Consider the following 72,089-nt stretch of genomic DNA (forward strand, 5'->3'; position numbering starts at 1 on the left):
ACGCATCTGAGTATACGGCTGCTTCTGAAGCTGCCCGATATGCAGAGGAGTGCCGCCAAACTGCCCGGTCTGTCACAACTGAAACCCAGTCCCACCAGAAAGCCAGCCACGAAAACCATCAGACGACACCGCAATTCTCTTCTGGCAGTCTTGCGTGGCTCTGGATTCCTTCAGGGACTCCCGGATTATCATCGAAATTTATTTCCAGGTATCACGGCCCCTGCCGTGTCCTGGAGCGCATCTCGTCTGTCAATTACATTTTGGAACCGCTGACGCCCTCACCTGATCTCCGTCATCGCGGCTGCGACGTTCCCGTCTAGCGTCTAGCAGAAACAATATTACGACCCTGTCATTTCGCCTGCGCCGTAAGTTGCCAGGATCGCTCCTCTTCTCGCCGGGGGCCCTTGTAAAGAGGAAGATGTACATTCGAAGACGAAGAATTAGCTTCTGTGCGCTGTCGCAAGTGACATTGCTATCGGTGTGTACTCTGGAGGCCTACTCGTACGTGCACTGTTCCTGACGGCACCTCCCAGTACCTTTATTAAAACCCCCATCCTACAATATATATATATATATATATATATATATATATATATATATATATATATATATATATATATTTAATGACGTTACGGAGACCGGCGTCATTAGAAGGTACCGAAGAATGATCGCACCCGTGTTGACAGACAGGCTTGAGGGCTTGAAGCTCCTCCCGAATGATGGCTCGAATCAGTGCCCGCAGATCTAGGTCAGCAGAGGCCGGGCCAGTAGCAATGCCGGGCTGCAATCGGGAGGACTGCAGCTGGTCGATATGTTGGCAGGTCGCAATAATGGCGTCAACAGTAGAAGGATTCTGGGCAATCAGGGTGTTATACGCCGTAGAATTAATTCCTTTCAAGATATGGTGTACGCGTTCAAGTTCCGGCATGGTGGGACTAATACGCCGGCAAAGTGCAAGTATGGCCTCTATATAAGACGCGTACGACTCATCGGGACCTTGGAGGCGAGAGGCGAGCTTATCCTTCGCGACCTCAGTCCAAACTGCTGGGTCCGCAAAATATTGGCGGAACTGCTGCTTGAACGTGGTCCAGTTAGTGGTGTGGGGTTCGCGGTTAATAAACCAGGTTCTGGCGACCTCAATCAGATAGAAAGAAACATTCAGAAATTTTAGAGCATCGTCCCACCGGTTGTAGTTACTGCAGCGTTCATAGGCGTCCAGCCAGTCATCGACGTCTTCATCGCGACGACCAGCGAACAACGGCGGGTCGCGTTGTCGTGTGGGCACAGTCGGAGGGGGTGGTGCAGCCGAGGTAGAGGAATCTGCCGATTCGTGGGTACTCTCGGTAGTCATAACGATGGTGGTAGGCGGTAAACAGCGACCGGAACGTAGCTCCAGCGAGAGGCAGGGCACAAAATAGCAATGGGATCAAGTCCTACCTCCAACACTTGTGGAAAAAGGCCAGGTCGAGACGGCAAGGTCGAGACAGCAAAGCAAGGGGTGCCGAGTCTGGCGTTTTACTCCGATGACAAGGCCTAGGCGCGCGCCGGAGCCAGCGCCGCGGGACGATGATGATGGTATGTACAAATGAAAGAGGAAGATCATGGAATGAACAAATTAAAGAACATCCACGGAAGGCTCACAATATACATATATATATATATATATATATATATATATATATATATATATATATATATATATATATATATATGTTATTTAGATGCCACCGAAGAGAACGACGATGAAAAACAGTGAGAGACGAGGAAGCCGAAGCCAGGGTTGGTGCTTGCCAGAACACTTGCGTCTGTCAGCAGCTGTTGTGATTTTCCTGAAGTAGCCTCCTGCCAAGTATCATCTTGGTGGAGGCGAATTAAGATACCCGTGCGCACAGATTAACCCATTTCCGCTGCCAAAAGCTGGATCTGCGCAGCGGCTTTCACCTAGCTGGCATCACAACGACGTCAAACACAGCCACGATGACCTCCGAGACAGCCCCTACCACCGCGGGAACATCGCCTCAGCCAGTAGAACTCACAAAACATCGCCACCCTCCCATCTTAAGTGGCGACGACCACCCAGACGTGGACGATTGGTTCGATGGGCATGAGCGCTGCAGCAAGAGCAACCACTGGGACGCAACCATCATGCTAACATCTTCTATTTGGCGGGAACAGCTCGAAAATGGTTCCAAAATCAAGAACAAAAGCTGGTTATTTGGGACATATGCAAGCAAAAGCTTCAGGGCCTGTTCGGGAAGCCCACTGGGCGGGCTCTTGCCGCAAAAACGGAACTTTCTTTTCGTTTCCAATCCCCCAAGGAGTTCTACCTTGCCTACATTCAGGACATGCTCACGGTGTGTCGCAAGGTCAACAGCTCCATGTCGGAAATTGACAAGATAGGGCATATCCTCAAGGGTATCGCGGATGATGCGTTCTACATCCTGTTCCGCACGGACTGCTATACTGTCGACTCGGTACCTGCAGAAAATTCAAGCAGCAAAACAAAGACGTCTCGTGCATCGGTTTGAGCGTCTTCCAAACACGACAGCTACTTGATCCTGCGATGACCTGGCCTCTTTGCACCAGCCCTTCCATCCCGCAACAGTCACTCGAATCGTCCGGAGAGAACTCGAGGCCCTAACTCCTGCACCACTACACTACAATACTACAACTACAATATATCGGCAAAACAGAGACTCGTTTCAAACTTGCTTACCTAAACACACAATCTCTAAATTATGATACAGCAGTGCGCCATCCTCTTTGTCGGCTGCCGCAGAGAACCTCAAAAGCTTTTCATTTTTATATTCAGTTTTTCTTTATTTATTTATTCATTTTTATTTTATTTTTGACATTTAGACTTATTTCCTGCATGTGTAACCTCTGTTTATACTCTTAAACATGAATTCTTCTTTCAATATGAGTTCACTCTCATAAGCATGTTAGACTATTCTTTTAACATGACGTGCTGTCGTCATACGTAGCATTGTGACATTCATGGGACCCGCCCCGACATCCACACCAGTGGTGCATATGAAGGGTGGGCGGAAAGTTGATAAAGAAGGAACAATTTCAATCATCCTCGCCTGAGTCTTCATGCTTTGTTGCGAGCGCTTTCCCGTTTCGGGGATGGTGGACGCCAAATCTGCGCTCCCGATCACACCTGATTCCGCGGGGTAATGCGACAATGCTTGTGTGACGCCGGTGACCTCATCGAAAATGAGTGTGTGATTGTGTGTTTTTGACTGGTGGTTCGCTCTAGACGACGCCTAGAGCGGATTCGTTCATTCCACCCGAATCAGCAACTTCGTAGCACAAGACATCACACCAAACCTTATATACATTAAGAACAACCACACGGGCAAAGTATCATAGCACAACCCCTGGCGTCGACCTGGGCGGCGACCACTACATCCTCGTAATTACAATACCTAACCAATTACGGGGCAACACTATTAAACACAAGTGGACGGAATGGGACGGGTCTCGTTAGGGACATCCCACTACAGCACAATATACCGCAGAGATCGAAATCTGGACGCCAGAGCTCCGGAATGCAGTGCAGTCGGCCACTAAGGCCATCGAAACGGACGAGGACGTATCACTCTGGACAGCCGCCTGGCCAATCTGATCGAGGCCAAGTGTTCGATACAGGCGCTCTGGAAGAAGGAATGTCTCACTCGCAAATTGAGAAAGAAGGTGGCCGACAAAAACATGGTCATTCAATACCACTGCAACGTCCTGTGGCGTCAGTAATCGAGCGAAATGTACAACCGGGCTGACAGGCAACTGCACTGCGGTTGCACCTGGAATCTATTTCGGTACCTCCTAAACGAAACCAAGCTCAAGTCACACCAGCGCGACCGCTGGCCTGCCTCATGCACGCCACCAGACAACAACGGAAAGATGCGCTTATCAAGGATTTGAAAGCTAACTATCTACTGGGCAAGCCAACGGAAAACCACCCGCCATGAAGGGCGCTGCCCAACGCGTGGCTGGATTGAGAGATTACCATGCCAGAGGAACGGGGAGCCTTGTACAAACTAAAAATCCCCTCAGCAGCCTGTCCCGACCTCGTTACCGACAAGATGCTACGAACCTCGACAATGCATCGCTCGAGGCCTTAACCCATTACTAAAAGGAATGCTGGCATTCGGGCACTCCCGATAATGGAAAACGGCAGAAACCATCATAATCACAAAACCACCAAAGCCACTGGATATCGGTAAGCTGCCCTCCATATCGGTCGCGTTCTGCGTGGGGAAGGCGCTGGAACACGGGGTAGCCAACCAGTGGCCGGAATACCTGGAGAAGGAAGGGCTCTATTCATTCCCGACGATCGACACTATCGCAGACTTCGTACACAAGACGCTAGGGTATAACTCATACAAGAAATAATCGACAAGACACAAGACAGCAAAATGATTTTGGCGCTCAATTTACAAAATGCATTCGATATAGTTAAACACTCAGCCATATTAGCGTAAGTATCAAGACTGAACATGTGGCTAACGAGATACAATTATATCCAGGGCTTCTTTACTAACGGCACGATGGAAATGCACGCCGAAGGCTTTAAGCTACACGAACGGAAGGGCGGCAGCCTGGGAGCACGGGTACCCCGAGATGTCGGTTATCTCGCCGTTGTTCTTCAAAGTCTTTATAATCGGGCTAGCCATGCCAGTAGCGGGAATCGGCGTCCGGCGTAAGATCTAAACCGACGACATTACCCCGTGGGCAGTCGGCGAAACCGAAGCCAGCTTCAAGCGACAGCTGCAAGCGGCGGTTGCCGCCAAGGAGCAGCACCTTGACGGTCACAGCCTAGAATGTTCGCCCGCCAAATCTAACCGGTTCGTCCTCCCACCGTTAACATCAGGACAAAAACGCGCTCCCCCTCGGGAGTGCGATAACATCAAGATCTTGACTGCCTCGGGCCAACGCATCGCCGATGTTCCCAAGATCAGGGTCCTGGGCCTGCTGCTAAATCAAGAGCGGCCGCAATGACGAGATCATCAACAAGCTTACCACAAAGGCAATGGACGCCATCTGGCTCACATACCGTCTTGAAACGAGGGCCAGACATTCGTGAAGACAGTCCCATGCGCCTTATCCAGTCGTTCGGTCACATCGCCTGCGTTGAGGCCTACCTCAACTGGCAGGTCACTAGCAAGACAACGCTTTGCGCTTTGTTAATGACAGCCTGATCTGCTTATGCGCTTTTAAACCCAACAGAACACGACTGGAAAAAGACACACGCTGATTGGACGGGTTTATAAGACAGCGCTGGCTTTAGTGAAGACCCCACGAAGGGCTCGCGTCCTGCAGTGCGACATCCATAACACCATCGAACAAATAGCCGAGGCGCACCTCACCGCGCAAATAAAGCCTATATACTACCAATAGGGGCCGCGTCATTCTGATATCCCTGGGTCAAAACCCCCTTGCTCCCAGCCGGCACCGTGCGAGATCAGGGGGGAGGCGCGGGCCCAAATCCACGTAGACCCCATCTCGAAGAACGTGCACCCCAAGTACAACCAAGAGCGGCGGCAGGTGCGGGCTAAGACCCTAGCCGAGCAACAGCCCAAGACACGCACACCAGTACGTGGGTGCAGCGGTACAGAAGCGATAAGGATTCTCGGCAGTGGTCGTTGCGGCGGCTACAGGCACCAAGTCAACGGCAGCAAGCGTGCCTTCCAAGGACGCCATATATGCCGAGGAGGCTGCCATTGCTCTGGTGATCTTCAAGGCCGAGTGTCGCACCGTGCTCAGCGACTCAAAAAACGCCGTGAGCAAATTTGCCGAGGGGCGAGTGTGCACGCCGGCGGTCGCCGTCATCGGCAAGCTCGAGCTCCAAGAATGCGGCAGCAGCATCCGCATCAAGCGGTTCTCGACGCACGCGGTCCAATGTGCATCCTCATCGAACCATAACAAGACGGCCTATTCGGCGGCGTGAGCACTTACCTTCAACGCCACCGAGTGTGACCGTTCCACGTTGTGCTTCGAAACCCAGGACCGAAGGACCAGTTACGGCAAGGTCACCAAGTTTTACCACCAAGCACGACGGAAAATGCCGCCTCCCCACACGGCACTCACTCGGGACAAAAGCATCATCCTAAAGGAGATAGAGAATTGGTCACTTCTGGTTTGGCAGTACTACACCTGCTTCACCCTGACATCTCTCCCATTGGTGTGTGCAGTGTTTTTGCAGTGGGTCCGGCCGACCAATGGCAAAACATGTAGGACTGTGCTAGATTTCAAACCGAAGCTACCTAAAGGACATATCCGCGTGAACTTCTAAATGCGGTGCAGATCACAGACAAGGAGACTCGTATATGGGTCATCCAGCAGACCTGGAGTGGACTCGAAAAGCACAAGCTTCACGACCCACCACAAATGGGCCAAAATGGAGCATCGGAAAATAGGGCATAACCCCGGGTTGACGCTTCGCCAGCGTCACGACACCTTATACTGTTCGTTGCCGGCATTTCAATACAGGCATACCTACCTACTTCGCAAATACATGCAAGGAAAACACTTAAACAATTTTTTTTGTATCCGTAAAGAATAATGGCTACTTACGTTTTATAACAATGCGCTGCAGTGAGCACATGACGCTTGGTTATGATAGTTCCACCACATCCGAAAACGTTATCCTTGCTTGCGTGAATCATCAGAAAAACCTGAAATTAGGCACTGTTAACGTCATTAAAGAAGGTTGTTTACTTGTCATCTTCTATTCACATAAGAATAATTTTTATCTTGCCGATTGATATGAACCTTTGGATGAGCAATCTAAATGTTATCAAGATGTTTTGCGGATGTGATGTTTAAAAAAAGAATCTTTCAAGTTTTGATGAATGTATATTAAAAAAAAGGCAATGTTTATACCACATCGCCAAATCGCCAAACAATCTTCATAAATATATTGACCGCTTTCTAGCCTGGAGTAATTTCGCAGGTTTACGTTTATGTATTGTGTTCCAACGACTTTGTTCCTAGTCCTATCCATTCTGCTTTGATGGCATTGTGGTCAACTGCTGAGCCATACAATGGGAGACGATACCGACAGCGGCTGGCTCTTTTAATGGGGGCTAATATGAAGACGCCGGTGTACTGAATCTTATTGAGGCAGGTTAAACACAAACAGTGGTCAGAATTCCCGTGTCGTTATTTATGACGTTTCCTATAGGATGAGGTGCTTTGATGAGTTAATCGCCATTCTGAAAAGCAACCACACTGTGGACACAGTGCAATAGCGCATGACCAAAAAAGGACAGTAGGCACGGGCGCTAAATGGGAACTGAAGGGACATTGCATATCTGCATCATTGTAGGGGCCAAAGATCTAAGAGTCTAAATCTTGCAAACCAGATTCCCACGGCATGACAACGGGCCAATTCAGCGAACACTTCAGTACGGACAAGATAAAGAATTGCAAGAAGCACAATTTGTGGCTATAAAGACTTCTAATGCTGGGAAATGTGTGAAGTAGGCTTCGGAGCAAAGCTGCCTAGCACGTGTTTTGGGAAATCAGAACTTCTCTTAATTTTTGTATGGCAGTAATTGACAAGAAGCTATGATGTATACGTTCAGAACGGTCTTCTTTAGCGAGGGGTAGGTTGATTTGCGGGAAATTACACTAGCAACTTGCAATCGTTTCGGTTCGTGCTTCTTGACACATCGTTTCGTACTTTAGTAATGTTATGACAAAATTGAGAACACAAGTTATTCAACGACCTCACGCCCTAATAACTCTTGGTTCCAGGTTAGTAAGGAAAATGAGCAAAACAGAAATAGATGAATTTGGTGGAATATGTTTTTACCACTAGGCTTCCACGCTTTTCCAAGCATCATAAAATAATTCTCGGGGCTGAAAGTTTAATATTTCTTCAATTATGGTACTTGGCTTTTACTTTTATTCAGATAATTCATTTCAATATTTCAATAACTGTACTCAATGATGATGTTCTGTTTAGATATTTATTTTACTTAGATTGTGTAGCCTTTGAGGCAGTGCTATAACAATTCCCGGGCTCTTTTATTTCTACGCAATAATTTTACTATACCGATCATAAAACTTTGTTTCAAGCTGTATCCTTCCTTGTATTTTTCAGGCAAGTCATCTTATTGAACGCTTTACTTAACCTTTATCATAGTTGGTCATGATGGCGGGCATCAGGAAGCGTCCAACATGTGCTCATTGAAGCTTTGGTGCGATACTTGAGAAGAATTATTCGGTTAATGGGGCTGCAGTCGACTCGTACGACATTCATATTGCGGAAAAAACGATGAGTTCATGTCAGTGTCTGAAAACCTCGTTTGCAGGTTTATTCAAGCCGACATTCAAATCAAATGAAATCAAATCAATCATGAAAATAAAATTAGGAAATATCAAAATCTAACAATAATACACCCACAAAAACCTCTCAATATTCCTAAATCACCACCTAACAGACCTCCTGACCGAGCTTCCTTCGTTTGGGCTAGACACACCTTACTTTCTGCGAATACCTATAATAACACGACCAATCTTGCAGATGATTATATGCTTGTCACACTTGACGTCACGGCACTCTACACTTATATTCCTATCGATGAAGGTATCGACGCCCTCTCTCAAGTATTAATCAACAACCCCAATCGCATGCCTATGAAGTTTATCTATTGCTCCTTAAACTAGTCCTAACTTTATATATATATAATTTTGAGTTCGATTCATCCTATTATTTGCAGATATTTGGAGCCAGCATGGGTACTCCATTGGCGCCGACTTACGCTAATATATTCATGGGAGTTCTAGAATCCAATATACTAAATTCATTTCTGACAAAGCTACTTATATACCTTCGCTATATTGACGATATTTTCATGATATGGCAGCATGAATCAGAATCATACCAGTTGTTCGTCTCGCATCCTAATAATCATCACACTAGCATTAAATTCACTTCTTAGTTGTCTCAATAAAACGTCGACTTTCTCGACACCACAGTGTCAGTGAAAAATGGAAAGCTTAAAAGTTGTACAGAAAGCCAACGTATAAGCAAAAATACATCGATTTCATGAGTCATCATCCGAGACATTGTAAGCAAGGAATATTTGTAGGACAGGCGACATGGTTTAGAACAATACGTAGCGAGGATAATGACTACCTAAACGAACTACTGTAACGATGAAACTGCAACGATGTGCGCACGAAACGCCGAAAGGCCAGCACTGAACGCCAGCTTTCTTTTGTAACTAAATACTCCAATGCCCTCCCAAACTTAAACAATATTCTGCAGAAATACCACTTCATGCTAACGTGTAATGAACGCCTGGAAAAAATGTTCCCGGAGGCATTAAGGGTAACATACAAGCGTAATACCAACCTCAGAGATATTCTAGTACATTCTAAACTGGACAACAAGCATTAAACACAACCACATCCTTGCTGTCGACCTACATGTAAGACTTGCAATCATATACAAAAAGACACCATTGTGTAAAAGTACTGCAAGCGATTTCACGTTTTACATAAAATTAGACTTTAATTGCACATCTTCAAACGTTCTCTACCTTCTAGAATGCTCCTGTTATAAACAGTAGATCAGAGAGAGAGGGCAAAAACCTCCCGACAGCAGTTTCCAAGCCTTTGAATCAGAAAAACCATAAGTTCGAAAAAATTATCTTATATATTCTCTAGATAGGCCCTAAATCTGCAATGGACAGAAAATATTGAGAAGCATATCTAATCCATCAATTTAGGACATTGGAGTCAGCAGGAATAAATATCTTGAAAGGAACATTAGAATTGCTTAAATATATTCCCTCTGCACCATAACTATTTGGAAAAACAATCCCATATAGCTTCATTTGTACAGTTTGTTCACACCACGTGTACACTCTATCCCCCCCCCCCCCCCCTCCGCAATAACATAAGCGGCACATGTTTCTCCAAACACGTTTCCTTCTTATAACTTGCTACTTGAGTTGGCCCTTCAATTTTCTTTTTTTTGCATGTCAGGTGTGGTTAATTGTGCTCTAATTATTTTGTTCCCCCCCCCCCCCCCCCTTTGCGGAGCGTTCTTGAGAATTGTTCCCCTTAAGATATATTCCTTATCAGGACCGTTTGGAATGCCTGTCCTGTTTTAGGAAAGGTGTATCTGCACCGAACATGCCTTAGGTGGTGACGAATCATTCACCCCGTAGTTTAATATTTCCTGGTACTGCTGCTTCTATTTATTTTTCTTGACACAGGATCCCTGGTTCCAGGCTGAGAAATATATACTGTTGAAATGTTGTTATATTTTTTCACTCTTTGACATAATTTCTTCTCACCCATCCTCCCTTTGTACACTTCTTGACTTACGTTCTTCTCACTCACTCTCCCCCTTTCCAGCTTTTCTTATTCGGAAGCAAAATTAAAACCCTGCCAGTGATGATCGCTTTGCCCAGACGAAGACAAGTATACTTGTTGGAAAGCAGCTGCGAACTGAGGCTTCCCCCTCTCTACCCTTGTTTAGTGCTCTTTCATGCCATGAAATAGCCCAAAGTAGGTTGAAAGTGACATGCTCGATGGCAGCGGGTCAATTTCTGTTTCTAATGAGGGACTGCAGATATCTATGAATATACCAGCGACGTTTTTTTATTTACGTGCCTTGCCTCAACTATGACTTTATTAGGCCGCGCAGAGGAGAGAACAAGGAAGTGTGAAAAAGAAGCTCGCCAGAAGGAAGAGGAAACTCGCAAATGTTCAGTGAAAGCACCAGCTAAATTGGAGGCATATTGTAAATAAACCTAACAATGTGGTGAAGGTGCTGAACGATCACCACGTACCCTTCACGACCTCTTTGGGGCAGACGACTCGCTGGTCTTCCACCAGTTGCCCTTGAACACGCTCCAAAGAAGCGATGCGCGGCACCACGGCGCAGCAGCACCCGCTTCGTAGCACTACCGCGAGCCACGGATTTTTTCTGGTAAGACTGCTGAAGACGTGGACGAGTGGCTCACCAATTACCAGCGTGTGGGCAAGTACAATCGCTTGGATGCCACATTAAAGCTGGCAAATGTTGTTTTCTTTCTTGGACGTCACAGCCGTGATATGGTTTGAGAACTATGAAGCGTCCCTAATGAGCTGGGATTTTGACCAGGAGATTCACAACTGTTTCGAGGATACCGCGTCAAAACTGAAATGCGCTGAGCAGGCTTTACTCCAACGAGCGCAAGTGCCTGAAGAAACATGCGCAACGTTCATTTAAGAGGTCCTAAAACTCTGCAAAGCGGTGAATCCGAGCATGTCTGAAGAAGACAGAGTTGGCTACCTTTTAAATGGCATCGCGGAGGACGTATATAACCTTATAATTACAAACGATAACTTGGATGCTGCCACGGGCATGATCAAGCATTGTCGCACGTATGAAGCTCTAAGTCTGCGTCGCGTAACCCCGAAATTCGGCCGTTTGCCAAATGTGTCCACTGTCGCAAGTGTGAATTTTCCGGAGTCTCCGAATTTATCAGACGTGATTCGCCAAATTGTCCGTGATGAACTCTCCCGCCATCAAGATATTTTGAACCGCAGTGAAATCCCCTGTGATAGCTGCTCCCTGCAGGCAGCTCCGATCCAACGCTTCTCTTGTTGGGGTTATACCGCTCCAACGTCTTCTGTCTGTGACCCCCGAAACAACTCCTACGGCCCTGCTCCACTAGCTCGTTTCCACTACAGCGCGCCACCTCGTCCGCAACGACACCCGCGGCTGGACTTCGCTGATCGCTTCGGTTCTATCACCCAGGAGCTATTATCCGAACCGGGCTCGAGAGCCACCAGTATGTTACCGCTGTGGTATGCTTGGCCACATATCCAGATTCTGCCGCCGCCGGAACCCAGCTCCGCGCTACCAGCGCCTATGGTCGAATCGTAGATCTAACGTGAGTTCAGAAGTCTGTGACCCGACCTATCCACCTCCTTCGGGCTGTTACCACTACGCAGCACCACGCAACGACTTTCCAGCTTCTGACCGGAGGCTGACTCCCCCTGCTCGCCGCTCCCGACGTTCGCCCTCTGCCCGCCGTTCTTCGCCGCCACCGGGAAACTAGCGTGTGCGATCGATGGAGGTGCGGTCGCCAGGTCATCGATATTGTCACTTCCTCTACCGGTCGTTATACTAAAGAACCGCTTGGAAGTATTAGTGGACGGTGTTTGTCTTATGGCCTTAGTTGATACTGGTGCTACAGTGTCAGTAATGAGTTTAGATTTTAAAAACCACTCCGGCCGCAAAATTATGGGACAGAGCTGCCATATTTAGAGGCGCAGGGGAAGAATCGTTGGTTCCGCTTGGTATTTGCTATGTAGATGTAGTGATTGCTGGAAACTTGTTTAGAACTGAATTTACGATGCTCCCTTGGTCTACGTATGACATTATTCTTGGGTTGACTTTTTAAAACAGTGTGGTGCAGTTCTCAACTTCAGCAATGGCGGGGTATCAATAAGCCCTAGTCTTCCATTGGCCTTCACAGAAGAATCGCCACGAGCTGCCCAAGTGTTTTCTGTCTTCGAAAATACCATCGTTCCGGTGATGCCGGTCATGTTCGTCCCAGTTGTCTCCTCGGGCGCGGTTCCCAATGCCTTCGACGCTCTGATGAAACCCGCCTCCCTTGCACGCGCGGAAAAGAATGCGTTGGTGCCGCGCAGCGTTGTTTGAGTGAACGAGTGCCGCCGTGCCATGCTTTGGACTGTAAACCATTTCAATGATCCTGCCGTATTGCCGCATGGTTTGAAACTCGCCGATTTTGAAGAAGAACGCCTTTCTATGCACATCGCCGCGTTCAGTGACGGCATTGCTCATTCAACTAGTTGTCCCAGCTGTCATGCCGATTCCCAGTTTCAGTCCATGACAAACGAATCGCTACCCACCAACGACAACCGAAAATCGATGGAGCTTCTTATGAAACATGCGGACGTGTTCGACGTTGCTCGACATCAGCCACCACCGATACCACATCCCGCACCCATCACATGATCGATACTTGGTCTGCATGCCCGATTCGACAGACGCCACACCGTGCCTCCCCTTCAGAACGTAAGATAATTGACGGAGAGGCCCGCGACATGATGCAACAAGGACGTTTTCAGGAATCATTTAGCCCGTGGGCCGCCATTGTAATTCTCGTGAAAAAGACAGATGGCACATGGCGATTTTGTGTCGACTATCGCCGCCTCAATACTGTCACAAAAAAAAAAATGTTTACCCGCTCCCGCGCGTTGATGATGCCATTGATTGCCTCCATTCAGCTTCCTGCTTTTCCTCTGTTGATTTACGGTCCGGGTAATGGCAGATACCGATGCATCCGAAAGACAAAGAGAAGACTGCATTCATGACTGCAGATAGGTCATATGAACTTAATGTGATGTTTTTCGGCCTATGCAACGCTCTGGTTATCTTTGAAAGATTTATGGACACTCAATTGCGTGGACTAAAGTGGCAAGCTTGCAAGTGATTTTCGGGAGGATCTTTGCCGAGCATAACAGTCGTTTAGCTGTTGTCCTTAAATGCGTAGGGAAAGCCGGTCTCGTGCTGAACTCCAAGAAGTGCTGGTTCGGGGAACGGGAGATCGTTGTGCTTGGGCATCTGGTTGACAAAGATGGTAATAGGTCCAACCCTAAGAAGATTTAAGCTGTCAATTGCGTCAAAGAGCCCATGTCTGTGAAAGAACTCAGGAGCTTCTTGGCACTTCGTTTTTACTTTCTGCGCTTCATTCACAGGGAAGTTCAAATAGTCCATTTGAAATTCCCTATGCTAATAGTCCATTTTTCCTTCCCTATGCCCGTTTGCCTCGACATTCTATCGACATCATTTTGCCGTACTCTCTCGGCACCGAGATTTCTGTTTCGAGCACTCTCCGCCGCAGTGAAGAGGCTCGTCGGGCCGCCCGATTACACATTCTGTCCTCGCACGGCCGCTCTAAGCAGCGCTACGGTCGTCGGCTGCAGGATTTCTCCTACCTTTCCGGAGGCTTAGTATGACTCTGGACACCTATCCGCAAGTGTGGGTTTTCCCAGAAGCTGTAGTCGCACTAAACAGGCCCATTTATTGTGCTCACGCGCATCAATGATTTCAATTACGTGCTGTCTCGCCAATGTTCCCAAGGCCGCCCTTCTCGGAAAACACAAGTAGTCTAAGTCACAAGAATGAAGCGCTGTCACTGTCGGGTCTGACTGACAGCCCAGGGGGCTTCGTCTGCGAAGGGAGAAATGTCAGCCAGCGCAGAGGAGAGAACAAGGAATTGTGAAAAAAGAGCTCGCCAGAAGGAAGGGTGAGGAAGAGGAAGCTCACCAACGTTCAGTGAACACACCAGCTAATTTAGAGTCATCTTGTAAATGCACCGAACAATATTCCTAATAGCCACTGTGCTATAATGTGGCTTAAATTGAGCCATGAAAATGTTTGCAATGTCTCCATTGTCGATATCTGACACCTACTGAAACAGTCTATTTTAAAGTTTGGACTGACTTCAGCATTTGAAACTGCAGACGATACCGGATGGGATCGAATTTAAAAGAGTTTTGGACCGCATGGAAACCTATGAGGAAAATGCATAGCTTGCCTAGAGAGGCGGTTCATATTTACATGGGCGAGGCGCATGGACGCTACATTCAGAACATGTTTCCTTTTTTATTTTCATCAAAGCCTCAGTCAAGCACTAATTCCGACTGTTTGGTCATAACCTCTATATAACAGGTTTGTACTTGTGTCTTCAGCGTTGTACTGATTTGGTAGTTTCTGCCTCTCTACAAAGCGTCTAAAACCATCTATTAGGTAGCATTTAAACCATTTCCCTCATGTGCCTACACACATCCTGCAGCGGTTTGGCGTATATGCCAACTGTGCCCGAAGATGTTTTAATACGAACTTAACGTTTAAACATTTTTACTGTTTGAAAACGTTTCTTCTTCGAAGGCATTACTACTTATGAATTTTGGAAAGCAGCATTTCTCATGGTATGCTAATCATGGAAGCAGTGTTTTGAAGACCATAAATTTTCGCTACAGAAATCGGTATCTAAGCATGTCCTGGATTGTGGTGTATTCAGTACTTTGCTATTTTCGAAATGCACAGTATCTGTTCTACATGGCCACCTTCACTAAATAGGGCGAGAACATGATAAACTTTGAAAGGTTGACCTCGCCTGCGCCAGGAAGTTAAAACACTGCTTTATCATGTTTAATACAAGCATCTTACACTAATTCACTTCTGACTCACAGCTCAACATGATTGCAAAAAAGCTCGCCTTAGTCATACCCAGAAGCTTCGCACAATGTAGACTTCGTAAACATAATTCGGTAAGCTGCTTTCTAAGCTGCGCATTTTAGAGTAAGTTAAGTAAAGCAAACGCACTGATTTTTTATGCATTATAAGGCAATTTTCTTGCGCAGTGTCAATCTTCCTATTTGTCACCAAAAATATTAGTGCTGGTTGCGATATGTTGATTTAATTATGTGGTCTATGTCTAAAATTGCACTCAGATAAGATATTTCTCCAAACTATAAAACTCCGACTACGTATTCTTGCAGACTTCTGCAGGGAATTTCAAATAGGTATCCTACTGAAAAACCAAAAGTTCTACCGGGCAATAACCTCATATAATCTCACCAAACCGCATAGACTCTCATATGGTGGACATCATTATCATAAAATATTTCGCATAATTTATGATAATATACAAGAAACTATGAGATCTTAGGAAATTATATGCGATTTGTATGATTTCGTATGCGAATTGAGTGAGATTTTGTGAGAAACTGAGATTATTGCCTCACAATGTTTTCAGTAGGGTACTGTTTCACAGTTCAACGGAATAGAACAAACACTGGTGGTGCAAAACGATGCTTTGGTTTACTGCGCATGAAATCATACCTGATGTAAAAGTTACATATTTGTTTTCGCTTGCATGCTTACCACCCATGGAAACTGCCCTGGTGCGGCTTACGTGCCGTTCACAATGAGGTGTGGGTATCCGGATATCCCGCAATCTATAAAAAGGCAGTGAACATGATGAGGTAATACCTAAACGTGTCTGCAATAATTACAATATGTGATGCGAGTATGCTTCATCTTAAGCAAAATCGGACGCAGTCGCAGTCTTCCAGCTATCTTGTTTGATCTGCTATTTCTTTTACTGGGGGGGGAGGGGGGGGGGTGTGCCTGCGTTTCGTTGGCATCTAATTGGTATAACTACTTCTCATCTGTACACGCTTACCGTCGTTACCCTCCTAACACTATGTTCCGAACTGAGGGACTATGAGGTGTTTCGGCTAAATAAATAATAATGCACTGCATATAATTCCTTCTCACGGTAAGAATAAATTATTTTTGATCGAGCCTCTGGTGCCATTCGCTTTAACAAAATTTATTCACTGTCAAATACTGCTTAATTATTTTGAACGGGCCTGTAAGAAAGCTGTAAACAGCCAAACAAACCGTGATTTCTGCAGGAATGCGGTGTTGAAATATGCGACACACTTGTAGAGTGGATCATGTTGAAAAAGTGGCCTTAATAAACATTGATGGAAAAAGTTTGCAACTCTTTTTCATGGGCAATAAGGACAGAGTACAGAGCATCCAACAGAAAAGCGGCTGGTACTCGCTTTGCCTAAATATGCCTTTATTCGTAAATTTTAAATTGGTGAATACAAATTTATGTATCACTACTTCGAAAGCCCCATTGAAGGGCTATTAAATGAGGGTTTTGAGTGAAGCGTTCTAGGATAGAATTTTTATATACTATATCAATTCGAATATGCCCTCATTTTACTCCATAAGGCTTGTACTTTTGGCCATTTACTTTCCAAGACGAAACCAATAGGTTTTGTAGACTTATCATTAAACGCTATGAGTGCAACGGCGTAAGGTTGCTGTGCTGCTCACGCTCCCACAAGTATTTTGTTCAAAAGCTAAGCTTTAAAATTTCCACTGTTGTAATGCAATTACAATGAAACGGAGCGTACTCGACTTTTGTCGTAATTTTTATTACACATTTCGAGTGTATAAAAACTTTCTTGGCACATTTTTTGACGCGCTTGAAAAGTGCACTGTTGTTATCAGTAAGATAACGAACTAACCCGAAAATATCCCACAGATACCTAAATATATAAGGTAGCCTTGAAACTACTGCCCTCAGCAATGCATTGCCGAAGACATATTTCACAAGAAAAGTGATTTCCTCCCGGTCATTGCTACACATTCAAAGAGGCACGTTAAGAGAGCGACATTTCCCCTCGGTGTTCATCTGGCACGTTAACTTTACCGGCTAGTAGACATCAGAAGCTGAAACAGCCGTGAAAAGCGGAAGAATGATATGCTTGCCGGGTGCATTTAGTTGAATTTCTTCTGCTGAAATCTGAAACACAGAAGTGCATAAATTCATTAGCTGAAGAGGCGAATGGACGGGAAGATATTTCGCAAATGAAACCGATAAGAGGAAATTCATGCTTTATGCCCGACGTAGTCGGTATATACGATGGAAAAACATGAAGAAATAACAAGCACCCATTGTTAATTTATTGACACTGAGCTTTGGGGTGCCACTTATAGATAAATTGAAGTAAATACTTGCCGGTGTTGAAAAAATTACAAAGACAGCCGCTGCAATGATCATAAAATTTACGTTGTTCATTTTGGCTCGTTTCCTGGAAGAGCAGAAGTGAAAATAGAGGTAATATATTTACGTTGGTAAAGAATTTCTCCCCTTCTTAGAACTTATGGCGCGCAAACTTAAAATTGCAGTCAGTACGGCGTGGAAATCACTCTTCTATTTACACGAAACTTACTCTAAACAACAGTGAAAACCTGTACACTGTTAAGGAGCTATACTTATGTCCGCGGAAAGTGTGCCCTGAGAACTGATATTTTTGGTGGTCCATGAGACACCTTGTGGCTTGTTTTGCAGACTCAGCTTTGTTCCAACATCCGTCAAAGCTGCACTGGTTTATGCATGCATGAAAAAATATATCCTGGCCGAAGCAACGGTGCGCCTGAAGACCTTGAGCTTTCGGATGCACGCGTGATTCGGGCCAGGCGCATCTGCTAAGTCAGCTGAGCAGTTAGTCCGGGCGGCAAAAATTTATACCGGCAGTGACAAATAAATAGCTTGATTGTGCTTCCCTGCAGACGTCAGCGATCATCTTCTCTTCCAAGCCTTTGTGCAGCAAGATTATATTTGTCCTCATGGTGCAGATAGGCCAATTTTATTTCTCTTTCTTTTAGCAAATGTAACGTAGCATGAATTTCAATAGTGGTAAAGGTGAGGTTCTTGCTGGACCTTACACTACATGGCTTTAATTGCCGACGGAAGGCAAATACCTCTATAGGGGAATACCAGTTTAAATATTTATGGCGATATAATGCGCCATAAATGCGTGGTATTTGTTCAGTAGTTTACTTTGATGGCCAGAATACAAAACACACGGAAAAACGCCGGTATGCATTTCAAAATATAGAATAGAGATTTTTTTCAAAAGCCGGGAGGACGTTTGGTTTTTTGTGGGTAGGTGGACTGTGTGTCAAAGCTAGAAATATTTTCCCGGTAACGCGCATTAAAATGATGCCTAAGGAAATAGAATCAATAGTCAACGTTTTCATATTTAAATTTAGACTAGTACAATGGATCTCCAAATTGCGCTTTTATTTCCCAGAACACGGTAATTCATAATCTGTGGGTATGTTCTCGGACTGTGCATGAACAATGGCGGCCCTGTAGCCCGCAATCTGCTTAGGCAATGGACTCCTCGTAGAAACGTATCTCTAGCAACCTCAGCAGTCTTCGTGACAGCCATTCATTTTCAGTGGTGAGGTCCGAAGTCTTCAATAAAGCAATATTGATTTCGCTTATTGAAATCAATTAAATTATACACTAACGTTTCAACAACTGCACGAGCCTACTAGGTGCATACCGTGCACTCTGACCATCTAGCTTGCGTAAGGGAGATCAGAATACTTGCCTTTGTCTATGAACCTAAGCCTGCGCCCCTTTGCAGCATAAAGGCGAAAAATCTGGGTTTGTGAGTGCTTTACCGTTCCGTACAGTATTTGTAGTTAGCATCAAAATGAAACTGAAAAGAACTGTGTGCAAGGCATATCAGCCATTGTATTTGTCGCTATTGTCTCAATATTGTACCCGCTGAGAAAACAGGGGTGTATACAGGTTGCTTTGAAATATAGTCTACGCGATAGAAAAGTTAGCCTAAAAAAGACGATTTATCTAAAAAGCTTCAGGGATACACATGACGAAAGACGTTCGTTTCTAGACCAGCGAGAAAAGCAAGACATCAGGTGTGGACTCTGCATTTCTCAAACAATAGTGTAGATTTTTCAACTCCTTTTAAGAACTGTGCCTCATCCAAGGCACTAAAATGTGAATCGTTTGCAAAAGAAGAACATCCCGAGAAGGTGATATTAGTGCGGACGGATAGGGGCGCAGTTTCTTGAGAGAAAGTGAGATGCCAAATTTGCAAATCCGATCTGCAGACTGCCAGCTATTCACACCTGGCTTTATGAATCATTTCAGCGCCAATTTTGCAGCTGGAATTGTAGTGCCGATGATCTGTTTCAGAGGCTCTGTTTTGTGTCGGTAATTGTATGGCTTTTGGAAATAGCGAACATCTTTAGAAAAGAAAAAGAGCTTCTGTCAATGAGAAAAGTCGAGAATACAGCCCTCCATACTTCAACTTAACTGCCTCTCGAAATGTTCTCAACGGATGCCAACATGAGCTAATAAAGGCTTTCGTATTCAAAATTCTAGAGGCAGGTTTGGACCACAAAAGTGCGTTGACGTGAAAGCCATTATGTTAACGGTGTAGGTATTCATGGTAAACGAGCGCGAAGAACAAACACGAAAGGAAAGACAGCACAACACAAGTGCTCACTCGCAACTGGATGGTTTATTGGGGAAAAGCAGCTTAAGAACACAAGAGAGGGAAAAAGACAAAATTCGAACTCGCATCACACATGTAATCAAAAAATGAAAACACGCGCATGATAAAATGTGAAGTAAAGCAGCGAACACCGGCACAGAATAAGCTCGCGGCAAACACATTTTTCACGAAGAAAAGCGATTTCAGGGGTTGTTAGGCTGACAGAGGGGGCGCTGACACGTGTCAATTGATTTTGCGATGAAGTAGGCTTCCTTTAGCTCACGCGTGAATTTATTAGGGTGTGTAAAGAAAACAGTAGTATTCTCGAAGTCTGAAATACACCGTGTACGCGTAGCGTACGCTGGCTGATCATTGCCGGGATTGTAAAAGATCTAAGCGTGCGATGTATTCCAAAATTCAGTCGATGTTGGCTTTTTTCCTGTATATCGTGTATCTAAGATTCAGGGCTTATCTCCCATTCTTCTTTGCTTTACGTGGCTTTGAATCTCGGGGCCTTGCAGCACAGGCATCGTCAGGTAGGTTTTACACACCTTCCTTCCTTCTCATTAGATCGTTTCAATTGGCTCTGCAGGAAAACAAAATTGCATCTCTACCGCTATCGAGTATAGGGTAGCGCAGGTGAGACATTTTGTAGGATAAATTTACCACATCAATACTTACCTATATATATATATATATATATATATATATACTTTAAACAACCTTCGCCGTAATTTATAAGGATCTGGACATGAAATAGGAATGTTTTGATTTTGGGTCCCCTACGGCGTGCGACTGTTTCGACATGTAGTTATTAACACGCTCAGAAATTGCCTCTAAGATATTACGCAGAAGATGTGCCTTCCTCCTCAAAGCTCGCCATCAGTGCATTCGACACGTCACTAATCTAAGGACAGCAACCAATTCTGAGGAGCGCAGCTGCTGGCACAGCCCGGTTTCTTCTTGAGACAATGAACTCTGAATTGCCCTCTTTGTGATTAAGTGGAGCGTCGCCTTTCAGCCGCTCATAGTTCGACATGAGCCGCGAAAGCGAAATCAAGTAAAAAAAGAATGCCTCTTCTTACATGTCATTAAAAAAAAACAAACAAAAAAAAAACATGTCATTCAGGTAGGAACAAAAGCAGGCAGGAAGGAAACTTCCCTCGAAAGAAAAAATGACAGCAGTCGACGACAAGACTTCGTTTTTCATTACTTTGTATTGCATGCGTGCACAAAATTTCGCCGAAAATTGTGATGCAGATAGAACTTTATTCGCAGTTCACTCTACAAAAGTTGTCTGCGGTAGAAATGGTAGGTAAAATAAGAGACAAATGTCAAATAAACATCAAAGCAAGATATGTTGTTTTCGCGAAAGCAACGTAAGGAGACATAAAATCAGGAACATGAGACCTCGGCATTCCAAGTCAAGAACTGTGACGTAAAATTGTCATTACAGAACGACCAAGGAAAATGAAACATCACATTTGTAAATACAGAAGTGTTCGGTGCTGCATCGGGAAGAAATGCACCTTGTCATTTGATTTTCTGAACTTCCTAGAAAGAAACTGGACTGTGCAAATAAAAACGGCCGAGTTCTTATTGACTTGCTTGGATGTCAGGGGTAGTCAAAAGTTCCCAGGCCGCAGGTTTTCCTTCTGGTCGGAATATTCTGGCACGTGAGATCCCAATAAAGCTATCAGATATTTAGGATATTAGAATAATGCTTCTACACTCAACAGGCATTTTTAGATTTGGGGTCGTCGCAGCTACCTGAATATACTGCCCAGAAGCAGACCCTGTGGCCTGGGAACTTTTGACTACCCCTGTACAACATGGTAGCTTCAGGTTGGATAAGTAATTTAGCGACAAGCTGGATGAATTGCTAACACTGTCTAGTGTAGCCACCTCCTGCAGCGTCTGGAATGATAAGTGCTGGCGTGGCTGTGCGGTGAAGGCGTCTTTTTTCGAGTCATTACCACAGGTGATCAAGAGTCGTGCACTCAAGGGCTAGCTCCTTTCAGCAGATCTTGCAATATGCTTGAAGGCGTTGAAACTGCAGATACCCTTTGGTTATCCCCTAAAAAAAAGAAAAAAAAAACAAGGCCACGCAACATTACTCACCCACACAGAGGATCTGGGCCCTCATGAATACCATCCGACGAGAATTGAAAACTGGCATGAAATAAAAAAAAATCTTGAAAATATGAAAAGAATGAAATGAAACTTCATTTTTTTCTGTAAACCATGCTACCGTTGCATTGTACAGGAAAAATAGCGTGCCCAACACGCGGTACAAAATAAAATAGAACAGCAAGACCATGCGAATTTAAGTCAGTTTTCGCCTTATTTCGTTGGTAGAGAAAACTGCAGCATCAGAGGCGGCGGCGGGAAATGGTGTTGTTGCAAGAGATTTAGTGAAACGTTTGGTTAGTTATATTCCTCTCGCTCTTTCTTATTCGTGCAGTTGTAAGTTTTTCACGGAAATACGTAATATCAACTTCAACTCTGGTGTCTGCTTTTGATTAGGAGGGCACACCGTTAGCGCTCACTATTCTTCCAGGTATGGCTTCAGACATTCTTGGACACGTCATAAAAGTTTGTTTATGTATAGGAGAGTCGCGCTACATCCCCTTTGTGCTAAGCACGCGATGTGTTGTTGTCCCGTTAACGGGAGAGAAAAGTTTTTTTTTTTTTTTTTTTTTAAAGGAACGAAAAGTGCAACTGCGGCATTTGTATGGCCTCTATATGCTCTTACCAGTTCCTTCGCAGCACGAAGGCAGAATTTAAGCGTGCGCAGCTGCAGCCGTCTTCTAAGTGCAAATATTGAGCGCGAACGACTGATATCTTATCTAACAACAGCCGTAGAAGCTCCGCTAGAATATTTGTGTTTGTGTTGGGTTTAACGGAGCATAAGCAACCGAGACCATCACGCGCCAAGCTCGAAGTGAAAGCTCCGCCAGAGCAGGTGTGACGATCCCCGAGTTTCTCTTAGACGATCAGGAGCATCGCAATCATATTTCGATGAACCAACACGAACAGACATAGAAGCGCGCACGAGAAAAAAAAAATAAAATCAGAAATAAAATTTTTCAATAAAAATTATATCTCGTTTTCTTTTATTCGAAAGTAATTCTTTTTGATGCGCGCAATTCTATTGCATTGCATGTATGAGAGGCATTCTTCACTACGTTTGCAGATAAGTATAGTCTACAGCAACGAACAGACGTGTCTGTGATTACACGACAGTTTCAATAAGTTGTTTGACCAAGGTAGCGCGCAGGACTATTCATATCTGGTAGGCAAATGTGGTAGGCGGCCGGGATTCAAACCTGCATCTCGGCCACAGCAGTGAAGCGCCTTAACCAGTACACGACCACGTCGTGTAGTTAGATGTAGAGGAGGCTCGTAGTACATGAGCAATTTTAAGCGAAGAAAAGGCGACGCTGAAAAATCCGGATTCATAAAAGGGCTTCGTTGGAAAGAGAGACGGTCCGAGGTTTAGGTAGCTATCTTGCATTACATGACCATGTACATACACTTATAAATGGGCACCGTAAAAGCTTTCCCGAGGAAAAAATATAACGCAAGCAAAAGCGTCCCCGGAAAATTACGCTGCAGAAACGGCTCAGACTAGCCTTATGGTTTACGCCATGTAGGCATTGATCTCACCAATCACTTGTGTGCTGCCCGCTCTGTTTACATCGCACTGGGACGTGCCATGACGTAATGCACCGCATTCAGGGCAGGATTAACAGTGATGAGCACTTCGCTTAAAACAGGATAAAAGCTTAAGCCGTGGTGTTTTCGCATCCTCCTGTTTTTTACATAAACATTACCTGTTTACACACTTAAAAAAATGTAAGTTTAAATATTTCACAGGAACTCAATTTTTAAATGAGAGCGTGTATTCGCAAACAATGTCTCAATTTTTCATTGCCTTTTCAAGCAAGTAAGTAAAGATATTTTCATTTCTATAGCGTTTTAGAGGCTTTTGATTGGAGAGTTTCTTGATGAGACGCCGCCTTAGAGTCTCGCGTCTCTACTGTCGGAATGCAACATTGCCCTCGCCTGCAAGACGTGGTGAACTCCCACTCTCCCTCTCTCTCTCTCTCTTTCACGGAGAGCCATTATATTTGCCCTCCTGGCCGCCTTCCCCCTGAGCTGTGGCGGAGAGGGTAGGGGGAGAGAACTGGCGTAGCACGCCGGGCTGCCATGAATAAGTGAGGCGGTGTCAACTTTGAACAGTCATAATCTCCAACTAATAATTTATTGTCTTCATCACAGCCTTCCCTGCTCACTCTAAGATTAATAAAACCCACAAATGACCTCAACGGCAGCAATGGCAGATGTCAGTTGGTTTACAGCTGGTACAAACTGACTTCCAACTGAAGGTCAGTTGCTCCCGTTCATTTCCCTCGACCACCACGTGGGACCAGCTTATTTCCACGTGCTAGGCATATGATACCAGTCAATACCAGCTGAGTACCAACTGGGACCACCTTAAATAAACTGGAACCAGTTAGAGCCAGCTAAGAATATTTTGCTTTTTTTTTCACTCAATTGAACGAGTACCAAGTTTTTGTAATTCGACCGGTGAAATATCAGGCTGGCTTTCGGATTAAGCGTACGATCCGCCAAACAGCTTTTGGAGCATTCTACATTGGAAACCCTAAGGTCGAATGTTAACGATGGGAAATAAGGAGGATGATGTGACTGTTTTTTGGACCAAATCTCGAAACCCTTCATTTTTTCAAGCTCTCATGGGGCCCCTGAGAACAGAGGGCCCACTTCATTTGATTCCTTTGAACCCTGGATGATCCCACCTTGCCGGCATTGAGCTCGTAGCTATGTGGACAGTGCCGTTGTTATCACCTCTCTGATACTTGCACATTCACCTATGTACGCGTTAAACCGCGACTGACATTCGACAGCCAAAGCGGTGGAGCAGCTCCACATCTGTCTATTACAAAAGGGCAGCGACGTTCGGCAACGTTCTGTGGAATCGATGTCTGTGCCACGACACTGGGGACTAACCCTATGGGATACGCAATGAAGTTTCGCAAAACACAGGCTGTTTTTGCGAAAACAAATCTAATAAATATGCATTGGTGCCGCTCCCGAGCACTCAGAACTCTCTCGCCATTGTATCTGAATGCATGTCAATGATCATTTCAAGGTTGTTAATCTTAATTGACATTGAAACTAACACCGGTCCCGGCACTATTGACGCCGTACTAATGGAGCTACAGAAATACAACACCTGATAAAGAAACTGCTATATACACAAGAGATTACTTGATCGGAGCAAACGAACATGCCATGAAAATTCAATACCCCGCGGATCGAAAATGGAAACGTGAACACTTCCACCTTCCACAATAGAAGCTAATCGCATCCTAATAACCCCTTAAACCATCTAGCTGACCTAGAAAAACCGTTCGCGACGAGACAACTCGATATTGTACGTTATACGAGGCACAATCCCATCTTAGTCACCTGTGTAATCAGAAGAGATTATTGATTACTGCGGGATCCTATTGAATATTGACATAGAAAGAAAATAAGCAAAACGAACTCAATGCATCGGTTGCTATTCCAAAGAAGCAAACCATCCCATAATTATATAACACACTTTACACAAAACGAAGACTCTGATCCTTTCTAAATAAACGAAGCAGAAGGTCACTGCTATTAGTTCCGGAGATATTTATCGACCGGTTAAAACCGCAAGGAATAACATTGTTGTCTCATTTGCCAGAGGGAAATCGGTACCAACTGCCCTCACATTCAAAACACTTATCACAATCTAACTTATTAGTAGGACACATCTTCTGAAACTGCGAAAAATTCTTATATTAAACATCTCGTCGACCAAAATAAACTGCTCTAGTGTCACATCTGAGAATGATCGCACCTTCTTAATATTCACTAACATTCGTAGTTTATTTTAGCAACGAGACAACGCAACGAACGTCGTGTTATCTTACAATAATAGCCAACTCATCCTAACAAACTTGGTTTACTAAGGACGTAAGGTACCACTAAATTCTGACTTACCTTCCCAGCTTTGACATTTATCGCAGGCATCGCAAAGATGCCCGTGGTGGGGAGGCTTGTAATTGCAGAGCCAACAGCTGTCATGTGGTCACTGTCATGCCTTCCTTTAATTCTTATCTCATACCTTGAAATTCTTTGGATTCTGGTTAGATCCTCGTCGAAGGCAGTAATGCTTGGCGTCTTTTACCGCCCTGCAAAAAGTAATTCATATTTCTTTCCAAAACTAAAAATATGAAACCTTGCCTCAGTCCACCTCAATGCTAATTTGTCCTCTTTTTCGGTGAAAAACTTTCGAAACATTGATTGGTTTAATTTAAAGGCTACCAACACAGCAGTAAGACATTTTCTCAAGGTATGTCTGAACTTAAAACTTGCGAAACTCGTTAAAGTAGCAACACGTGTTGGAAACGTCTCTGCTTATAATGCAGAATTTATGACTTGTATTGCCTACCGAAAATTATAAATCTTTACAATCATAATACATTCCCAACAACCCCACCAGAATATACTTACCAGCGAATTAGATGAATCATCGATGCTAATGTTGCTAATACAATCACTGGGAAATTTTCTTTGTTCACTAAGGCCACCAGGACACCTCAGTCTACCCTTCCTGTGAAGACAACATATGACCTGCAACCCATAGCCTTTCTTGCAGATGAAAATATTTGCATATCTGAAAATATTAGGCTCCCTACACAAGCCCGCATCGATGAACTTAATTGGAAAGTATTGAAGAATATCGCTTCTTTGTAGAAAATTGTTATGCCTTTTACTTTCACAGTCATTGTCTGCAGGTCATTTATCCCACAATTAGATGGTGGGAAAGGGTGTTCCTATCTTCAAATTAGGTAATAAAAGCTCCCCTTTGAACTATTTTCCTGTATCACTAACCGCGTACTGTGCAAAATAGTGGAACATGTTATATAGGGACAGATCATCAAATTGATAGATCCTATTTGTTTTCACAATTCACAGCATGGCTATCAAAGGATGTTCTTGTGAAAAGCGACTGGCACGTTTCCAATTGTAACCTTCTGACTAACGCTAGCTCTTTCAAATTACGCTAATAGATTTGATAAAGTATCGCCGAATTCACAAATAAATTTTCTAACAAAATTTACAGCCTATATATTATGTTATTCAGAATTCATTACTAATCATATAAAATATATGGTTATTAGCATTCGGATATCTGGCCCCTTAATCGTAACATCAGTTATCCTGTTATTTTCGTAATATATATTAATCACTCATTCTTGCGTGCTCGTCCTCGATCCGCTTGTTTGCTGACGAGTGCGTCATTGATTCTACAGTGACTAATCTCTCTGGCCAATATTCTCTTTCAAATGACTCAAACAACGTTCAAGAGTGGTGTGATCAGTGGTTAAGGAATCATTACTTCAAAAATGTAAGTTCATGCAATCCGGATTTCTCGAGCGTTCCCTTCTGCCTACACACTCGGTTATGTACCAATAAAAACCGCGCAGTCATCGTGAAAGCTAGGCATGATATTATCAAAAGATCCGACCTGGAACGCGCACGTTACCAACATCATTTCGTCGGCAAACAAGGAAACTAGACGCTATGATTCCTGATACGACACATTCGCATTGCGCCTAAATGCTCTAAATTACTAGCATATAAATCCCTCATCAGACAAAGTCGAATGTGCCTCACCCGTTTGGAATGCGCATCAAGCGTGTTTGAAGACAGACCTCGAAGCATTTTAAAATCGCACTTCACGGTTCATTCACTGCGTATTCGTGCGAAGTCAGTGTTCTTGAAAGCAGAAAGTAACCTATCACTGCTATCGCATCGCAAGAGCATTACTACCCTCTGCGTTTTTCACAAGGTTTCCAACAGATCATTGCAGCAAGCACGTTACATCATACGCCGCAAGTGCATATTCCTACAGCACCGGTCAACAGCTTCACGTTTTCCGTCCACGCTCCGACGGAGCTACCGTTTCAGGCTCCATCCGTTTCCGTATACCATCTGACAGGAACAGCCTTCCTCACCAAGTCGCAAGCGTCACCTGCTCATTAATCTTGTCTCAAAATGTAACAAACAATTTTACCATAAACCATGCATTGTAAATCTGCAACCCACCTCTTATGTAATTATCTAGAATAAAGGTGATTAAGGAAAATGAAACTAATCGACCTGATTTTATTTTCAAAGCATCGAAAACGTGGGTAAATGGTAGCCGTCAAACCATCCGTAAACACAGTATACAATGAAGCGTAATGCCAGATGAACACAAGCTGCATTCTTCCCTTCTGCGGTGATTTTGGAATCTGAAGTCAAATTTTAACCATTAAAATCCCACAATGTCTCTTTTAGTAATAAATTAGCTAAATCTTCTATGAAAGGCTATTTGTTGGTATCTTAAGATGTTTTCAAGAATAGATATTCTATGAAGGTATATGGAGAAGAAATTACAGCAATGAGAATATTCTTTCTTCTGGGCTCAGAAGGGTGTGCTACATCTATCAGAAGTTTGCGAAGCAGGAAGCAGCGCGGTGGTGAAGATAGTATATGAATCCGTTACTCTTGACCTTTCTCATCATTGGCAGTCGAAAAGTATCTGTAACGCTTATATAATGTTCAGTTATGAGGGAAATTGGTTTTTTCCGGCTTTTTATTCGAGGATTGTCGTCAAGAAAATGACGACTGAACGTCTGCTGCCAGTGCAGCCGCTTACAAGCTGCATTCATAGCTTCACCACAAAGCGGTGATCATCAGAACTAATATTTGAGACTGGTTGTAGCAAATAGTTTTATGTTCAGTTTTCAGCGAAATGGCACACGGCTAAAGGTAAGAGCAAGAAAAAAAAAAGGAAGGATAACACAGCGCCTACTGACAAATGTTCATTTAGCGATGCACATACAAATTTAATACATTCACACCAGCGCAGGCGCAGATCATGCAAGAAAAAAAGCAGAAATACGAGAAACGCGTTCTACCTCTATCCCAAAGATATCGAAAGTAGCGTCTTTCCTGCGTTATACATAAGAAAGGAAGCATCGATAAGACGTTCTGACACAGCTCTTGTAATATGCATCTATCTTTTCGCGAATGGCTTTTATTTTGCTTCAGATAAGAATCCTCACCGTCGGAAACATCTTGTACAATTCTTGCAAGTAATGCAGTGCTCAACAATTCTGTGTGCGTGTTGTTTTGGCGCCTTTAACTTATAATGAATAGACACCAAGTAGCCCAAAAAGAAGTTCTCTTAAGCTCAACAATGCTGCAGCGCATGACAAGACCTGCATCACGGCAAGGCCATTTCTTTCACAACGCCCGTGGCACCTTTCGCAAAGCGGTGCCCGTGCCTCTTTTTGCATCCTCGTTTCCTGATTTCATCTGGGATGCGTCGGGCCAAGTGAATCATCCGAGGGGCGGGAAGGACCAATGGCACAGTGTGGCGGTTTGCATCCTTTTTCAGTCAATTGGAGAATAGTGCGCGTAGGGCATCATTTCGGACCTTACTTTAGCTTGCGGAGGGAGTTTTCTTCCTGGCCAGTCCTGGGATTCACTTCCACAAGAGGGTTTCTTCAACAACCACAACTGACTCAGGGAAACCAGCCGCACCAAGCCAGGGCGATGGATTGCTTAAATTGTCTTCCATATCATGTACAAGAGATTTTCGGATTGCAGACAATAGAGTTTAGCGATCCCTGTGCTCCCAAGTTCTGCCTGAGATTAATTCATGACCATACATCATCATCATAATCATCATCAGCCTGACTATACCCTTTGCAGGGCGAAGGCCTCTCCCATATTTATCCACTTAACCCGGTTCATGAACATACTCATGAGCTTAAATCAAGAATACCAACTAGCCTAACAACTCTTATTAAGAAGAAAATAACTCTTTACAAGGGGTGAGTCGAGAAGGATGTAAATCACTTTTGAGGCTTTAGATTCACATGTACCGTAATAGTTTCGTAGGTAGTAACAGTGGTCGGGTTCCTGTATGTAATCTATGTAGTTTGTAATATCCATAGGGCACTGGGGTTAATTTTATAACAAACAGTACGTTTAATGTTGTGCCAGTGACTTTATGTAGGGGATTGGGAGCGGCCATGTTCATTTTGCAATCAGCTAACAACCGCCACTAGCTCTTCAATATAGGCTTCTTTATACCTGTTCATTGGTCTACCTTATGAGGGAGCGAACAAAACAGTTCTATAGCCATTTCGGCAGAAAGAGCTTTTGAGATTTCACTGAAAGCTCACATCTTCCCACTCGGTAGGCCAGGATGAGACTGTTCATTCCGCGTGAAAGCTGAAGCAAAGCACTAAAACATCATCGTACTTTAGAGAAAGCTTCAAAGTGCCAATTCCATATAATTTATTTACTTCGCCGACAACAGATGCTCGGTACTTGAAGTATATTTTCCTGGTGTACGAAGGACGAATAATCTCAAGCTAAAAATGGCCCAATATTTCAGAAAAGCTGAAGCGTTATCAACTAGAATATATATAAACAGCACATTTTGTTCATGTTTGCAAGGGGTCACACTATATATTGCTACTATACTGTTACCAATCACAAGTTTCAACGTGCTGCAGAGTGATTTGTATCCGGTAGAAAATATATTCTCTACGGTCGCCTAAAGGTTAACAGGTCCATGATTTACCTTTGTTAATGATTTATGGGTCACCTCACATAGGGTACTATGTTCGCGGCCTTATGCGTGACCTTAAGCATCTGCTCGAAGCTACCAGACCATTATGTCATTTGGTGACCGGGCCGCAGCAAGGGCTGTATAGGGTCAGGCGGTGCGTGCAGCGAATAGGAAATACCATCCGCTAAGTTAAGACGCCCTAGCTTACTTCTCTGCGTAGCTACATTTTACGTTTATCTGATTTGTCAATCTCTCGTACAGCACAGAAATGAAATTCAAGATCCGAATTGAACCCTCTTAGAAAATGGCTCCTCGACTTCGTGTCTCAACAGCTGCTGTATCGCTAAGTGCTGGAAGGTATGTAGAAGATATCAGTACGCTACAAGCGTATATATTTTTTATAGATTAAGCTCTTATGTTTTCGTCTATTTGTAGTATGACTTGTTTCGTGCTGCATTTTTTATTTCTTCTTCCTGCAGTTCACCGAACTCTCAAGAAGCAAGCTCCACTTACCGTTTGCAACATTTAACACTTTATGCTACCTCGATTCCAACCATGGGCACGGAAATGAGATAGCACAAACAGGCGTGGGGTGTTCGTAAATGGAAGAGCTGGCACCGGAAAAGAAGCAGACGACAGCAGCTGCGTATCTAGATACACCCTTGTGCGTCAGACAAGTATTCGGCGCCACTATTCGCTGCTGAAATGTTTTTATCGGGATAGTTTTATTACATGAGTGCAGTGTGATCTTTCAGGGCAACATATCTCAAGCACACAGTTATGCACACCGAAGTCAAAATTTGAATTTCTATATAGCACAAGTCAAAAGGGGCGTTTCATTTTACATCTTTTAACGTTTGGTTGCGTATTGCAAGCCACGAATTCAAAGAACATGCATTTGGTGCGTGCTTTCCGCTTTTTGCATAGATCATCGGGGCGAGACTATAAGTTATCACATAATACGGTCAATTACGGTGGTTTCATTACCAACATTGTATGTGGCGTTTTATCTATATTTAAAATTACGTCTTGATACTTCCACCTTATTCAAATAAACATGATAGGCAACAAAACACAGTGACCTTCATTTGAATGTTAAACTACGTTAAAACACTGCGGGAAACAAAGTAACCGAGGTTCGGGTGGCCATTTACTTAGGCCAAAACACAGGCCCCTGGAGAAACAAAACAGCTTCAGGAGGAAAGCAGTGGTCCAGATGCTTACCGTTTGGTGCGCTCGCTTCGGGTTCAGGCTGGTGGTCTTGAGGCTCCACTTTGATGTTGCCCTCAGCAAACCTAATCGCAAGTCTTGGTTCAAGCTCACGTCCATCTTGGAAAACGTCATCTAAGCTCTTATAAATTCCTTGGATAATAATGAAGTCAGTGCCGAGCAGCGCCTTGCCCAGAATGGAATTGAAGAACTGCTCAGTGATGATACCCGTTGCTCGAACGGCCAAAAGAGACAGTCCAGACCACAGCGCCAAGCACAGGACACCGTGCTCCACGCAGCAAGGCTCGGGGCCCCTGATAAGAAAACACGCATAGAACACACCGAACAGGGTGTTCCACGCCATTGCCGCCACAGTGCAGTTGGGAAGGTTCAGTGCAGTTTCAATCTTATGGAACAGCGTTGGACAGTGGATATGCAAGTAGGCACGTGAACTGAGGTTATACATTCGCCATGGGCGTAAGATGTTGCGCGGCATCAGCCAAAGGTACATCCGGGCTATACGAGCCAGGCGCTCTTCTACCGTTGTAGCCGTGCGAAGGTAATTGAGTATGGGGCCTAGATCTGTACCGACGGGCAGTCTTTGGATGCTTGAACCCATTGGTTGAAACAGGGCTGGGTAAAGATGCAGCCCGTTAGGGTTGACCTGGATCAGGTGATTTCGTAGCGTCGCCAAATCGTTGTGTGTCATGATGGCAGTGCGGCCGCGGACGATATAATGTTTTCAGCGACCGGGGAACGAGACTGGGCAGCACTAAAAGATCTCAGCTTGCGCAGGCGCAATGATTGGATGCCAGACATGTAACCTGACTTAAAATGACGGCAGCAGATAATGAGGGCAAGGTGAAAATGACAAACCAAGACTGGCCGTCGTACAGTGGCAATATTTCTTCACGTTGCAGTTCATAGACTGTCACGCATAAATTGCATTCTCGCAATATAGACGTGCAGTGCCACCCTCAAATGCGGAATACTGAATTTAGTATTAAAATCAAGACGCTAAGATAATGCCATAAAACTAGAAATCTCGTGGTTGCTCGTGGGACCTTTTTTTTGAATAATCAAAGGTACGAAATGCGCTGCCAATAACAACGCGTTTCATGTGAACGAAAGAGCTAACGCATCGTTGGCGCAAAAAACAACTATCCGGAAGATCCAGCACGTATTGCAATAATGACATCTTGTTACCCATATCATTACCTGCAGATATGCTCTGGCTCTCCGCTTCTCCAGATATCATTGTTGAATAGTCCCCATCGTGCTGGAAATCAAGTCCGCATTTTAAAATCTGTTTGGAACTCGTGTGATCAGAAAACCTTGGTGTAAAGGATCATAATGGAAGGCATATATCTGAAAACCGACTAAATAGTTACTATAATGAGCGTGGGCTAAATTTCGCATACCGATTGCAGCGCCACAACACATAGCTTAGCTTAAGGAGAAAGCTGTTTTTGGTGCACTACTAGTGCTTTTCCACCAACCCTTTTGCGTTAATGGGCATCACTTTCCTCGCTGTGTCGAATTCACACGTGATGTGCGTCGGCTATCAGTGCTGCGCTGAGGGAAGCTAGGCGAACAGGTTAACGGCTAAACGTGTGCCTCATCGGCCAAAATGTGATCTCGCGCTTGTAGTGAAACAAGCGGCCTACGACAGCAGTCTAGTTGCCGAATGGCAGATTTACCCTACCACCTGAGCAGCGCAGGTTCTACTATGGGTCGAAATGCACCAGGCTGTGGTCTCTTTTATTTTTACGTCTGGAATAGAGATGCTTACAGTGTTATTTGAGCGCCTATTGCACCCCTATTTGTGAGATGAATGTGGACACGGCAGCAACAAGTGTACTTCTGTGACATACAGCCTGAATTTTATGACGCTATGCAGTAGGGCGGCTTTTATTTCTGCACGATACTCATTATTGCGATTGCGAATAATTTGATAAGGGGCAAAGGGGTGTTCCAGAAATGGGAATTCTTATACGTCTTCTGCAGCCTTGGAATTAAAGTGTAAGCGATAGCTTCGGTCAAACCTGCGCTAGTTGTAACACACTTGGACATGAACAGTCTGGCGAGATTTGAAGGTTATCGCGCAAGCGTCGACCAGCCTAGCACTCCAGGCACCTGGCGGGCGGTTTTGAACAGGAAAAATTATAATTTTGCTCTCTCCTCTCTCTCGTTTGCTGTTCCATGTAACAACCATCAAGACCGCGACAAACTCACCACCATTTCTCTCGATGCTAAACTTTCCATTCGTTGCGATAAAGTGTGTGTACTTGCTTGCCTCGTATCTTGCGGGCGATAACAAAATTGGTGTTAACTCTCCGGTAAAGCCAGTGCTTGGCACTTCTTGATTTGATTTAAAAAATATATAACTGCTGCAATGATAGATGCGATGCCAAACCACTTATCGCACCTCCACTACCTCCTCTTCATCCCTCGCAACCACCACCCTCTTCAACGCCTAGCGTACTTGAATCCCAATCGCTCCACTATGGCGGGGCAGCAACTTAATTTACTTATTCTCCAGTGCAGTTGCCGCGGCTTCCGGGGCAAGCGCGCGCCTTTCCAATTACTTGTCCCTACCCTCACCCCGCCATCCCAAATCATCTTTCTCCAGGATACGGCCACTAGGGCATCACATTCCAGTTTTATGCCCTACCATTCAGATGCCACGGACAAACCCAGAGTGTCCACTCTTGTTCACCGTTCAGTCACCCACCAAACACACATCATTACGTCAGACACACCCTGCGTAATCACGGAAATCATCACGCACACGCAGTACCCTCCATCTTCATTGCGAATATATACCACCCCTCATCCCATCCAATGTCTTCCCTGGAGACGCTCTTGAGGGGCCTCCACCGACTCGCTGGCAGGCACCCTCTCCTCATCGGAGGAGACTTCAACTGCAAGCACACCGACTGGGACTACAGCTATACTACGGGCCGTGGTCGACGCCTCTAGTCCCTAGTCCAGGAGCAGCGCCTCACTACACAATTTCCACACACCCACGCGGATCAGCACCAGCGTCAGCATGGACACCAGTCCGGACCTGACGCTCAGTCGCTTCCTCCGTGGCATCACCTGGACAAGAACACAACACACATTGGGAAGCGATCACTACATCATTAACATCTCGCTCCCTTTTAAACAATCCCGCTGCACACACATCACACACAAAGTGGTGAACTGGGACGCCATCCGTGCATTGCGGAAGGACGACTCATACACACCTATCACGGATATCGAAGAATGGGTAGAATCACTTGTGACCGATGTCCAACAGAATACCCGGCTAATTACAACCACACAGGACACCCCACCCTAGATTCCTGCCTCGCCCACGTCTGGAAGGCATACCACAGCCTACTCGAGCATTGAAAACGCAACACGTTAGACAGAATGCTTAAAATGCGACTGGCCACACTGCAGATGCAGATACAACAACATGCAGAGGAGGTCTGCCGCTCTAATTCGGGGGAAGCTTGCGATGAACTCGCCAGAAAACTGTCCACCAAGCGAGCTTGGAAACTTCTGAGACATCTCACGGATCCCACACAGTCTAAATACGCTACACAACACCATGTTACACGCCTCGTACACACACACAACAGCGACCCGGACGCTCTCCTTGTCACACCTCAGCGGACATACACCTCACCCGGCACATCTGACCCCATGCCCCGCTGCTCAGGAAAACCTAACCCGGAACTAGACACTGATATTTCGGAAGCGGAGGCAAGAGCGGCCCTCTTGACTCTCCGCACAAATTCAGCACCGGGACTTGACAAAATCTCCAATTCCATACTCCGCAACCTGGATGACAAATCAATCGCACAGGTTACAGACTACTTCAACAAATGCTGGACGGAGGGCACCCTCCCTCAGTCCTGGCGACGCGCCAAGGTAATATTTATACCAAAACCTAACAAGTCCCTTAAACTAGAAAACCTGCGCCCAATCTCGCTCACCTCGTGTCTCGGGAAACGTTTCGAGCACGTGACACTTGCGAGATTGACACTTCACCAGGCGGATAACGACCTTTACCCACACAGCATGTTGGGCTTCCACCCCCATCTCTTCGCTCAGGACGCCATGCAGCAGCTCACTCACGACATCTTCGAACCGGCTATTCCGGGCCCAACAAAGGCGGTCCTGGCTTTGGGTCTGTCCAAAGACTTTGATCGCGTCGAACATCAGGCTATCATGACTGCCCTTTCTCCCCTGAGCGTAGGTGTACGGATGTGCACTTACATTCAGGCTTTTTTAACGAACCGCATGACTGAGGTTCATTCTGGCCCCCTTGCCTCCCCTCCCTACACCCTCAGGAGCGTCAGCACTCCACAGGGGTCCGTCATCTCTCTCCTTTTTTATTCAACTCCACCCTCATTCCCCTCGCCTAGAAACTGGCCACAATACCTAATCTCAGACACACCCTTTATGCGGACGGCATCAAAATGTGGACAACTCACGGTAGCGATGGCGACATAGAGGATACTTTACAAAGGGCCGCATCACTCATACAAGAACACACCCAGAGCATCGGACTCTCATGCTCCTCACAGAAGTCAGAGCTACTTATACTTCGCCCCACGACGCGCGGATGCCCCGCCACTCCCATTGTCATTGAACTCGATGGTCGTCCCGTCCCAGAGGTGAATACGCTCCGGGTTCTGAGATTTCACATCCAAAACAATGCAAGAACCCCTGAACTTTTTGATATATATTTATATCTTTGAAGGAGGGGCGATAAACCGAATGTCAAGGTTCCATTTTCTTTTGCAAAATAAAAGAGCGGGATTGCGAAATTATTCTGGTTCAGTGAATACTGTGTACAATAAAGAAGGTTGTGAATTTTCGTTGTTCCGGTGGCAATGTTTTTTTTTTTTTTGCAAATGAACATGTCAGCGTTGTTTTACAACGTTCATTTACTTTTTAGATATTCTCTATAAATCTCAATGCACTTGACGCCAGCTCAATCATTAAATAAATACACATCCATGTTTCAAGATTCTCATCTTAGGAATAAGTAAGATATTATATATCATCCTCACCAACATCTCGCGGAGTACCCCCCCCCCCCCTCCCCCCTATTTACTAGGACACGTATGCTAGCCGAGATCACGCAGGCTTGTATCCGGCTTGTTTTAAGCAGGGCTTCAATCTATTTCGGGCTGTCATGCAAGTAATGCCGTAAGTCACATTTGCGTGCTAATAGCAATATGTGGGATGCTAGAGGAGAAAAATAATTTCAAGTACCTTGTTGTGTACTCTGACTCAGACATAATAATATTATGTTTTTTTTTTATTCACTTTGTGTACATTTTTGTATGCAGTTCGCATAAGCGTCGAGTCGCTTGTGTGCAGAGCTGGGCAGATCGGTGGCTTTAGCAACAACTTTAATAAAGACCACAGTGAAAAAACTCCAAGAAAAGTGTACACGTCACTATACTTGTACAACAGAACATCTCACAGGGAGTATCACAAGAAGGGAAAAATGACAAAATAAATAAAAAGCAAACTGAAATACGTAACTCGCTTTAAAGGAACAACGAAGGAAATAATGGCAGCATTTGGGCGAGTTGGTTAGACATGTTAAACCTGGAAAGCGCATAAAAAACACACGGACAACAGCAAGAGACAGACACACGAGCGAAGGAAGGAAAACATTACCAAAAAAGTAAACCTCAAACGAGAACAAGGGTTACACACTGATAGGCTTCCAGTAGATTGACATCGTCGCTACGAATATAAAAAATGCAAAGTAACAAACAGGAATAAAGCGGATTATATGTCTGACGTAAGCCACAATCTTAGGTTTTTTTTTAAGAGCTGGAATCCGGTACGTGACAATCGAACTCAAGTTGATTAAACTTAAACTGTATATAAAAACTTCGTGCCCTTCTTCCATAATTAGCAAACAATCGAGTTTGGATGAATGTTTCTGTGCACCGGAGAGCACGTGTTTTTATATTGCCAACCTTGAAGTCAGAAGAGTAATGTTTGCACAGAACATCAGACACCCACTGCTCGCTGGGGTAAATCATGAGCGAAGCGGATCAGCGCATTTAGCTCGTGCGCCCATCCGTGAAACGCTTCTCAAAATAGAAGAAAAAAAAAAAACATCCGCTATCAATAAAGCCTCAAAGAGTTTCCTCTCGAACGGGCTGCGCGACATTTTACCCTAAAACATTTGATTTCAGTAGTTCAATCCCTTTCTTAACGACGGGTACGATGAATGAATGAATGAAGCCTTTATTTGAATAAAGGCATAGCTCTCGGCCGCTGTTTGGGTAATTAGGGAGCGTGGAGGAATGGGAGTGCAGCGTCTTCACGGTTCTTCAAGCTGTTTCTCGGTGCTTGCCATGATGCCGATCTGGGCGCTGTAAGTCGACCTCTGACACTACTCAAAGTAGGCTGCTCTCACTGCCATAAGTAGCAATGGAATGTTGTATTGAGTGCTAGATAAGATTTCATCTGCTAAGGTAGGCATGCCGTAGTTTGGAATATGCGTAATATTGTTTCTTTCTCGTGAAAACGGTGCTCAGTGGCATATAAGATGCGTAAGGTCTTCTGTACACTGTTCCTGACAGTGGGTGCGTATGTTGTGATTGAGTGCAAAATAAATAGACTTGCCTTCACGTTTCGCTGACCAAAAAAGATTTCAGAGAATGGAAGAAAAAACTAAGGGCAGTGTTCAAGGCATGTGCAACGTTGCAGGTGATTGCGTAGGAAGAGAAAGAGTTGCAAACTGATAGGGAAAAACCAGAGTTGACAGCCAAAATTAAAGAAATAGGGCGCCCAGAACAGGTGGCTACATAAAATTCTTACGATAGAAGCACTTCACCCATCCACTTAAGCGCGCCTCTTCAAAACGGCATGAAAATGGTTAGACGTGTTTAGTCAAAAGACAGAAAAAGAAGGTTTCATCTGCACATTACCAGAAAATAAAAACAGCAGAAAATTATTATTCCTCGGGACAGGCGCCGACCAGTGAAGAAGGCAAAACAAAAAACAATCGGCTGCGCAGAGTAAAAAGGAGGCGGTGAAAGGGAGGGGGATCGCTCGCTAAGCCTTGGCCGCTTTCTCGGTCTCTTCATCACAGTTTCCGCTGGTGTCTCAAGTGATGCGCTCCTCGTAGAAGAGAATAACCACCTGCGGCCAACGGATGTTGGGCACACGCGCAGGCATCATGTAAAATTTGTCGCACTCCCTCCACTTCATGTAGAACGGGAGCTCCACAAAACTATAATTTGCCCCTATGATGCGGTCAGGGTCCAGGCCACGGTCAAATCCTAGTGGGTCTGTGTAACCCGGGAATTTCTTCTTGCGCTTTGGCGCGTCGCTCTGGTCGTCCATCTTCTGCGTGGGTGGGGATTTCCCTTTCCTCTTACGCTTCATCTCGAACTGCGCTATCAGGTCTGGGCAGTCGAAGTTGTCCTCAAGCTCCCATTGTTTTTGCTGCCGAAGTAGCCTCGTCACTTGAGCGCGAACTCACCCTTGCTCTGTCGCATCATGCGCATCATGTCCGCCTTCTTTCCGGTCAGTTATATGGGGACCATGCAGAACTGGAAGCACGCTGCACACCGCCGCCAACTCACTGCCGCCGCTTTACACATGCACTGGAAAAATCAATTGAATCAAGTTTGCACAATGTTATCATATGGTTACCATATATTATTTCAGGCGCGATTTATTGCTCCTCCTCACACACTACTTTGCTATTATACAAAGCCAATTGTCGCATTGCACAGGGTCATGGGTTAACACATATTCAATATATCTCCAACAGGTGGTCCGACAGCAGAAGAGAACGATAAAAGATTACTTACTCCTAATCGTCTGACTCTAGCAAACCACTTTTTAAGTCAGCCGGCATTCTTCCTTTTTCCTCCAGTACATATTAAAGATAGCGCTGACAATTCACAAAATTCTACAATTTAATGAACAACATCCGCATTGCATATTTGTACGTCCGAAAAGAGAGATAAGAGCAGTGCCGTATACTCCACTTTCCCAGTATTTCGCAATAGTTACAGACAAATACTCCAAGTTCCAACTATGTCGCAATAGTTACAGACAACGACTACTACAGTTCGGCGAAGCTTTGATTTAGAATTGCGTTTCCAAGTCACTAAAATGAAACATTTTTTTTTCAAACTGTTAAAACATTTCTGGTTTTTACCCAATAATATATTCTCATATATTACGCGGAAACTCAGTCAGAAGGTTTTGTGTTTGTTTTGGGTTTAATGGCGCATAAGTAACCAAGGCCATCCTGCACCAAGCTCCAGGTTAAAGCCCCGCCAGAAGATTGTTGTTTGTGTAGGGTTTGATGGCGCATAAGCCAACTGGGCTATCATGAGCTGATTACGACGTTAAAGCTTCGCAAGAACAGGTGCGACCTTTCGCGAGTTTTTCTTCTACAGTACCACAATTATATTTCGATGAAATAACACGGATGCATGAGAAAAGAAATAAATCTGCCGGTGCGCCATATTTTTCAATATAGATTATCAATAGTTTTTTATCAAGAAGGGAAGGCTTTTGATGCACAAAATTTCATTGCGTTTATCTATGAACGGCATGCTTCACTACGTTCACAGAAAACTATAATATACAGCCACGGCCGGACGCGTCTCTCATTGCAAGCCAGTTTCAATCAGTTTTGTGACCAAGTGAGTGTGCAGGGCTTTCCACTCCTGGCAGGATAATTGTTTTAGATGAGAAGTTTAGTTTTGTAGTTAATGAGGTTTAGCGCCACAAAACGACTCATGATATGATGAAGGCCATTGTGGAGGGCGCCGGAAATATCAGCCATCGGGCGTTTTAATAACGAATGCATTCAGCGCATAGCACACGGGTGCCCTTATTTTCGCTTCCATCGAAAAGCTACCACAGTGGTCAGGATTTCATCTCGCATCTTTGGGCAGAACAGAGGAGCGCCCTAACTAGTACCCCACCACGTCGATCAGCTAGATGAGAAGGAGGCTCCTAGTTCGAGCACAATCTGTGCAGATGATGCTATTTATAATGTTTTCATTCCTTACTTTTCCACAGCAGCAAAAACAGCGTAACCCTCTGCAGTGAAAACTGATGCACAATGAGGTAGTCTTGTTATTTCTTGTTTTATGTTGAACTATAATACTTCCAACCTATTCATCGGTTTTTGAACAGCCTGTGCAAAATGCAGTGTAAATCTTATATTCTCTTTTCAGTTCCAGGCATTCTTGCAGTATGTGTTCATATGGAGTGCGCATTTTAAAACTTTTGTTAGCGTCAGGTCAAAACTTATGGGGAGAGTGTATTATGGAGGGAGGGGTTCGTGTTTTGTGGCAATACTGAGGATTTCATTCGTTATATATAGGTCCCGGCATTTTTCCTGAAAACGCAAGAGTAGTGGTTTTGTTGCCCGGGGCTTGTTATGGAAGATTGTCCTGGATGTGCACTTTGTGACTATGGAATAATATAGGTGTTTTGGCTGTGAAGGGAATTTAAGGACGTATGTGAATGTTTGTGCTGCTTAGATTTTCCAGGGCAGGCTCATTTGTTTCTACATGAAGACCGACTACAGGGGATTTCCTGTAAGCTCCGCACGACAAGCGTCGACCGAGATTATGGACAGGATCCAGTCGTTTCAGATAGGACGGTCTTGCTGAGCCGTACACTATGCACCCATAGTATAGCTTTTAGCGAACGACTGGTGGCGAATCAGGAGTTGAATCTATCGTCGTTCTCGTGGCGCTCAATTTTCGCGGAGTCGCCGCCCATATCTGACTTTTGGATGTTGGCAGGTTCTCGCCAACATCTATATCCTCCCCGGTGGACGCGGAGGACGCTTCTCGGTCGCGATGGCCTGAAGCCTTCCCGTGTGTATTTTGATGGCAGCATTGAGCCAGGCTCCGTTCCTGTGGCAGAGGCTCGTGGAACAACAGCTGCCTTCGTGGTAGGGCGGGGCAACAGTTAAGCAGAACTGTTCTGGGTGTCTGTCGCCAGGGATGTCGCTGCCGAAGGTAATGACTGAGGACTTTCGGCGCTGATTGAATGATCATCGCTCGAGAGTTTTAGCCGTGTGGCCTGGGCCACTGGCTTCTCCGGACAGGGTGGGGACCTGGATGTCGAAGCCACTGGATGTCGACACAATAGTTCATTGTATCAACCTGTGTGCCGACTGAAACTGAAGGCGGTGGGGGTCCCCACGTCACCGAATCAGAGTATGTGCCCTTCTGTTGAAAGGAGAGTCGTTTTCTTGCCTTAGGGTATGTCAGGTTTTCTGTTGTTTGCAAGGTGATGATTTAGTTTTCAGTCTTCAAAACCGGGCACGACCTGGAGTACGCGCCATGTGCACCATTGCAGTTTTTACATTTCGGTGTGTGCTCACGTCTGCCGTTAGTGTGCTTTTTTCTCCGTATGTGACAAGAGCCGGTTTGCCCCGGCAAGAAAAGGAGCTGTGTCCAAAGCACTGACATTTGAAACTGCCTGGTGCTGTATTCATCGTACAGTTATTAATACCTCTGGTGAACAAGCTCTTCCAACTGATCAAAAGGATATTAAAGACTCATTACCCCCAAAAATGCAAATTCATATAACCCGGAGTTCACTACAGTTTCCTTCCGCCTTCACAATAGGTTATGTACCAAATGAAAACGGGCAATTACTATGAAAAACTAGGCATGATAGTAGAAATGATCTGATCTGGAACGCGCACTTTACCAACAGTTGAAATTACTAGCATCTAAATTTCTCATCAGACAAAGTCGAATATGCCTCACTCGCTTGGGATCCACATCAAGCATTTTTAAGATTGATCCCGAAGAGCTCCAGAATTGAGCTTCACGGTTCATTCACTCCGCATATGCATATTGACGTGTGTGCGTTATCCCTGAAAGTAGAAACTAGCCTCTCACTTCTATCACATCGCTAGCGTATTGCTAGCCTCCGTCTTTTTCAAAAGTTTTTCAATAGCTCATTGAACCAAGCGCGTTACATCATACGCCGCACGCGCATACCTCCACTACTCCGGTCATCTGCTTCAAGTTTTCCGTCAACGCGCGGAGAGCGCTACAGTTTTCAGGCTCATTCTTTTTCCTGTTGCCATCTGACCGGAGCGGCCTTCCCCACCAAGCTGCAAGAGTCACCTGTCCATCAGTTTTCTCAAAATGTAACAACTGATTTCACAATAAACCATACACTGTATTCTGTAACACACATCTTATGTATTACCCTTGAATAGGGGTCTTTAAAGTAAATGAACCTTGTTGACCTGATTGATTTGATTCACGAAGTATTCAAAACGTGCGTAAACGGTAGCCGTCAAACAATTCGTAATGAAGCGCAATGCTAGATGAAGAGAACCTGAATTTTTGCCTTCTGTGGTGTCTTTGAAATCTGGAGTTGAACATTAAACATTAAAAGGCCATAGTGTTTCTTCTGGTAATAAATTAAATCTATGAAAAGATTTATGCAGGTCTCCTAAGATGTGTTCAAGAAGAAATATTGAATGAAGTTTTATGAAGAACAATTTACACCTATGGGAATATTCTTCCTTCCGGGCTCGGAATGGTGTCTACCTCTAGCAGAAATTTGCGAAGCAGGGAACAGAGTGGAGGTGAACATCGTATGGGAACCCGTTACCCTTGACCTGTTTCATCCTTGGCAGTCAAACAGTATCCGTAACGTTTCAATGTACAGCTTTGAGGGAAATTGGGTGTTTCCGGTTTTTATAAAGCATTGTCGCGTAGCAACGATACCTGACCATTTGTTACTAGTGTAGCCGCTCGGAAGCTGCCTTCAAAGCTTCATCAGAAACCGAAAGTGATCATCAGAATAAGTGTTTGAGAGTGCTTGCAGCAAATAGTGTTAGGCTCTGTTTTCAGCGCAACGGCGCACGACAAAATAAAAGGAGAGAGAAGAAGGGCGAACACAGCGCCTAATGACAAATGTTCATTTAGCGACGCGCACACAGCCAGAACATGTAAGAAAAAAGGAAAACGAAGAGACTCGTCAGACCTTTATCGCAAAAATCTTCAAAGCAGAGCCTTCCCTGTGCTATACAAAGAAACCGTTGCTAATAGATTCTAACTCAGCTCTCGGAATATAGTATGCCACTATCTTTTCACGAGTGTTTTTTTATTCTTCAACAGCACAAATTCCTCACTTCCGAAAATATCGGTGCACAATTCTTGCAAGTAATGCAGTTCTCGACAATGTTAGTACCTTCCATATTCCTTAGGGCTATTGCGTGCTCCCGGAGCCAGTGACTGCCGCACTGCCTGTCTGTCCGATGTAAGACCTGCCACACGTCAAGGAGATTTCGTTCACAACGCCTGTAGCACCTTCCGCAAGCGGTGTCCGTGCCTCTTTATTTTTTTTTCAATTTCACCGGTGATGCGTCGGGCAAACTAGTGAAGCTTCCGAGGGGCGAAAAAGAACGACGACACGTTGGGCCGGTTTGCCACCTCTTTCAAGACATGGGAGCTTTTGTGCACGCAGAGCATAATTTCAGTCTTACTTGAGGCTTCGGAGAGGTTTTGCTTCCTTAGCAGTCCTGGACTTCACTTCTTCAAGAGTGTTTTTGCAACAGCGAGAACAACTGGCCCAAGGAAACCAGCAGCCTCAAGCCAGGCCGATGCTTTCCTTAAACTATCTTACACATACCGTACACCCTCCCACATTTTTAACCTGAAAGCACGGTGCATCTGTCCTCTGCCAGGCTGTTACGGGAACCGGATCCTACCCCAGCTGTTTTTTTGTGCGTTATCGCATTTCCTTCTGTTTTCTGCATGCCGCTAGGAAAAGAGCAGAAAAGGCCACGTGGTACTACCTGCTTTCCTCTACGAGAGGCAGGTTTGAATTGATAAGCAAAAAGAAACAAAATGCTGATACCCATGTAGTATAATCAGCGGGCTTATATCGCATTTCATCCAGCGCTACCACCTGACCGCTTAATTATAACTTGATGGAAGCGTTCAGAACAGAAAGAGGATGATGACGATTACGGTACTCAAAAGAATCAGGTGTAAGGTCTGGTTCCCAGAACAGCTTGGCAAAGGACAGCTGCACTGGAGTGCTCATTGCGCGCACGCGTGTATTCTCGCTCATTTCACCGCCGTGTTCCGTCGTACGGCGCTTATCGACTCGACGGTCGACGCTTGGGCGTTCAGGTCAAAAATTGGGAGGGCGTACACGTGATTTTCACAGTGCGGACTGTATTCAGAGTTTACCGATCCCGGTGCTCACAATTATCGATTGGGGTGAATTATATGGCAATAGATCTTTTTATGCTCTAGGTGAGTACGACCAGCAAACGTGCTTCTCCGTGAACTAAGGTCTTAATCCCCCAAAATTCAGGCCGGATTCAACCGGGAGCTCGTACGTGGTACGGAGCCCCTCTCATCTTTTTCGGAGTCATTCCGTACACTCATAAGTGTATACTCATGAGCTTAAATCATGAGTATCAACTTTCCTAATAACTAGTCCTAAATAGCACGAGGGTTGAATGAAGAATGATATAAGTCACTTTCGAGGCTTTCTGTTCACATGCACCGTAATAGTTTCGGAGGTAGTAACAATGGACGGGTGCCTGAATGTAATGTATGCAGTTGGTAATAGCCACAGGTCACTGCTAGTCACTTTTAGATCAAGCGCATTATTCTTTTTTTTTAGACAGCGACTCATGTAAGGAATTGGGGGCAGCCGTGTTAACTTTGCGAACAGGTAACAACAGTCACTAGCTCTTCAATACCGTCTTCTTTATGCCTGTTCACTGGTCTACATTATGAGTGAGCGAAAAAGAGTTTCAAAGCAGTTCTGCCATGAAACGCTCAGCCATTTCGACAGAAACAGGGTAAGCAAGTTCTTGAGATTTCACCGAAAGCCCACAAGGAAATACCTTCCCACGCGATAGGTCGGTAACAGACTATATTCATTTCACGTGAAAGCTGAATCAAGACACTAAAATTTTATCGTAGTACTGAGAAAGGTTGAAACTTTTAATTGTATATAAATTATTTACTTTTCTGACAACTGCCCATTCAGTTCAGTTCAGTTAAGTCGTTCATGTGTCCGACTCTTCGTGACCCTTTGGACCATATCACGCCACGCTTTCCGGTCTCTCACTATCTTCCCAACATCACATAATGTCATCTGCAGCGCCTCGAGGATGCTATCTAACCATCGCGTTCGCTGCCTACCCCTTCTCCGGTGACCTTCAACCTTTCCCAACATCAACGAAAGCCGCGCGCACAAATAATCTCAAGCTAAAAATGCCCCAATGTTTCAGAAAAGCTAAGCATTATCAACTAGAATATATATAAACACTACATTTTGTTGATGTTTACAAGGGGTCACACTATATATTGCTACTATACTGTTACCAATCACACGTTTCAACGTGCTGCAGAGTGATTTGTATCCGGTGGAAAATATATTCTCTACGGTCGCCTAAAGGTTAACAGGTTCATGATTTACCTTTGTTAATAATTTATAGGTCCACTCACATAGGGTACTATGTTCGCTGGCTTATGCGTGACCTAAAGTGTTTGCTGGAATCTACCAGGCCGTTGTCTCATTGGCGGCTGGGCCGCAGCGTGGGCTGCATATGGAAATGCGGTGCGTGCCGTTAATAGCAATTGCCGTCCACTAAGATAAGACGGCCTAGCTTACTTCTATGCATAGCTAAAACTTACATTTTTGATTTTTCAACACTGGGGTAGCTCTGAAATGAAAATGAAGATAAGAATTTACCCCCCTTGTAGGAAACTGCTCCTCGACTTCGTTTATTATCAGCTGATTTATCGCCCAGTGCTGGAAGGTATTTAGAACATATGACTACACGAGAAGCACATGTCTTATTTATAGCTCAAGCTGTTATCTTTTCATCTATCTGTGATTTGGATTGTTTCGTGCTGTGTTTTTTTATTTCGGCGTATTGCAGTCCACCGAGCTCGCAAGTAGCAGACTGCCCTTTCCCTTCTCAACTTTCAACATTTTATGCTACAGCAATTCCAACTATGGGTACGAAAATGAGCAAACACAAAAAACAGGTGCAGGGCTTTCGTAAACGAAAAGGCTGGCGCCGAAAAAAAAAAGAAGCTGACACCGGTAGATTCATATATAGATAACGTCTTGTGTCTTAGATAAGTATCCGGCGCCACTGCTCGCTGCTACGATGTTTTTAGCGCACGTGTTTTATTGTATGACTGTAGTGTGATCTGGCAGAGCAACATACCTCATGACCCAGTTATCAGCACCGAAGCGAAAATGTGAATTCCCGGGTGCAATTTTTTTACGAAGCTTTCATACATTAGCTTTATTTTAAATCCTGCAGTTTTCGGTAGCAAGAATCCTAAGGAACGTTTCATTTTACATCCGTCAAACGTATTGCTGGGTATTGCTAGCCACGAATGCGAACAAATTGCATGAGCTGTTTGTGCTTTCCACCTTTTGCGTAGAACATCGGGACGAGATGAAAAGTTAACACATAATAGCTCAAACACAGTGCCTTCATTAAAATTGTCTTTGTGGTGTTATATATATATATATATATATATATATATATTTAACAGCACTGCTCTCATCCACCGTGCTCGACAAAACATCAAGTGGTAGCAAGACTAAGAGACTTTCATTAGATTTTTAAACTACGTTAAAACACTGCGGGAAACACTGCAACCGAGAGTCGGGGAGGCTGTTTATCTTGACCAAATCTCTGCCATGTGGTGAAATAAAACTACTACAGCAAGAAAGCAATGGCCCAGATGCTTACCGTTGGGTGCCTTCGTTTCACATTCAGGCTGATGGTCCTGTGGCTGCGTCCTCGTAAGGCTGCACTCTGCTGTTGCCCTCGGCCAAATTGTTCGGAGGTTTTGGTTCCAGCTCACGTCCGACTCGAAAAACATCATCTAAGCTTTCATGAATCCCGGGAACAATGCTGAAGTCAATCCCGAGCAGCGCCGTGTCCAGAATGTGATTGAAGAGCTGCTCCGTGATGATACCCGTCGCTCGAATGGCCAGAAGAGGCAGTCCAGACCACAGCGCCAAGCAAATGACATCGTGCTCCACGCAGCAAGGCTCGGGGCCCCTGATGAGAAAACACGCATAGAACACACCGAACAGGGTGTTCCACGCCATTGCCGCCACAGTGCAGTGCGAAAGATTCAGTGCAACTTCAATCTTATGGAACAGCGTTGGGCAGTGAATATTCAAGTATGCACGTGAACCGAGGTGATACATCCGCCATGGGCGTAAGATGTTGCGCGGCATCAGCCAAAGGTACATCCGGGCTATGCGAGCTAGGCTTTCTTCTACCGTTGTAGCCGTGCGAAGGTAATTGAGTATGGGGCCTAGATCTGTACCGACGGGCAGTCTTTGGATGCTTGAACCCATTGGTTGAAACAGGGCTGGGTAAAGATGCAGCCCGTTAGGGTTGACCTGGATCAGGTGATTTCGTAGCGTCGCCAGGTCGTTATGTGTCATGATGGCAGTGCGGCCGTGGACGATATAATGTTTTTAGTGACCGGGGAACGAGACTGTGCCGTACTGAAAGCTCCCAGCTTGCGCAGGCGCAATGATTGGATGTCAAACATGTAACCTAACTTGAAATGATGGCCGCAGATAATGAGGGGAAGGTGAAACTGACAAATCAAGACTGACCGCCGTACTGTGGCAATATTTCGAAACGCTGCAGTCTATAGATTGTCAAGCATGAAATGCATCGTCACAATATAGAGCACCAGTACCTTCCTGAAATGCGCAACGCTGAAATTTTGTACTACAAATCATGACCGCTTGATAATGCCATAAATCTGCAAATGTTGTGGTTGTCTGTTACAAGTTTTTTGAGCAAATAACCAAAGGTACGAAAAGCGTTGCCGATGACAATACGTTTCATGGAAACAAAAAAAAAGTTATCGAGTCGTCGGCCCAAAATACTATCCGGAAGATCCCGCACGTATTCTGATAATGTGTTCTGGTTACCCATATCATTATCTACACACAGGATCGGGCTCTCCCCTTCTTCAGATAACATCGATGACGTGGCTCCCATCGTGCCAGAAATTAAGTGTTTACGTATGTGATGGCCTATTTGGAACTTGTGTGATCAGGAAGCCATGATGTAAAGGATCATAATGGAAGGCATATCCTGTCTGTAACGGACTGTACGGTTACTATGGCCAAGTCGAAATACAGATGTTCCGCAGAGGCTGCGGGCTCGTTTATTTTCAAGTGTGGAGTAGAGATACCTACATTGTTGTTTAAGCGCCATTAATTGTGATTAGAAGTTAGCTCCGACTGCATCAGGTCTACTTTTGTAACCTACTACCTGAATTTGAAAGGCGCTATACTGCTGGGTGGCTCTTTATGTTTGCACGGTACTCAAATTGCGTTTGCGATAATTTTTATAAGTAGAAAAGAAGTGGTCTAGGAGTATAAATTCTTTGTATACCTATTCGTCCTTCTTACATTTAAATCATCAGTGATTGTTTTTGGGCATGCCGGCGTCAGTTGTCGCACAGTTCGGACATGTACAGTACTCACGGATTGAAATAGGACACTCGGAGCGCAAGCCTTGCAGCTCCACGCAGGCAGTGTAGTAAACAACAGGCCGGCTTATTGGCGACCGGAAGGAGCAGTTCTGCTTTTTAGATGTTCTCCCCCCTCGCGCTATACCACAATACAGCACCTTGGTTCCATGAGCATCCACGGGCGGCGCTGCATGCAGCGACGGCCACGCGCTCCGAGTGGCCTATTTCAATCCGTGAGTACTACATTAACTGTGAAGCATACCTTCGGTTGCGGTCGGGACGTCTGTCTCACTAAACGACTCCGTACAAAAGCCACCTGAAAAATGCTGGCGTTAAAATGCCGTAACAGAATTGTGTATAGTACTCAGCTCGTTCGCGATCGAAAGACGACGGAAACTTAAATTCCTCTTGTAGCCAGTTACCAGCAGAGGGACAACGTCCGTCTTCCTTCCTCCGACGAAATTCCTCGGGGATAAAAGGAACGATTCTGTCACTTAAATCCTTTCTTTTTGACGGACGAGATTCACTGCCACCGCAGCTGAGGTGACATAGGGAAATGAGGCAACTTAAACACATCGCATCTGCACAAGTGTCATTGAGCGCTGTGCTCTGGAGACGCAATAGTGTAGAATATTTCTTTGGGGCTGATTGTAATGCCACCGTTAGACAGCGGAATGCCGACGGGGTGATTTCGATTACATTAAGACATGGCTGCTGTCGCGCGCTATGCATCATATTTGACGTTCGTTGCAAGCGCATGTTTATTGCGGAGGCCGGCTATATAAACGTTTTCCAGAGAATAGGCGTGCTCATTCAACATGGAAAGAGAACAGAGCGATAATACCGATACAGAAGTGCTACCACGGGAGTTGGCTGAAAGGAGCGAAGAAATGAAAGGCTGAAAGCTCAACGGGCGTCCGAGACACCCGAACAACGAGATGAACGTCTCGCTAAACGACACAGAAAAGCAGAGTCTGAAACGACTAAAGCATAAACATAAGCTAAAGCGTTAGCATATCAGAAAGGTAAACCGTAAGCATATCCATAGCCTTAATCATGAAGCATAACCATAAGCTAAACCCTAAGCATATCCGTAGGCAAAATCATAAAGCATAACCATAAGCTAAACTTTAAGAATCACCGAAGCTTTTCGCTTCGATGTATCCAGGTTTAACCTTAGCTAAGCTCCTGCCAATTTTGTTACTCGCGCCTCTTCGAAACCCGTCCAACTGATGGCCGATAGGCCATTCAAGACAAGCTATTATAAGGTCTGTACTCCTTGCTTCTTTTCCTTGGCAGTGTTACGAGCGCTTCGCGGCCAAAACGCCTTATCTCCCTACTAAGCTTGTGGGCGATTCCTCTGCCCGAGGAATACGCAAGACAAACGCACAGCGGGCCGTGTAACAAACATCTTTGATCTCACGTCAGGAAGTCCATGGTGGTGCGGCAGGTCAACGGGGTCGTCGTCTCGGAGGGCAGGCAGCGATCCGCGAGTCGTCTGGTAGAGAAGAGAGCGAGCAGCCAGCGGCTCGACCAGGAGCGAAGAGCAGGAGCGAAGAGCAGGAGCGAATAGCAGAAGCGAAGAGAGCGAGACGTCTGCTCGTGCCTTCCTTTATAGCCCACTCGCGCGGGACCGGTTAACCCCGAACGAGCGGGGAGGGGGAAATAGGTAGCGCGCAGGGAGTATTGGGAAGTGGCGTGACCTTTGAATGTGCGGCGCCCCACGGGCCCTAAAGATATGTGGCGCAGGTCCCCACAAGTTAAAAAATTCTATGTGCAATTTGGAGCACTGAACTGCGCTGAGGCAGAAACCACTGCCTGGTGGTCCAAAGCCCTCCACTACGGCACCTCTTTCATTCTACACTCCCACCTTCCTCCTTTTCGTACGGTTTCGATAAGGTGTCCGCGAAGAATTGTGTCAGATACTGCGTCTTTTCTTTCCTGTAAACCATTTTGAAATGCAGCTGATGAATGCTATATTGCGTCTGCACCTGCGATAAATTAGTGGTACGGGCGGAGTTTGTCCTTGGACTCTATCTTACCTTATGTACTGTGTCTGCTTCTGTATGCTGTGTGGTGTGGCATTCGAGGAAGAGCCAAATGAAAGGCGCAGCATGGAGGCCAGGCATGCGCAGTGTGAGACCGCCGCAGTTCTGACTACAGGCTAATAGTGACTTCGCTCCTGGCTAGTGTTGGCTACTGGCTAACGCTTGTGACAGATGCTGTGCCTTTTCTTTCCTGTAAACCAACGTTCTTAGTCTCTAAGAACGTTGATGTAAACTAATTTGAAACGCCGTTGATTCTTACTCAACTGTATCTGCTTCAGTATGCTGTAGCGGCAATGAAAGGCGCCGCGCGGACGCCCGGCGGTGTCAGCTTCGTATATGCTTGAGTCGCCTGGGGACCTCATAGCCGGACATCTTTGTCATTATCATTATCATAACTGTCTCTATCCACTAACAATCATTATCGATCACTAGTTACGACTAACTAGCTGTGGCGGTCTCCATGACAACCGCGCTGGCATGACGCTGGACAATTAGAACTAAGATACGTTTCTTACGTCCATGGTGTGGCTGTCAGGATGATTGTCAATAGTAGTGGACAGGACGCCGGACACCACATGGGGCATTACAGGTTTTCAACGTAATGTCGTCTCAATGGTAACTGTAATAACCTCGCTTTGGAACAAATGAGAACAATACACTATGCTATTTTACTGCAAAATCCTTATTGGCTCATGACTCGTCAGTGTTCTGTCTGTACGTCCGCGAGAAGCGTCCCACGTCGTGAGAGTCCGCGAGATATTGCGGGATTCTACTTCGACGCTGACTCGCTGCGTTTTTAGGATGCTTCACCGCACTATAGGTACCGCGTACTTCATGCGGTGAAGTATGCTGAGAACATGGCGGGACCATTTGCGAAGCGGCACCACTGCTACTGAGTTGCACTGCAAGAAGGAGCCAGGTACTGACAATTCTGGCCTATGTAGGCTGCAATCAGTGTGACGTTAGATACGCATGAGCGAAGTGTAAAAATAAAGCATAAAACAAAATGTCTGAGTATGTTTTCTCCCAGTGAAACAGGAACCAGGCAGGGGGCCAACTGTGCCTGCAATTTGTGTTTTTCATTTATTCAATGCTGTTGTTAAAGCTCTGGCCCCCGTAACTTTAGTCACTGCTTCTTCTTTATCATTGCTCTCTATGCCGGAGGTCGGTGTATACTTTACTTTTCTTTGACATGCTTCTTCAATTGTGGTTTGGTTTGGTCTGCAGGGTTTAACGTCCCACAGCGACTTAGACTATGAGAGACCGTAGTGGCGAACTCCGGCAATTTCGACCGCCTGGGGTTCTTTAGCGTCCACTGACATCGCAAAGCACACGGGCGCCTTGCTTTTCGCCTCCACTGATTCGATCTCGCATCCTTCAGAACTGTAGTCAAGCATCGTAATCACTACACCACCCCGGATTTTTTTTCTTTATTGCATGAATTGGTACAAATACATCAGTAAAAGATCGTGGTTGCCATGCCCCTTGGCTGACAACCGTGTCTAATGGACTTTCATTACCACAAGTTCGCCCATCAGACTCAAGACCTCCTCCGCAGCGTCTTGCTGCTTCAAAATTTCTTTTAGTTTATACACTTGTTCAGCAAAATAATCACATACAGATCGTGCATCGACATCACAGTGTCTATAAGCCATCCTACTCCTCCAAATACTCTGAAGGCCCAATAGCATGATGAGGTCCCACTGAAAATCATCATTAACAGTTGTCAAGTACCGAATTCCACGTGGCGTCAATGGCAAATCTTTTTTAACTGTCCTTTGTAACATATCCCAGTAAAACACCGCATCCCAACAATCCAGGAACACGTGCTCAACTGTTTCAAGTTTCCTACATAGTAGACAGTTTGAGCCCCAAGGTACAAAAAGGGCCTTTTCTTCCATCCATGTTTTGACTGGGAGGGTTCCTGTATGCAATTTAAAAAAGAATGTTTACACGCCCGGTGCAACAGTCATGTTTTTAACTCGCTTGAGCACGTCTTTCCCTGGGCCTTCACAGTATAAGGCTGTCTACAATGAAGCTGAGAACAATTGTGAAACAAGAAATCGTATTTCGCTACACCACCCCGCCGGGGCCGCTTCGTCAATTGTACACCGTCGTAAAGTGTGCTGTATTAAGCGCGCGGTTCCAACTGCAGTAGTGCGTACGCTCATGTAGTGGTGTGGACATGCGATATTAGACGTAATTAGGGCCATTTCGAGTCTTGGTAATTTCTTAATGTGAGCGCTTCATTGTAGTGTGCTATGTCTCAAGGATGGGTGCTCTGTGTCCGCTTTAAAAGGATCGGAAGAAGAAGGCCTGGACAGTTCTATTCAATGCAACTACATGTTAGATCTGCCAAATATGTAGCATTTCTTGAGCGGAACCCGAACAAAGGCGAACAACTGTCTGCATGGTTACGCAGTTGTCTACAGAGGTAAACAATGTTCATAATCTGCATTTAAAGTACTTGTGTGCATTGCGAAGTAAGATAAGTTGGAGTGGTGACGTATCGTATCGTACAGCTTCAGTATTTGTCTGTAGTGCCTAATTAGTGCTGTAAGCGCTTCATTTCCAATGCCGTAAAGGGGTCACACCACAGGTAGGTTGAAGTCGTGTTGAGTTATTGCGAGAAGGAGTGGTGCAGAAAGGCTGCCGCATATGCATATACCCGGTCGTTTTTGTGTCGCAGAAAATAATAATACTATGTATGTGCAGTGGTTTTGCAATTTTAGCTTGCGCAGGATGCTGATGGAGTCTTTTTAATTGAAAAGTTTCGAGTTAAAAGGTCTCAATTTAAAGCAATGTTTGAAGCCTCGCTAATTTGCCAATGTCTTTGTCTGGTTCTACGCATTTCGGCTCGTGCTATAGTTCCTCTATTCTTGTATGTGTGTTTGTTTAAGTATGCTGATTTGCTCCCGTGCTAGTTTAAATTTATGGTGTATGGTCGAGATAATGGCAAGAGTTTTTTGACGCGGGGATTAAAATCTCTTTAGCATGCGCTTTTTAGTATTTGTCCTTGGATTCCATCCCAACTACTATGACCGCATTAGAATGAAGGCAAAATATGAAATCTACTGTGTACTGCGTGATCTCTGTGCACATCGCAGAATTCTAGGAGACAAAATGCCATAGCCAAGAAATGTAAAGTGCCCCTCATAATCCATTTTACTATTCGGGAACCCATTTTGTGTATGACTGCCTAGATAGCAGGGTTTGGCGTTTTGGTTGTGCTAGCTATATTATTGATTTTGTGCTTACTATGGTTTCGGAGAAGCATTGGCAGATACTTGTCTACGTCAGAACGATCATCAATAATATTGCTGTCCAGACGAAGACAAGTCCCATTGTCATAATGTTGGCTCGCCTTGCGAACTAAGGCTTCCTCTGGACCTTTGCTCAGTGCTCTAATTCCTACTGTAGCCATCATCTTTCTCTTGTTCTTTGTTTTTATGGGCCACATAAAGCTGTTGCTTGAAAAAGATGTAGTGCTGCAGTGACAAGGGCAAGAAAGACTTTTGCAAACACAAGCGCAGATTAACAATGCTGTTCACAGATCGGGAGTGGCTTATAGAGCCTCCAGTTCCCATTTTTTTTACGAATTTTCTGAGAAAGCGGTATAGCGTTCCTTTGTAGCCGTACGGCAGTGGTTGGGTAGATGTCAATAAATCATAACTCCCTTATTACAAATCTACTTCCCATTGGAGGATTTCCCTGGGTATTCGGCCAACATCATTCCCACTTCGAGTTACCGATCAATTCGCTTTCGCTCCACCATCTGGTCTGCTGACAACTTCGTTAGCTCGCTTGGTAGAGGGACTGCCCCGGAAAGGCGGTGGTTCCGGGCTTGGTCCCCGGCCGAGGGCGAGTTATTCTTACACTACGAAGTTTCCTAAAATGCCGTATAGGTTTGCTTTCTAGCCGTATGGCTGTGAATGGGTGGATGTCAGTTAGTAATTACTTCCTTATTACAATACGACGAAAAGCAACAACATGTCACGCAAATGTGACATCAATATTTGGTTGCTCGAGTCCTTTCCTTCAACCTTTAACATGTTCAGGGGAACTTAAAAACTACTTTTTTCCGCTCAAGCCTACGGAAGAGATGCTGATACACTCAAACGGGTAGAAACACAAAATTACAAGGTTGTGCAAAGCTTGTCACGCGCTTCCTTTGTGTTTGAAGACCATCACAGTCAAGTATTAGACTCAAGGGAGGCGCAGAAAATATTTTACCTTTTTTTTAAGTTTGTGGAAATGATCGCTTTCGAATTTCAGATCCATCGCTAGCGCATTGACTTTGACAGAGTTCCAGTAAAATGCGTTGCGGGGCTAGTTGGTTCGTGCTCGTAAATTTATGTAAAGGGCTACAGAAACACCACAATCAGTCAAGAGAGACATAACAGGGCGCTACTTGCAACTGATTTATTCGGAACAACGAGGACGCCTTAAATACTAAAAGCTTAACTGGTTTCATACGTCTTGCAGCTGAAAGTAAGCGCCTGTCCCACTTGGTGGTCGAGTGGAATCAACGGGCACAACTCACCTTCAGTTGGGAGTCTGCTCGTACCAGCTGGTATCACCCGGCTAAATGCTCGATAACGCTTATAGAAATGTAAATACAATAATGACTTGCTTAAAAGTGCAATGAAAAAAATGTTATGCTAATGCACGCCCCAATTTAAATGTTGAATTTCTGTATTGAACTTATGTTTTCTTCATTATGCGCACATGTAATGTTTCTTTAAATATAAGATGCGATAGCACGACTTAAGCCTTTTCCTTGTTTATAGCAAAGCCCTACTCACGGGTAATCCGGCCCTGGATGCTGTGCATTGCATCATGGTACGTCCCAGTTCGATATAAGCAGAGCGAGTAGCACACAGCGAATTGAGCGATGAATACCTGCATATGTTAAACCATGGGGTTAGTAGGGGTCGTTTTTACAGGGTAATTTTCCAGGGATGCTTTTGGTCGCGGTATATATTTATAGGAAGCGTTTTTACGATACCCATTTATAAGTGTACGCATGACGGCATCTGAAGCAACGGAGTTGCTTAAACCTTGTACCGTCTCTCTTCCCGAGGAAACAGTGTTATGAACCCGGGTGTTTCAGCGTTGCCTTTTCTTCGCTCAAAATGGCCCATCTACTACGAGCCTCCTTCACATCAACTACCGGACGTTGTGGTGCATTGATTAAGCGCTCGACTATTTTGCTAAAGGATGCGGGATCGAATCCTGGCCGCTGCGGCCGCTTTTTGATGGAAACGAAAACCAAGGCATCCGTGTGCTGTGCGCTGTCTCTGTTTGTTACAAAATCCCTGGCGGCTGACATTTCCGAAGCCCTCCGAAAAGGCCTCCGTCATAGCCTGTGTCGCTTCGTGGCGTGAAGCCCCATCAACTGCTAAACTTTATCAAAAACAATTTTCCTACCAGAAGTGAGCAACCCTGCACACTAACTTGGCCATATTATTGTTTGAAACTGGTTTGTGATTACAGATGCGTTCCTTCGTGGCCGCAGATTATAGTTATGTGCGAACATAGCGAAAAAGGCCGCTCACACATAGAATGCACCAAATTGTGCGCATCAAGAAGCGTTATTTCTGAATATAGAATTTACAATCTATATTCAGAAATATGGCACACAGGCAGATTTTAGTTCTTTTCTCGTGCGCTCTTCTACGTGTATTCGTGTTGTAATATAATCGCGATACAGCAGACAGTCTAAGAAAACAGACTAAATGAAACTCACACCTTTTCTGGCAGAGCTTGACACATGATGGCATAGGTTGGTTTTTGCCATTAAATCCAACACAAACACAATTATTCTGGCTGAGCTTCCGCGGCTGCTGTTAGATAAGCAAGGTGTCGATCGTTCGCGTTCAATATTCGCAATTATTAGACTGCTGCAGCGGCGCACATTCAAGTTCTGTTTTTGTGTGCTGAAGCAACTGGTAAGAGGAAATAGAGAGGACACAAATTCCGACATTTGATTTGATTTATTGCAGTTTGTAGCAAAATACAGTTCTTGCAGTGGGACCGAGGCTAAAGTTGACGTACAAGTCACCTATAAAATTGCACTTTTATTTCTTAAAAAGTACTTTTCTCTTGTTAATGGGACAAGCCATCGCATGCTTAACAAACAGATGAGGTAGCGCGACTCTCCTAAACGTGAACACACTTGCATGACGGGTTCAATAATGCCTGAAGCCACGCGTGGAAGAAGAATATTAAGCGCTTTAGGGCATGTACTTCTCGTCGAGAGTAGACACCGAAGGTTAAGTTGTTAAGTTGGTATTATGTATTTCTATGAAAACAGTACAACTGCACAAATCCTACCGAACGAGAGGATCATATCTTAAGAAACGTTTGCCTGAATCCCTCCCAGCATTAGAATTTCCCACCGCCACCTTTGCTGCTGTAGTTTTCTCCCAGCAGAATAATGCAAAAACGTTTTGCTGTTCTGTTTTATTTTTGTGCCGTGCGTTCGCAAGGCTATTTGCCCTATAAAATGCTGCCGTAACGTGGCATAAAAAAAGGAAAATGAGGTGTCTCTTTATTCTTTTCCTAATTCTTAAGCCTTTTTATTTTCCGTGCCACTTTTCAATTCCCGTCTGGTGGTATACACGAGTGCCCGGATTTTCTGTGTACGTGAGTAATGTTACGATCATTGTTTTTTCTTTTTTAGGAGATAGACCTAAGGCATCGGCGACACTACTCAGCATTTGAATGGATTCAGATAATCCTGAAACGAGTTGCCATTGAGTGCACGACTCTCGACCCCCTATGGTAATGACTGGAAAGAAGACTCCTTCACCGGCCTTTCACGCTAGCACTTATCATTCCAGGCGCTGCAGGAGGCGGCCACTATAGACAGCCTCCGAACGTCGTCCAACCTGAACGCTGAATTCCTCATACAACCTGAAGCTGCCATTTTGTGCATCCAAGCAAGTGAAGAGGAACTTCACCGTTTTTATTGGGAGAGCTACAATTTATTTAGGAAGTTTAGGAATAAAAATGAGCGGGTGCAATGTCCTCCCAAGGCCGCACCGAAAACTTGTTATAATCGTAATGTTTAGTTATCCTTGGTCATTCTGTAATGACCATTTTACGTCCCAATTCTTGACTTGGAATACCGAGGTCTCATGTTCTTGATTTTACTTTTCTTTACTTTGGTTTCGTGAAAACAACATATCTTGCTTTGATGATTATTTGACATTTGCCTCTTGTTTTGGCTACCATTTTTACCGCCGAAAACTTTTGTAGAGTGAACTGCGAATAAAGTTCTATTCACATCGCAATTTTCCGCGAAATGTAGTGCGCGAAATGTAGGTAATGAAAAACGAGGTTCTGTCATCGACTGCTATCATTTTTGTTTTCTTTAGGAGGAAGTTTCCTTTCTGCCTCATTTTGTTCCTACCTGAACGACAAGAAGAAGCATTCTTTACGTGATTCCGATTTCGAATATCAAGCCCAACTATGAGCCACTAAAAGGTGCCGTTGCAATTAATCCCAAAAAGAACATTTGACTGAGTTCATTGCCTCAAGAGGAGACAGGGCTGTTCCAGCAGCCGCGATCTTTTCAATTGGTCATTGACCTTAGCTCAGTAGCCTGTCGGATGCATTAATGGCGAGCTTTGGAAGAATTAACAGCAGTGTCGATGAGAGTGAGCGACCATACAACTTCCAAGGCACATCTTCCTGGGTAATATCTTAGGCGCCATCATCAACTGATATAAAAGTAATCATTGAAAATAATTTGGCGCTCGTCATTGTGAAATAAAGTAATCGTAAATATAATTATTCACAAAGAAGAAGAGACTACCATGATTAGCCGATAGGATCTTAGCCTAGACACTTGCGGTATCACTGGACTATCAATGTTCACTGCAGCAAAGGAGAGCGGCGCCCGTCAACACGCACACGTATAGGCTATATGCAGCGTAGATACTAAGAAAATACAGATTAGAACAAGCGTCGCAGCGGCTTGCTTGAAACGCCTCTGATTCCTGCTTTACTGCGTCGGCCTCTGGGTCCGTATCCCAAGTTCGCGTCATTATCGAAAGTGTCGCTGTCTCCCGGGCCTCGAGTCTTCTGATCGGGGAAACGCCTGAACCGAAAATGGTGAGAACCAAACTGATTCTTCTTCTCACGTTTCGCGTTGGGGGATTCAGGCGTCTGTCGCCGCTTCTCCACACCGCTTGCCGCATAGTCACTAGGCCGCTTCGCCCCCTACGTCTCACTCACTTGACTGCACCTAGACGTCTGTCGATGGAGCGTCGCCGCATCTGTTGCCGCTGTCGACGCGGGCGTGCGCCCCGCCGACCAACTTGTGACGTGACGTTTGCATTGCACTACAGTCACTGGAAAATTTTCAGAGTGCCGCAAAGGTGCCCGCGGGCGCCATTTTCCTTCCTGACCGCCGTACCCAGCCGCCGTCTGAACGGCGAGTGGTAGCATTCGAAGTCTTCTAACATGTTTTTAGAGTAGCAAAAGTGAAATATTTTGGCATGGTTATTCAGAACAGTACCACCAGTGATTATGTGGTCACTACCTTTATTACTTTAGTCCGCAATGGGAAAAGAGGAAGTGTGTGGGTGAACCGGCGAACACTTCAGGGCGCCTGCTCTTGTAAATCGCTGGCTATTTAGATCAACTCGTGTTTTACGGGCAGTGCAGTGGCGGTACATGTGTTACAACATTACAAAGTGACGAACTGTGAAATAGCATGTCTGCGAAGATCGCAGGAACGTGCGCGTATATTGTTATGGATGCCGTCCGCTGGCGTCGCTGTGCTAGACGCGGTAAAGACACGGAGGGCGAGGTCCAGAGTTTATTGCGCTCTGACATGATGAATAGTTTTGTATAAGCAACACAAAGTGAAGCAGCAGGCTCGCGGAGACATTGTAAATAGATTAACATACAATTTTGCCTCGCCGTCGCTGCTCCAAGAACGCCAAGTAGGCTTTGTTGAAGCATTTTGCGTAAACTTAATCTTTCGCGCTTGTCGCACCCATTTTCACCCTGAAAAAGAAAACAAAAAAAAAACATGGCCTACTATGTCATTGCTATAACCGCACGGTTGTGAATATTGTACTTTTCATTGTGTAATGGTATCTCTTTATGTTGTTTCATCGGCATATGCCTCGTGTCGCCAATTTTCTAGAACGTCGCTCATTAACTGCCGCCAAAAATTAAAATGACATCGCACATTGATGGCATCTCTGGTTGACACACATTTTCCAAAAGGTTCCAGCTGGGAACACACAAACTATGATTGGTTGGTTTAGTTAAGGGGTTAACATCCCAAAGCGGCTGATACAATGAGACACCGTAGTGGGAAAACTCCGGAAATTTCCAACACCTGGGTTTCTTTAACGTACAACTAGAAATAAGTAACTAATAAATCTGTGCATAGAGCTTTATGTACATTTAAAGGCTTTAGCAATACAAATAAAAAAAAGGAAGAGCTGCGACGGTTATCGATCCGATCCGCACACGAACATGAAGAGTGTGTGTGATTTCGCAGAACTGAATATAGATGCATCTGATGCCGGCTGGCTGGATATTTAAATTAATTTGAGGGTAGGTTTTGCAAACTTCCGCAAGTAAAATGGACGCTGCATATTGCTGCGCACGTGTGGCACACGGCGTTGGAAGGTAAACACATGTTGCCATTAGGCGAACCGTGTTCACATTGAATGCGTCGTGCGCTTCTTTCGCGGCTAAACGAACAGAATTTCAAGCCAATGAACCAGCATATTTCGCGCAAGGTGTTCCTTGATGTCACGAATTTTTCCTGGTCGGTTCTGTGAAGCCACACCTACCACTAGTACAGATCACTCTTTTCTTCCAGACACAGAGAAAATGCATTGCTAGACTCAATCCTGGGGCCGCACCAGACACATAGCAGAATTTCTCACGTGTATACTGCGAGAAACGATCGGAAAAAGAGGAACTCCCGCGCAAGACACGTATTCCGCGCACGCGCTTGGAAGGGATATGGCGGCGCGAAGTCACGTGACGCGGATCAGCCAGTAGGCGAACGGCGACGAGGGGAAAACGAATGCGTTACTCTGAATTTTTTCCAGTGAGTCTATTTTGCACAGGTTCGCCCCCCCCCCCCCCCCCACCGGCGCAGGTGGTTACTAGGGAAGAGAGGAGAAGAGCGCCGATGTGTGGGAGAGAGGCCACAGCTGCCACCGTTCCAAGGCAAGGACGGACGGACGCTGCGAGTATGAGCCATTAAAGGCTTTCGCTGTAAAATTCTGGAATCTGCTATCGGTTCCTCCACCCATGCTGTGTGGTCAGGCGAGGGCAACGTCAAATGCCGAAGATTAGGCGCTCTCCACGCGTGAAGGGAGACGCATCTACAACGTTCTCGAACAGTCTATGCAAAAACTGCGGCCGCTTCCTTCACTCCGTGCTGGCTTTATTATAGACGTGCGCCGATTTTCTGAGTACTCTATCAACATTCGAGAAATTAAAATGCTCGAACGCTGCTATTCGGTTATTGGAAGCAATAAAAGTGTCTATTCAAACCTGCCGTCGTTTTTTATTTTTGTTTTCATCAGTGGGAAATAGTGAAGTCGCGAATATAGTTCGTCACAAAGAGAAACATTATATTCTGCCTTTGAGATCTCGACCCAGATACTTGCAGAGTATCATAGAATTTTGCATGTTCGCCGATGCGGAGGAAGGGGGCGCCAATAAACACTCTCAGGGATAGGTTATATTCAACGTAAAAACAGTAAACAAACAAGATGGAACACGAGTCGTAGCACCTTAATCGCTAGAACACCCGACTCGAGACTTGCAGGGCGTCCGTCGTGATGAAACCCGCGCGATGGGTTTTTTTCTTCCCTTTCTAAATTAATATATCTACGTCATCACTTCGCATCGATCAACGCCAAATATGAAAACACATAGGCTTTCACTAGCATCAGTGGCCATTGCCTTCCATTATATACATTTTGTAAAGAAACACCTCCCTTTTCTTGCTGTTACTGCACTGGCGCGAGAACGCGCTGGAAAATGTGAAAGAGACTTCAGGCGCAGTCTCAGCGATCTCACATTGCGCCCGTTACTTGGTTACGGTTGCCCAACATCAACGGAGGCATAGCGCTTTATCACGGCTGTGTGGATTCGTTATCGTTCTGTGCAGTAGGGTTTGTTCCCCTTATTTTCTTTTTGGCGGCTCGGCGATATGGATGGGTCGAGCGGCATCAACTAATGTCTGTGGCCAGATTGTCGGGATTGTCTGGTTCTGTAACCACATGGTAGCCTCTCGTCCCCCACCGCTTCTTACCGCGGAAGCAGAAAAAACACCTGCGCGGCAAAATCAACACAGGATATCAGTTCATATTTGCACAAGTCAAGCGAGCAGAAACGTGCATGAGCAAAAGATGGGTGTACCTAGTAGCGAAAAGCTTATTCAGCGCGTTAGAAATGTGTAGTATTTATGGTTTTCACGTTCAGTGGTTTCTGAGCCACGCGTCCGCCTGAGGCGCCCGTCAGACATATAGGGGTGCATTCTGCGTTCTGTTATGTGCCTGCGCATTAAGTCACCATTCTGAAGGGTACACTCTGCGTTGCTCGGATACGCAAGCAGTGGCAAGCCTTCTGCAGTAAAGACGAAACCTGAATCGAGTGTTTGATTTCATTGTTGGCGGACAGTGACATTGTACAGTGTGAGCGCAGGAAGCTTGTGATTTCCGATTACGCCGTATCCTTTTCTGCCGCGGATGCACCATAAGGGTTTTAAACCACTAACAACTTGACAAAGTACTTGTATGTATTCGGCACTTGATCAGAGGCCAATAAACGTAAACTGCCCAGTGTTTAGGTCAAACCATGGCCTATCTACCATATCCATACAGCGGGAGCGGGCATGGGTTTGTAAATTGCTCATCGCAATTGCCAAAGTGATTGTTACGACTGCTACATCGTTTTTCGCAACGAAATAGCCAGAATTGTTTTCCATACTACCAGACTTTTTTAAAATGTATCACGAGATCAGCTGTGGTAGAGCATCTGAGACATGGACTGGGCGCTGAAACAGCACCTTTATCGTGTGCTTCGCGAGTTCCAAATCCACCATATCTTTTAACGTCGCCTGGCTTTCTTAGTTTGCACGCAAATGCTCTGAACGTATTTTATGCAAGGTAAATAAATTGATATCAAGAACACAACATGGTGCGGCAAGAAAATATATTGGATTCTCTCCGCGTAGTATAGTGCGAAGAAGCTCGGTGAAGACTACACGTTATTCAAGATCTGAAATTTCCGCCCACTTCGAACAGGAAACCTCAATCTCATTCGTCTGCCGCTAAGCAATGCTCTGTGTAGTGTACTGTGAGCGAATTATAAGGTTTCAATTTTGATGCTGATTTTGGCCGTTACGTTCTATTCGGTGACATAACGTACGCGCATTTGCTTGACAAAAGCATGCTTTCAACTGGAAGTGGCTTATGAACTTTAATTAACGAAACTGTTATAAGGCTGCATCAGAACAATAAATATCGCCTGATATCCATACGTGGGCCAGTTGCCATTATATGCGATTTATTAAAAAAAAAAAAAAAAACGTCCAATTGGTTTATTTTTTTTCTGGACAACATGATGCAAACACGAACCAACTGAAAGCCAATGTTTTACATCTCTTGTGGTAATAGGCCCTTCACTGGGGTAATAGGCCCTTCAGTTCAATTTGTTTATGACAGTGTCAGCTAAATATATCATATCTGCGTCACAATTATTCAAATAGTCTCTGCGAATTTCTTTTGTGTACCTGTCCTGAACTATTCAACGCGAGAACCGGACAAATAATAAAAGCAAAATACTTGCATCCGTTGGAAGTGTACACGTCTTTAAGTATATTTGAAATCACATTTGTAGAATCTAAATTATCTTCACCTGAGCCGATTTTGGACTCAAATGAACGGACGACATAAATCGATTACGGCGAACACGATGGGGACCTCCAAATTTTGGTTTGGGTTACACACGGTTTACCAACCCTCGAAATTTGATTTGGCCAATTTACATCAAAAGCGATCAGTTCCTAATTGCATAGACCATCATCGACAACATGCGATACTGTGGTTACCTATAAAGTTGGGCATGACCATTTCCACAATTTGGCTCAGGCCGCCTTCGAAGTTTCACCTTTTTAATTGGTATCCAAACATTATTGACTGTGCCCGACAGGACGGCAACCACTAAATCGGCCATTATAGCCATATCAAAATTTTGGCCCGTGCTATAGCTAAAATGACCAAGCTTTCGTACTATAATCAGCTTAAAGAGATAACCCCTACCATATTTTTCCCTTCTCCTGTAACTTTTCTATTCATTCATTACTGAAGAAAAGAGTCTAATCATGTAATGTTACACATTTTTTTTCTGTTTAGTTCTCCCGTTTTTCTCTGTACCTATACAAACTTTGGGACCGTCACTCGTTGCTTGTCGAGAGTGGAAATGAGTGAGTCTATAACGAGTGAGTCCTGCTCATTCGAAATGAGTGAGCTGAAATGGGTCGTGAGTTGGAATGAGTGAGTTCAGATGAGTCTGAGTCCAGATGAATCTGAGTGCAGATGAGTCGCGAGTCGAAGTGAGTGAGTGCAGATGAGTCGCGAGCCGAAGTGAGTGAGTGCAGATGAGTGGCGAGTCAAAAATGAGTGAGTCGAGAGGAGTGAGTGAGCCCAGAATAGTTGAGTCTGAGTGAGCCCGATTGAATCGTCATCATGCGTGAGCTTGTGTTCATGAGTGAGTGAGTCGCTAGCTTGCGTGAGTTTGAGTTCATGAGTGTGAATGAGTCCGGGCCTTGTGAGTCTGAGTGATAGTGAGCCAGTAGATGGAACAAATTGTTCTCAATAGCTTGAGTGGCCACACATGGTTTTGCCGACTTATGGTCCTGTCGTGCTGGCATGGAGGAAGGAAAAACTTTCTCCATGCGTGCTCGCTGCGAGTTTAGCCGATGGTCGCACCGCCCTGTGGGTTCGCCTAGCACCACGATCGCGAATCTGATGCGCAGCATCCCAGATGGCGCACCTAATCCATGCTGGGAAATTTTTCGAAGGAACTAAACGGAATTTTTTCGTCTCCGGGCGGTGACAGGATTGTTTTGAGGTATGAAAAAACTCCTGGGGGCACAAGAGGGCGCTTTATGTATGAGGAGCTGCATTAGCGCCGAGCTGATCAATCCTTGAAGGAGATTGGACAGCTGGCTTCTTGGAGAAATTTCGGTTGAATTCTTCAATATGACGCAATATTTGGCGTTGTTACAAACGCGCTGATTCAAAATGCATTTGTTGAGATACCATAAGCTTCATTTATTATGCAAGAGAGAGGCGGTTCGAGCATTACTGCACGGTTTTATAAGTGTCGAGCCTGGCGGAGAAATAAAAAAATCGTGAGTACGCAAGACTACTATGAACAGTGTAGAAGGCATTCAGTTAACCTGCTGAGAAAAAGATTGCAGTTTGTGAACGTATCCTTACAAGTTAGTTGCGCGCATGTTCATATACATTCGTTATTGTGATCGCTTAGTTATAGATTATCGAACGTTGAGTTTCACCCGTACTTTGCAAGGAAGGTAGGAAGGTTAACTGTGACGGCGTATTTGCTACACATTGCATGCTGACACAGCTATGCACAGCTTTACTATTGTCTCTTAACTACCCCGGCGTCATCTGTGAATGTTGTCTCAGATGTGGTCTCAATTAGGAAAAGGTTAAAAGGAAAACGTTCCTTATAAATATTTGAGGCTGTGCATTATATATTGCGGCATGCATGTGAGATAAGCACGAATCGCCCCTAGCTTATGTAGCAACACCGCTGTCTAATAGCCTAAAGGTATATAATGAAAATATTATTTATAGTTACGAGTTGAACAAGATCTTATCTCGAAAGAGCCGAAGTTTATCAAATAAATGAAAACAAAAAATGTGATTGCTCTTCGATTGCTTAGAGCTGAAAATGCTAGTTTCTCTCTTCCTCTCATTGGCTGCTCTGGCTGCATGAGACTGCTGCGCTGTGGCATTTTGCCTAAACATGGCTAGATGGCGCAACTCGTCTGTCAAACGGGAAATTCATTGTCTTTGCTTTGAATGTTGTATGCGCAGATTTCAGAACGCTTTGGTTGCTCGATATAACCTACATTCTGGCTCAGGTTTGCTGCGTTCTTTTTCTTTTTTATCTATTTTATTACTTCCCACCGTTCTCTCGAATTCACATGCCGCCAGACGAACATAACTCAGTTGCAGGAAACGAGCTTCATAGACGCATAGAACTTACACAACTTTTGCCTCCGCGCACTTGTGCTTCTCTATACCTGGTTTGTAGTTCATGATGGGAGCTTAGTTCTATAGTCGACCGCCTCTTCCAAAAGGCCTCAAAGAGAGAGAGAGAGAGAGAGAGAGAGAGAGAGAGAGAGAGAGAGAGAGAGGAGGTAGAGGGAAGGAAGGGTGCGGCGAAAACGGTTAGCTGCAGTAACAGCAACCGAGATCGCAGTAAGTAGAGCGAGAAAATAAGATAACACAAACTGACATGGTCTGGCTATAAGAGAACGAGAGCTAAAATAAAACGCGGCTACAACAGGAAATTTCCACCGTGCACGGCGTCATCCCTAAAGAACGCCGCCGCAAAATTGTGGTAACAAATTCTTCCGGTCGAGAAGTATCATATCTGTACGGAGGAAAGAAATGTTATAGCTAGAGAGTTTCCTTGTAATATATTTGTAATCCCGTCTTACAGTTATTATTCAATCAGTATGACGTTAAAACACATAAATTTCATTACTCCTAATTTATATGTTCTAATGTTTTCATTCTGACAGTATAAACAAGGAGAAATTTATATAAAATAAAGAAAGATATTCGGAATGGCAAGCAGTGTTGCTTGTCGAAGAAAGTACGAAACGAAAAAGAAGTTTTAGCTCTTTAATGCATCTTACAAAGCAACTATAGTCGATAAAAATATTTGCTTATAAAAACTGCGCTGCATTCGAAGCGCACATGTCATGATTTAAGAATTCTAGAATACTTTACTATGACGGATTTTATCTCAGTGGTTATTTGAGGCTAGCTAGTGCCGCTGTCCAGCAGAGAAGTCACAGTAGAAACGATTTTCTTTTGAAAGTTAATGCTGCCAACATGCCCTTGGCAAACCGGCCTGGCAATTTCTGAGCACAATGCTTAGGTTTAGCGTGATTTGCTACTGATCCCCTGTCGGAATATATTTATTGGCAGTAAATTGTCTCATAATATGTGACAAAGATTCTGTTATCCGTTTTTCATATTATTATGAGTAAGTTTCGCATCAACTAGCTACCCGTGGTGCAAAAAAATTAATCAATGCTCTTAAGTCTGTTTAAGAGCGGAAATGGCGAAAGCCACTTTACAGGGCTATTTTCACTAACTGCATCGTCATTGGCTGCCTATCATCATCACCATCACCATCACATACATCATCATCATCTCTCTCGCGGCTATCAGCATTATCAACTAAATGCGCCGTCATTGTTATTCCGACCATCATTATTGTTTCACAGCTTCGTCATCGTCATCGCTACTGCCATCCTTACGCGAGAAAAGGAGAATTACGATCGGTTTCTCACAAGTACGGCGGGAAACTGACCCTTTTCTGCCTACGGCTTTCCAAGTTAGGCTGAGCCAAGACATACCCGAATTTTTGATGTCCTCTAGCTACATCAAATGCAGACGACTGGGTGTTTTTTTGCGCGAGGTTGTTGCTTCATTTAACATTTTAAAAGTGAGATTCTCAATGGAATGTCTATGTGTTGTAACCCAAAGGCACCTGTATAAGGACCTGCTTGATATAATAATACTAGTGCCCCTGTATCGATCATTACACTGTGAAGGGGAAGGTAAGGGTGTCTTAAAATGAGTTAAAAAGGTGCCATTAAGGTTGTCAGCAAAAAGGTTTTTCGTCTTCTTACAGAGTGCTACATTAACTGTTAAACCGTGGTTGAGGAAAAAAGGTGTCTTCGTCCCGTGGTCGGTGGACTGCTTGATTTGCCACAAGCCGGAAACCGTAGACCATTTTTTTCTTGACTGCTGCGATGCAGTATTTCTGTGGGATATCCTGCAGAGGACTTCAAAAAGGACTTGCCACTATGCGGTATTTCTGTGGGGTATCCTGCAGAGGACTTTAAAAAGGACTTGCCACTGTGCGGTATTTCCGTGGGATATCCTGCAGAGGACTTCAAAAAGGACTTGCCACTTACACCATATGATATAGAGTTCCTGCCTCTTCCTAATCAAGGTGATGTGCCATATCATTTATTCATGTTGCTTTGCCTTCACAGCGTATGGAAAACAAGAATGGCTATTAGATACGCGGACGTGGATGCTCGCTTCGGAGCGAGCATTTAATTGACAGTATAAATTTCCTGAACGCCATGTATAATGCCCAAAGTGAGAAACCTGAATGAATATCAGTTTTGAGTGAACTGGCTAACCTAAAGCTTTTTTTAATCTTTGTGAAGCCTTACGTTTTGCTGGAGCTCGTCTTGGTGTTATACTTTGAATTTGCCCACTGTATTTTTTAACAGGAAATAAAGAAAAAAATCCGGCGTGGCGTAGTGGTTTGTGTGCTCGATTGGGAATCGGAGGATAGTGGTTCTATGCCTTGTTGAGAAAGTTTTTATTGCGAGAGTATTACTTCACTATGTTCACAGATTTCAGTGCGCAGACTGCGTCCGCAAAATCGTGTCCGCAGCAGATGTGAGTAATTGAGAAGTGGTCGAGGTTAATGCGTGGTATCAATCAATAGAGGGTGACGTAATGTCGTGTCCGAGAAAATAATGTGGCTAATAAGTAATCAGGTAATTAATTAGAGGTAGAACACAGAAAGTGGTGTCCGCAGCAGTTGTAAGTAATGGAAAAGTGGTAGAGGTTAATGAGTGGTATCAATCGATAGTGGGTGACGTAATGTTGTGTCCGAAAAGACACAACATTACGCCAATGGTTAATTAGGGAGTTATTTAAGGCAAAAATGTAAACGTAAAGGAGAACATGGCCTTATTAGCCAATGGCTTGGCGCAACATTTGAATGTATCAGATGCTAAAATAGTTAATGAAATGAGTCAACTAACGTGACGTCAAGGATGTGACGTTACGCAACCTGAAGTCGAGCCAAAAAAGGGCATAGGAAGGGATTTGCGCGCAATTTGAAAGTACCATGTCTACTTGAATATGAATATGTCTATTTAGGACAGGTAGTAACCGCAGATCAGGACCATGAAAAGGAAATAACAAGAAGAATAAGATTGGGATGGAGCGCATTTGGCAAGCACTCGCCGATTATGACTAGCAGCTTACCGGTATCGCTCAAGAGGAAAGTATACAACAGTTGCATCTTGTCTGTACTCACCTATGGGGCTGAAACGTGGAGGCTAACCAAGAGGGTTCTACTTAAGTTGAGGACAACGCAGAGGGCTACGGAACGAAAAATGGTAGGGGTAACATTAAGAGATAGGAAGCGTGCAGAGTGGGTCAGAGAAATAACTCAAGTTACCGATATTCTATTGGAAATTAAGAAGAAGAAATGGACATGGAAAGGACATGTAGTGCGAAGAGAGGATAACCGATGGTCGCTGAGGGTAACAAACTGGATTCCAAGGGAAGAAAGCGTAGCAGGGGGAGGCAGAAAGTTAGGTGGGCGAATGAGATTAAGAAGTTCGCAGGGGTGAAGTGGATGCAGCTAGCACAGAACCGGGTTGAGTGGAGAAATATGGGAGAGGCCTTCGCCCTGCAGTGGGTATAGTCAGGCTGATGATGCTGATGATGATGATGAAAGTACCAAAAACTAAATCAGTTAATTAAGGCAGTCAAACAAGGTGACGTCAAAGATGTGACGTCACGCAACCGGAAGTAGAGCTGAAAATGGGCATAGGGAGGGATTGCACGCAATTTGAAAGTACCAAGGAGTAAAACGGTTAAACAGAAAATGAATCAAGCAACTAAAAGCAACCAGGAGCAATAAAAATCAGCATTCGTCCTTTCGCAATACTCCAATGCAGATTCTGCTGTTCTCTTTAATGTTTTTTTCATAAGTGCCGTTTCGTGTGAACATTTCCTGCAGACATTTCCGCAGCCAATGAGCTAAGAAATGCTTTCGCCATAATTTGGATTGCGCTGTATTTCGCGAGCGGCGACCGCTGTTGCGTATTACCAAGCGCATGCAATTTCGTTAGTAACGTCGTCGCCCTACTCTTCTCTTCGGTTCACATCAACACGTAATGCGACTGCAAAACAAAGTGGCATGGCAGAAAACAATACACGAGAAGCCGTACAGAAGAAAACACCGCGCATGTTGTGCTTTTACCACGAGCGAATTGGCATGACACATCTGACTGTCAGAGCCCTCTACGCTTTTCTCTCTCATGGCTGACACACCACATTCAAGCTCCGGGCAGTAGACAGCACACTCTCCATCTCTAGTACTATACACTTCAACACTTGCATTTTATAGGCCAAGCGCTCTTCACCAGCCTTCCCGATGACGCCCATTTTGACGTACTCCTCCTGCTAAAACCTTCGAGCTCACGTTCAGTTGTTTCTCGGATTATTATGAAGCCAGCAACTGAATTTCGATACATTGAATGCGTGATATAAATTGCTTGCTTATATTGAAGCTAAAACACATGGCGCTCTATGATGACGAAGTTGAAAAATCTAAAGTGCCCATAGACCTCGATGATTTCGTTGCACTAACGTTTGTTACATCGGGATCAGCTGTATGTAGTCGCCTTGAAGCCTTCCCACTTCAACTGACAACGGATCCAGAGGAAAAACTGCTTGATTCAAGATGCCGCGTTCCCGCTTCATCTGCATCCATGCTGCAGCCTCTGGGACAGGCGCTTTCACTACAGCTTTTCCCTATGACGATTCTTTCTTTCTGTGAAAACGTCTTCAATGAATGAAATCAGTTGCTTCTTCATACGTTTCTTTCATCACGGTTGAAAAGCAAGAACGGAAGTGGAGCATATATGAAACTGCTTGCCGCAGAAAATGCTCAGCGCTTGATGTCCGCGTCTGTGTATCACACACATTTGAAGCAGGCGGATAGGAAGACTTTTTAATTTTCTAATTTGTGATGACTCGCATTTCGTAAAGGTGCAACCAGGGAAGCATCAGGGCATGTTGAAACCTTATCTTTACGCGTTCTGAATGCCACAGTTGGCAAAATAAGTATTCCGGTGAGGTGGTGGTACCAATTTTTCACACCACTTTCGAGGATCATCCCTGAAGTCCTTACTGAAGCTATTAATAAGGTTACAAAAGTAACCAATCACTAGCTAACCAAGAATCGACCAATCAGTCGGACCTATTATATTTCACAAGCAGTAGGGTTGTTGACGTCATTGTAATGTTTTGTGCGTATGCAGACATTATTATCCAGTATGACACAAGCCCTTCTTCAAATAGCGCTTGCCTAATTAGGACGTTTGAAGGCCGCGGGACGAGTACGGTTACCGTCAAGTGTAACCCTGAGGTACCGGTGCCGAATGATTGTATGCAAAAAAGGAAGTCTGCATATATGAGTTTCAAAAAAGCCTCACTTGCATTTAGGAGTATTCAATTGAATGTCAAAGAAGTCAATCCTTTTCTGCAGTAAACTCTGAGCAATGGTCATTTATGCAAATGTTAATTGAGCGCGGTTGATAAAAAGGAAAAAATATCCACT

General features: G+C 44.7%; 2 protein-coding genes across 4 annotated transcripts; both read right to left on the bottom strand.

The window, feature by feature from the left end:
• Positions 1-20,682: 20,682 nt before the first annotated feature.
• Positions 20,683-32,639, bottom strand: LOC146173821 (uncharacterized). Of its 3 annotated transcripts, none has more exons than XR_014701942.1 (3): positions 31,805-32,639; positions 25,945-26,135; positions 20,683-21,964 (listed from the first exon to the last, which is right to left on the bottom strand). XR_014701942.1 is itself a non-coding variant. In XM_084583847.1 (2 exons), exons 1-2 carry the CDS (start codon positions 32,496-32,498, stop codon positions 21,888-21,890), a joined length of 771 nt encoding a protein of 256 aa, XP_084439973.1. In that variant the 5' UTR covers positions 32,499-32,639; the 3' UTR covers positions 20,683-21,887. The 3 variants fall into 3 exon arrangements, 1 of the variants encoding a protein (XP_084439973.1); XR_014701943.1 differs by lacking the exon at positions 31,805-32,639 and adding an exon at positions 26,458-26,558; XM_084583847.1 differs by lacking the exon at positions 25,945-26,135.
• A 4,455-nt stretch (positions 32,640-37,094) lies between these two features.
• LOC146173822 (uncharacterized) lies at positions 37,095-48,463 on the bottom strand. The gene is made up of 2 exons (XM_084583229.1): positions 47,574-48,463; positions 37,095-39,429 (listed from the first exon to the last, which is right to left on the bottom strand). Exon 1 carries the CDS (start codon positions 48,281-48,283, stop codon positions 47,597-47,599), a length of 687 nt encoding a protein of 228 aa, XP_084439355.1. The 5' UTR covers positions 48,284-48,463; the 3' UTR covers positions 37,095-39,429; positions 47,574-47,596.
• Positions 48,464-72,089: the final 23,626 nt, after the last annotated feature.

Source organism: Amblyomma maculatum, chromosome 11 (assembly GCF_055883805.1).
Source record: "Amblyomma maculatum isolate TAMU_Amacu chromosome 11, ASM5588380v1, whole genome shotgun sequence".
In the NCBI taxonomy this organism is placed as follows: domain Eukaryota; kingdom Metazoa; phylum Arthropoda; class Arachnida; order Ixodida; family Ixodidae; genus Amblyomma; species Amblyomma maculatum.

Excerpts from the sequence above, each read along its gene's own strand:
- LOC146173822 (XM_084583229.1), bottom strand. The coding sequence starts at position 48,283 with ATGACACATAACGACCTGGCGACGCTACGAAATCACCTGATCCAGGTC.
- LOC146173821 (XM_084583847.1), bottom strand. The coding sequence starts at position 32,498 with ATGACACACAACGATTTGGCGACGCTACGAAATCACCTGATCCAGGTC. Across the intron at positions 21,965-31,804 it reads CGAAGCGAGCGCACCAAACG|GGGATAACCAAAGGGTATCT; the intron begins GTAAGCATCTGG and ends TCTTTTTTTTAG.